Consider the following 72,089-nt stretch of genomic DNA (forward strand, 5'->3'; position numbering starts at 1 on the left):
AAACTGTTTGAGGGCTAAGGTCCAAGGAAACAGGAGATCCAGAAACAGATATAGAAGTGTAAATGACTTAAATTTATCTCCATGTGCTGATGAATCCCAAATTTAGTTCCCCTGACTTAAATTTACCTATGATTTTGTAATCAATATATATGTAAACCATGTATAAAACTGTTTATCTGATATCTTCACTTGAATACTTCACAAACACCTCAAATTAGACATGACCAAGATGGAACTTATGCTTTATTTTCTCCTCTGAGTTAATTCTTCTAGTGTTCTCTAACACATATATATTCAATTGGTTAAACAAACCAGAAATTAGACATATTTACATACTTTCCTTGTTCTCATCTCTTGCCTACAAACCTCTTGAATTCTTTAATTCCTATCTCCATTTCTACCACCTAAGTCATAATTTTTTGTCACCTGATCTATGACAATAAGCTATTGTCTTCTTCACAAAACAGCTATTGTAAACTTTTAAAAGTGTGTTACTGTGAAAACTTTTCAATGGCTCCCCATTGTGTTTAGAAGAAAGGCGGAAGTCTTTAACCAAGGTTAGAATGGTCTGACCCGTACTTCCCTTACCATAAAACTTTCTACCAAGCTTTTACCTGCTGATATCTAGCCACATTGTTTTTTTTTTTTTTTTTCCTCAGTTTTTCTCAGGTACTTTACTTTATTCTTCATTTTGTAATATATCAAGACCTTTGTAGACCAGTCTCTAAACTTGGCAATTTCTTATTCTTATCTTGGTCTGATTAATTTATCTACATTCTTACAATATCAACTTCCTCAGTGAAGCCAGTCTTCTCTCTAGACTAAGCTAGATTCTTCTATTTTATGCTGAATTATCCTGTATTTCACCTTTGCAGTACTTATCAGATTTGTAACTCAATGATTATGTAAATATTTGTTTTATATTTGGCTTTTCTAATTGAAAACCATATGAAGGCAGAAATTGTGTGTGTTTGCTCTGTCCAGTTCATCATTTGTATTGCCTTCTACAGTTTTTGACTCATACTAGGTACTCAATGAATTGTGAATGTGAAGCATGGCTAAAAGGCCAAGATCAAAGGCAATGTCACTTGTGAGTTGAGAATAAATCTGGAATGTTGGAATCCCACACAATTGCTGAGACTACTATTTATGGGTGTTTGGGCTTATTTTGATGAGCTGAATGGGATATGATTTATGGTTGAGATGTAGTGGCTTAAGAACTCCAAATAGATGAGAGTCCTCTCTAAAACAACATAACATATATAAAGACCAAAGTTCTTTCTCGCACCTTTCACATTGACTTTCCACTTCAATATTTTTCACAAATGTAATCATTGTGCTTCTATTCATACCTGACAAGTCCCTCTTCACTAGTTTTTTCTTCCTTTGCTCTCTTTGTCACAATAGACAAAATAAATACTTTCTTTACATACAACTTTTAAAGTTTGCTTTTCTTTTTTAAATTTAATTAATTTATTTTAATAGGATAATTATTTTACAATATTTTGTTGGTTTCTGCCATACATCAGCATAAATCATCCATAGGCATACATATGTTTCCTACCTCCCACCTCCCACCCCATCCCACTCATATAGGTTGTCAGAGAGCATTGGATTTGAGTTGTGTGTCATGCAGCAAATTCCCACTAACTACCTGTTTTACATATGATAACATGTATGTTTCAATGCTACCCTCTCAATTCGTCCCACCTTCTCTTTCCCCCACTGTTTCCACAAGTCTGTTCTTTATGTCTGCATCTCCTTTCCTTCTCTACAAGTAGGCTCATCAGCATCATCTTTCTAAATTCCACATATATGTCTTAATATGTGATATTTGTTTTTCTCTTTCTGATTTACTTCACTCTGTATAATAGGCTCTAGGTTCACCCACCTCATTAGCACTGCTTTAAATACAATCTTTTTTTTATAACTGAGCAATATTCCTTTGTATATATGTACCACAACTTCTTTAAACACTCATCTTCCAATGGACATCTTGGTGCTTTCATGTCCTAGCTATTATAAATAGAGCTACGATGAACATTAAGGTACATGTGTCTTTTCAATTATGGTTTCCTCAGTGGCTGTATCAACTTGCAGTCCCACTGATAATGCAAGAAGTTTCCTTTTTATCCAGCATTATTGTTTGTAGATTTTTTTTGATGACAGTCATTCTGATTGGTTTGAGGTTATACCTCACGGACTACAGTCCATAGAGTCGCAAGACTTGGACATAGTCTTACATTTAGATCTTTAACCCATTTTGAGATTATTTTTGTGAATTGTGTTAGTGAAGTTGCTCAGCCATGTGTGACTCCTTGTGATCCCATGGACTGTAGCCTACAAGGCTCCTTCATCCATGAAATTTTCCAGGCAAGCGTATTGGAGTGAGTTGCCATTTCCTTCTCTGGGGAATCTTCCTGATCCGGGGAGAGAACCCAGGTCTCCCACATTGCAGGCAGATGTTTTACCCTCTGCACTACCAGTGAAGCCTAAAGAAAGGGAAGTCGCTCAGCCATGTCCAGCTGTTTGTAACCCTATGGACTGTAGCCTACCAAGCTCCTCCATCCATGGAATTTTCCAGGTAAGAATACTGGTGTGGTTTGCTATTTCATTCTGCAGGGGGTCTTCCTGATCCAGGGATCAATCCCAGGTCTCCTGCACTGCAGGCAGACTGTTTACCATCTGAGCCACAAGAGAAGTCCCTGAATGGTGTTAGGAGGTATTATAATTTCTTTCTTTTACATGTAGCTGACTAGTTTTTCCAGCACCAGTTATTAAAGAGACTATCTTTTCTCCATTGTATATTCTTGCCTACTTTGTAAAAGATAAGATGCCCAAAGGTGTCTGGGTTTATATCTGGACTTTCTATCTTGTTCTGTTGCTCTTTATTTCTGCTTTTGTTCCTGTACCATACTGTCCTGATGATTGTAGCTTTGTAGTATAGTCTGAAGTCAGGCAACTTGATTCCTCCAGCTCCATTCTTCTTTCTCAAAATTCCCTTGGCTATTTGGGATTTTTCACATTTCCATACAAATTGTGAAAGTATTTGTTCTAGTTTTGTGAAAAATATCATTGGTAGTTTGATAGAGATTGCATTGAATTTACAGATTGTTTTTGGTGGTAGAGTAATTTTCAAAATGTCCATTCTTTCAGTCCATGAACATGGTATATCTCTCCATCTGTTTGCATTGTCTTTGATTTCTTTCATCAGTGTTTTATAGTTTTCTGCATACAGGTCTTCTGTTTCTTTATGTAGATTTACTCCTAGGCATTTTATTATTTTTGTTGTAGTGATGAATGGGGCTGTTTCCTTAATTTCATTTTAAGGTTTTTCATTGCCCAGTTCAGTTCAGTTGCTCAGTCGTGCCCGACTCTTTGCGACTCCATGAATCTCAGCACGCCAGGCCTCCGTGTCTATCACCAACTTCCAGAGTTTACTCAAACTCATGTCCATCGAGTCAGTGATGCCATCCAGCCATCTCATCCTCTGTCGGCCCCTTCTCCTCCTGCCCTCAATCTCTCCCAGCATCAGGGTCTTTTCCAATGAGTCAACTCTTCATATGAGTTAGCCAAAGAATTGGAGTTTCAGCTTCAGGATCAGTCCTTCCAATGAACACCAAAGAAGATCTCCTTTAGAATGGACTGGTTGGATCTCCTTGCAGTCCAAGGGACTCTCAAGAGACTTCTCCAACACCACAGTTCAAAAGCAGCAATTCTTTGGTGCTCAACTTTCTTCACAGTGCAACTCTCACATTCATACATGACCAAGAAAAAACCATAACCTTGACAAGATGGACTTTGTTGGCAAAGTAATGTCTCTGCTTGTTAATATGCTATCTAAGTTAGTCATAATTTTCCTTCCACGGGGTAAGCATCTTTTAATTTCATGGCTGCAATCACCATCTGCAGTGATTTTGGAGCCCAGAAAAATTAATTCAGCCACTGTTTCCACTGTTTCCCCATCTATTTGCCATGAAGTGGTGGGACCAGATACCATGATCTCAGTTTTCTGATTGTTGAGCTTTAAGCCAACTTTTTCACTCTCCTCTTTCACTTTCATCAAGAGGCTCTGTAGTTCTTCATTTTCATCCATAAGGGTGGTGTCATCTGCATATCTGAGATTATTGAGATTTCTTCCTGCAATCTTGATTCCAGCTTGTGCTTCTTCCAGCCCAGCATTTCTCAGGATGTACTCTGCATATAAGTTAAATAAACAGGGTGACAATATATAGCCTTGACATACTCCTTTTCCTATTTGGAACCAGTCTGTTTTTCCAAGTCCTGTTCTAACTGTTGCTTCCTGATCTGCCTACAGGTTTCTCAAGAGGCAGGTCAGGTGGTCTGGTATGCCCATCACTTTCAGAATTTTCCACATTTTATTGTGATCCACAAAGTCTAGGGCTTTGGCATAGTCAATAAAGAACATGACTACTGGAAAAACCATAGCTTTGAATATACGGACCTTTGGCGGCAAAGTGTCTTTGCTTTTTAATATGCTGTCTAAGTTTTTCATAGCTTTTTTTCAATGGAGCATGTGTCTTTTAATTTCATGGTTGTAGTCACTATCTGTAGTGATTTTTGGCCCAAGAAAATAAGTTCTTTTATTTATTATTATTGCAATAAATATTTATTATTTATAAATTCATTTATTATTATTTCCATGTATTCCAAAGTAAACTCTTTCCATTGCTTCCCTGTCTATTTACTATGAAGTGATGGGACCAGATGCCATGATCTTCGTTTTTGAATGTTGCATTTTAAGGCCTGTTTTTCACTCTACCCTTTCATCTTCATCAAGAGGCTCTTTAGTTGCTCTTTGCTTTGTGCCATAAGGGTGTTGTCATCTGCATAGCTGAGATTATTGATATTTCTCCCAGTAATCTTGATTCCAGCTTGTGCATCATCCAGTCAAGCATTTTGCCTGATGTACCCTGCGTATAAGTTAAATAAGCAGGGAGGCAGTATAAGGCCTTGATGTACTCTTTTCCCTATTTGGACCCAGTTTGTTGTTTCATATCTGGTTCTAATTATTGCTTCTTTACCTGCATACAGATTTCTCAAGAGGCGGGTAAAAGTGAAAGTCGCTCAGTCGTGTCTGACTCTTTATGATGCCATGGACCATACAGTCCATGGAATTCTCCAGGCCATAATACTGGAGTGGGTAGCTTTTCCATTCTCCAGGGGATCTTCCCAACTCAGGGATCAAACACAGGTCTCCCACATTGTGGGCGCTTTCTTTACCAGCTGAGCCAGAAGGGAAGCCTGGAGGCTGGTAAAGTGGTCTGATATTCCCATCACTTGAAGAGTTTTCCAGTTTGTTGTGATCTACACAATCAAAGGTTTTAGCATAGTCAATGAAATAGAGTGATATGAATCAGTTATACATATACATATATCCACTATTTTTTAGATACAGTTTCAATTTTTTTTCCCATTTAAGTTATTGCAAAGTATTGAACAGAGAACCCTGTGCTACAAATTATATCCTTGTTGTTTGTATATTTAAAGTATAGTAGTTGTACATGTCAATCCCAACCTCCCCATCTATGCCTCCCCTGAGCCTTTCCCCCCAGTAACCTTAAGTTGTTCTCTAGGTCTATAAATTGCTTTCTGTTTTGTAAGTTAGTTTAGTTTTTTTTTTTTTAAACATTTTTAATGTTTCTACATATAAGTACTATTGTATGGGATTTGTCTTTCTCTGTCTGACTTACTTCACTTAGTATAATAATTTCTTTAGTATGATAGCAAGGTCTATTCTTGTTGCTGCAGGTGGTGTTATTTCATTCCTTTTAATTGCTGAGTAATATCCCATAGTACATATATACATCTGTACATATATACATATATACATATATACATACACCACATTTTGTTTTTCCATTAATCTGTTGGTGGATATTAAGGTTGCTTCCATGTATTGGCTATTGTAAACATACCTGCAATGAACATTGGGATGCTTGTAACCTTTCAAACCATGTTTATCTTTGGATATACTCCCAGGAGTTGGATTGTGGGATCATATGTTATCTTTATTTTAGTTTCTTAAGAAAATTCCGTACTGTTTTCTGTAGTATTTATACTGATTTAAAATTCCACCAACATTGTAGGAGGATTCCCTCTTCTCCACATCCTCTCCACCATTGATTACGTGTAGACTTTTTTTTTTAATGTAAATTATATACTTTATTTATTTATTTATTTTTCATTTATCTTTATTAGTTGGATGCTAATTGCTTTACAATATTGTAGTGGTTTTTGTTATACATTGACATGAATCAGCCTTGGATTTACATGTATTCCCCATCCCGATACCCCTTCCCACCTCCCTCTCCACCTGATTCCTCTGGGTCTTCCCAGTGCACCAGGCACAAGCACTACTTGTAGACTTTTTGATGCTGACTATTTCTGATTGGTGTTAGGTGCTATCTGATTGAAGATTTTATTTGCATTTATCTAACAATTAGTGATTTTTGAGCACTTTCTCATGTGACCCCAGACTATCTCTGTGTCTTCTTTGGAGAAATATATTTTGATATTCTGCCCATGATTTGTTTTCATATTGAGTTTTATGAGATATTTGTGTATTTTGGATATTAATTCCTTGTGAGTCTCATTGTTAGCAAATATTTTCCCCCAATATGTGGGTTGTCTTTGTGTTTTGATTATGGTCTCTTTTGCTGGGCAAACACTTTTATGCTTACATAGGTCCTATTTATTTTTTAATTAATTTTTTAACTCAAAATTTTAAAAAATTTGATTTATTTTAAATAACTGGAGCATAATTATTTGACACTATTATGGTTGTTTTTGCCATACATCAACATGAATTTTATTTCCATTACCCTAGGAAGTGGATCCAAAAATATATTCTCATGATTTATGTCAAAGAGTGTTGTGCCTATATCTTCCTTTAAGAGTTTTAAAGTACACAGTCTTAAATTTAGATCTTATTCATTTTGACTTTATTTTTCTGTATGGTGTTAAATGGTTTTCTAATTTCATTTTTTAACATATGTTAATAGTTGTCCAGTTTTCCCAGCATCATTTACTGAAGACACAGTCTTTCCTCCATTGTATGATCTTACTTCCTTTGTCATAAATTAATTTACCATAAAAGTGTGAGTTACTTCTGTGGTCTCAATTCCATTCCATTGATATAATTTCCTACCTCTGTGTCAGTACCATATTGTTTTACTGGCTGTAGCTTTGTAATATAGTCTGAAATTCAGGAAACAGTGTCCTCTATCTCCATTTTTCTTTCTCAAGGTTGCTCTGCATATTAGGGGTTTCTTGTATCTCCATACAAATTTTAAGATTCTTTGTTATACTTCTGTGAAAAACTGTCATTGATAATTTGATAGAAATTTAATAGAATCTGTAGTTTTCTTTCAGCATTATAGTCATTTTGACAATGTTGATTCTTCCAATCGAAGAACATAGTATATCTTTCCATCTGTTTGTCTCATTTTTTATTTCATTCATCAATGTCTTACTATTTTCTGAGTATGGGAGTTTTGGCTCCTTAGGTAGGTTTATTCCCAAGTATTTTATTCTTTTCAATGCAATGGTAAATAAGATCACTTTATACTTACTCTTTATGCTCTTTCATTGCTAATGTATAGAAACACAATATGTTTGCACCCCTCTGACTATCTCATTGTGACTTCTTTGTCTTTGAATGTGGAATATCTGATTTTTTTGGTGGGTTCCAGCATCCTACTGTCAATGGTTGTCCAATAGCTAGTTGTAATTTCGGTGCTCTTGTAATAAGAGTGAGTGAAGTTGTTCAGTTGTGTCCGACTCTTTGTGACCCCATGGTCTGTAGCCTACCAGGCTTCTCCATCCACGGGATTTTCCAGGCAAGAGTGCTGGAGTGGATTGCCATTTCCTTCTGCAGGGGATTTTCCCAACCGAGGGATCAAACCCGGGTCTCCTGAATTGTAGGCAAATGCTTTACCATCTGAGTCACCAGGGAAGTTCTTGTAAGAGGAGAAGAGCACATATCTTCCTACTCCACCAGCTTGAAATCCCATACCTTCAGACCCATAGTTTGCATGACAATAGTATCAAGGAAGTTCTCCCACTTTTGTGAAGGTTCTGAGCCTCTTGTCAGGCTTCCTGGCCTGGGGGTTCAGCAAATGGACTTGGAATTTTCAGGGAATCCTACATTGAAGACGATTTGGATTTTTATTACAGAAACTCCATATGACTGGGAGAAGTAGAGACTCTACTCTTGGAGGGCACAAGCAAAATCTGCCACACACCAAGACCCAGGGGGAAGGAGCTGTGACCCCACAGGAGACTGAAGCACACTTACCTGCTAGTATTAGAGGATCTCCTGTGGAGATGTGAATTGGCAGTGTCTCACTGTGGGAACAGAGACACTGGCAGCAAAAATCCTGGAAGGGGCCCCTTGGTGTAAGAGCTCTCGGAGGTCGCCATTAACCTTACCATAAAGCCCATAGACTCCAGGGCTGGGGTGCCTCAGGTCAGACAATTAACAAGGAGGGAGAACAACCCCACCCATCAGTGGATAACTGTATTAAAGTTTCACTGAGCATGGCCTTGATCATCAGGAAGCCAATACAAGCCTCTCAGCCTCACCCACTACAGGGAAGACAGGGATGCATGAAGAATCACAGTCCTGCATGGCTTGAGCCAAAACCACATCACAGAAAGTTAACCAGGATGAAAAATAAGAGGGTTTTGTCCTAGACGAAGGGATAAAAAACCTCAGAAAAGCAACCAATGTAGTGAAGATAGGCAACTTTTCCGGAAAAAAAAAAAAAATTCAGAATAATGATAGTGAAGATGATCCAGGATCTTGGAAAATAATGGAGACAAATATTTAGAAGATGCAGGAAATGACTACCAAAACCATAGAAGAACTAAAGAACAAACAGAGATAATACATTAAGTTCAGTTCAATCACTCAGTCATATCTGACTGTTTGTGACCCCATGGAATGAAGAACACCAGGCTTCCCTGTCCATCACCAACTCCCGGAGCTTGCTAAAACTCATGTCTATTGAGTCAGTGATGCCATCCAGCCATCTCATCCTCAGTCATTCCCTTCTCCACTTGCATTCAATCTTTCCCAGCATCAGGATCTTTTCCAATGAGTCAGTTCTTCACATCAGGTGGCCAAAGTATTGGAACTACAGTTTCAGCATCAGCCCTTCCAATGAATGTTCAGGACTGATTTACTTTAGGCTTGATCTCCATGTAGTCCAAGGGACTCTCAAGAGTCTTCACCATCACCACAGTTCAAAAGCATCAGTTCTTTGGCTCTCAGCCTTCATTATGGTTCAACTCTGACATCCATACACGACTGCTGGGGAAAAAAAAAGCTTTGACTAGATGGGCTTTTGTTGGTAAAGTAATATATCTGCTTTTTAATATGCTGCCTAGATTGATCATAGCTTTCATTCCAAGGAGCAAGTGTCTTTTAATTTCATGACTGCAGTCACCATCTGCAGTGATTTTGGAGCCCAAGAAAATAAAGTCTGTCACTGTTTCTAATGCTTCCCCATCTATTTGCATGAAGTGATGGGACCAAATGCCATGATCTTAGCTTTTTGAATGTTGAGTCTTAGGCCAGCTTTTTCACTCTCCATTTTCACTTTCAACAAGAGGTTCTTCAGCTCTTCTTCACTTTCTCTATAAGGATGCTGTCATCTACATATGAGGTTATTGATGTTTCTCCTGGCACTCTTGATTCCAGATTGTTCTTCATCCAGCCTGGCATTCCACTTGATGTACTCTGCATATATGTTAAATAAACAGGGTAACAATATACAGCCTTGACGTACTCCTTTCCCAACTTGGAACCATTCCATTCTTCCATGTCCAATTCTAGCTGTTGTTTCTTGGCCTGCATACAGATTTCTCAGGAGACAGGTAAGGTGATCTGGTATTCCCATCTCTTTAATAATTTCCCACAGTTTGTTATATTCACACAGTTAAAGGCTTTGGTGTAGTTAAGGAGAAGTAGATGTTTTTCTGTAACTCTCTTTTTGTATGATCCAACGAATGTTTGAAATTTGATCTCTGGTTCCTCTGCCTTTTCTAAATCCAGCTTGAACACCTGGAAGTTCTCAGTTCACATACTATTGAAGCCTAGCTTGAGGATTTTTGAGCAATACTTTACTACTGTGTGTGATGAGCACAACTGAGTGGCAGTTTGAACATTCTTTGGCATTGTCTTTCTTTTGAATTGGAATGAAAACTGACCTTTTCCAGTCATGTAACCACCGCTGAGTTTTACAACTTTACTGATATATTGAGTGTAGCACTTTAATAGCATCATCTTTTAAGACTTGTAATAACTTAGCTGGAATTCCTTCACCTTCATTAGCTTTGTTTGCAGTAATTTTCCCTAAGGGCCACGACTACAGAGTTCACAAAGTCTGGCTCTGGGTGAGAGATCACACCCTCATGATTATCTTGGTCATTGAAATCTTTTTTGTACAGTTCTTCTGTGTGTTCTTGCCACCTCTTCTTAATATCTTCTGCTTCCGTTAGGTCCATACCATTTCTATCCTTTATTATGGCCATCGTTGCATGGAATTTTCCCTTGTCATCTCTCATTTTCTTGAAGAAATCTGGAGAAAGGCTTTCTTATCTTTCCTTGCTATTCTTTGGATCAGTACATTCAGATGGGTTTATCTTTCAGTTTATCCTTTGCCTTTTGCTTCTCTTCTTTTCTCAGCTATTTGTAAGGCCTTCTCATGCAACCATTTTGCCTGTTTGCATTTCTTTTTCTTGGGATGGTCTTCATCATTGTCTTCTGTACAATGTCATGAACCTCTGTCCATCAGTCTTCAGGCACTCTATCAGATGTAATCCCTTGAATTTTTTGTCACTTCCACTGTTTAATCATAAGGGATTTGATTTAGGTCTTACCTGAATGGTCTAGAGATTTTCCCTACTTTCTTCAATTTAAGTCTGAATTTGGCAGGAAGGAGTTCAGGATCTGAACCACAGTCAACTCCTGTTCTTGCTTTTTTTCTGACTGTGTAGAGCTCCTCCATCTTTGGCTGCAAAGAATATAATCAATCTGACTTTGGTATTGACCATCTGGTAATGTCCATGTGTAGCGTCTTCTCATTTTGTTGGAAGAGAGTGTTTGCTATGACCAGTATATTCTCTTGGAAAAACTGTTAAATTTGTTCTGCTTCATTTTATACTCCAAGGCCAAACTTGCCTGTTAATCCAGGTATCTCCTGGCTTCTTACTTTTGCATTCCAGTCTCCTATGATAAAAAGGACATCTTTTTTGGGTGTTAGTTCTAGAAGGTCTTGTAGGTCTTCATAACCATTCAACTCCAGATTCTCTTAGTGGTTGGGGCATAGACTTGAATTACTGTGATATTTAATGTTTTGCCTTGGAAATGAACAGAGATCATTCTGTCCTTTTTGAAATTGCTCCTAATTACTGCATTTCAGACCCTTTGTTGACTATAAGGGCTTATCCATTTCTTCTGAGGGATTATTGTCATCAGTAGTAGATATAATGCTCTCCTGAGTTAAACTCAGCCATTCCAGTCTATTGTAGTTCTCCAATTCCGAAAATGTCAATGTTCACTCTTGCCATCTCCTGTTTGACTACTTTCAATTTACCTTGATTTATAGACCTACCATTACAGCTTCCTAGGCAATATTGTTCTTTACAGCATCACACTTTACTTCCATCATCAGTCACATCCACAACGGGATGTTGCTTTTGCTTTGTCTCCAACTCTTCATTCTTTCTGGAGTTATTTCTCCACTGTTCTCCAGTAGCATAATGTGCACCTACTGACCTGGGGAGTATGACGACCAGTGTCATGTATTTTTGTCTTTTCTTACTGTTTATGGGGTTCTCAAGGCAAGAATACTGAAGTGGTTTTCCATTCCCTTCTCCAGGCGACAGTGCTTTGCTATAACCTTCCTCCATGACCCATCTGTCTTGAGTGGCCCTACAAGGAATGGCTCATAGTTTCATTGATTTAGACAAGGCTGTGGTCCATATGATCAGTTTGGTTAGTTTTCTATGATTGTGATTTTCATTCTGTCTTCCCTCTGATGAATAAAGATAAGAGGCTTATGGAAGCTTCCTGATGAGAGACTGATTGTGGGGGAAACTGGGTCTTGTTCTGATGGGCAAGACCATGCTCAGTAAATCTTTAATCCAATTTTCTGTTGATGGGTGGGGCTGTATTCCCTCCCTATTGTTTTGCCTGAGGCCAAACTGTCTACACTTGTCTCCACTGGTGACTCCTGGATACTCACAGGCAAGCCTGACTCTGTCTCTTGTGGGGACACTGCTCCTTTCTCCTGGGTCCTGGTGCACACAAGGCTTTCTTTCTGCTCTTCAAGAGGCTGTTTCCCCAGTTCTGTGAAAGTCCTATAATCAAACTCCCTGATCTCCAAAGTCAATTTCCCTGGGAGCTCTCACTCTCTTTGCTAGATCCCCAGGTTGCAAATCTGTTGTGAGTTCTAGAAATTTTGTAACTATGCGAGAATGTTTTTGGTATAATTTTTCTGCAGCTTGCGGGTTGTCTGCTCAATGGCTCTATGGTGGGGGCTAATGGTGACCTCCTCCAGGGTTTATGCCACCTGCTGCGTGACTTAGATCTGCTGCAGCCAGAGTCTCTGTCCCTGTGACATGCCACTGCTGACCCTTGCCTCCACAGGAGATGCTCAAAAGCAAGTTTAACTCAATTGCTGTGGGACGTCTCCGTCCTGGTGCACACAAGGTTTTGTCTGAGCCCTCCAAGCATCTCTGGCCATTATGGGGTTTGACTCTAAATGTGATTTAACCCTCCTACTATCTTATTTGGTCTTCTCCTTTGCACTTGGATGTGGGGTATATTTTTTTGGTCGATCCGACATTCTCCTGTCAGTGGTTGCTCAGCAGCGAGTTGCAATTTTGGAGGTTTTCCAGGAGAATATGAGCACGTGTCCTTCTACTCTGCCTTCTTGTTTACTTTACAAAATAATACACTAGAAGGAATAAGTAGTGTAGAGTAACTGATGCAAGAGAATGGATAAGTGACATGGAAGACAGAATGGTGGAAATCATTGCTATAAAACAATATAGAAAAAATGTAAAAATAATGAAGACATCCTAATAGTAGTAGTAGTCTAGTTGCTAAGTCATGTCCAACTTTGTGACCCCATGGACTGTAGCCTGCTGGGCTCCTCTGTCTATGGGATAAACAGAATGCAGAAAAAAATGTAAAAAAAAAAATAATGAAGACAGCCTAAGAGACTCAAGACATTAATTGCACAAGCATTTGCAACAGAAGGAGAAGAGAGTAAGAAATACCTGAGAAAACATTTGAAGAAATAATAGCCATTCTTCCCTAACATGGGAAAGGAAATAGTCAAACAAGTTTAGGAATTGGAGAGTCCCAAGCAGGATAAAGATAAGACATCGAGACACATATTAATCAAAATGATGAAAATTAAAGACAAAGATAAAATATTAAAAGCAACAAGAAAAATATGACAAATAACATACTAGGAAATTCCCATAAAGCTATCAGCTGATTTCTCAACAGAAGCTCTAAATCTAGGACAGAATAGCACGATATATAGTGATGAAAAGGAAGAACATACAACCAAGAATATTCTACACAGGAAGACTCTTCTCATTCAGGTTTGAAGGAGAAATCAAAAGATTTATACACAAACAAAAGTTAAGGAATTCAGCACCACCAACCCAGCTTTACAACAAATGCTCTAGGAACTTCTCTAGGCAGGAAATACAAGAGAAGGAAAAGGTCTACAAAAAATAAACCACAAACAATTAATAAATTGTTGATAGAGTCATACATAATTACCTTAGATGTAAATGAATTCAATGCACAAATCAAAAGACACAGACTTGCTGGGCAGATGTAAAACATGTGCATTTAGGCACTTCCACTTACTGCATGACCCTAGGTAACCCTCTAGTTAACCCCAAATTGTATGTAATTACTTTATATTATTAGGTTAGTCCTGTTTCCACTATGGCTTGCAATTGTAATTATCTTTCATTTTTTGTCTTGCTATTGTTTGTAAAAACTGCTAAACATCTTTTTATATTGTGATTCTGTAACTCTTATTTGCTTAATATCTTTTTTTATTTATCATGACTGATCAAGAGAAAATAATAGAATTATCACTAAATCTGCCATTTAATAGAAAAACCCATAATCACTTTGTAAAATCTAGATGCGTATCAGAATTATCTTGAAACTTTTTGCTAAATACAAATGCACAGATATTGCTTTTTTTCTCCAAAGCTCCAGATATGTTTCTAATGAGCAACCATGTTTAAAAGCAACTTGTCTATATGAAAATCTTTTACTTTTATCTAGTCTGTTTCACTTTTTCTATTTCATATTCAGTGATCACATTTCATTAGTTTATGTTTTCTAATTTTCCTTGTCTTTTTAATGTTGTCCTTTCTCAATCCTTTATGAAGCATTGTAGAAAAGCTTTAGTATATATATATATATATATATATATATATATATATATGTATAGATAATGTGTGTATATTATATATATATATATTAGAAAACAAGAATTTTTGCTAGATGAAAAAATTATGATATTTCAATTCTACTTGTTTGCCTTGGGATGAATAGAATGCTAGATTTCTAATTTATATTCACTAAAAATTTTGATATACTTTCATATATTTTCACATCTAGTATTATAGCTAAAACTCTTGAAATATATTACCTTAGTGTTTAAAAAAATTGAAAAATACTTGAAACTTTTAATTTAATTCTGAAAATATAAAGAAATACTGTGTAGTAAAACAACAGGAAATTAACAAGTGATGTAGTATTAATGAAGTACAGATTTTGTTCATTTTTTACAAAATTTTATTTTAGTGTCCATTATTTGTTTTCATACCCTATTCAAGACTCCACATTGCATTTAATTGCATTAAACAGCTTCAGTTGCATTGACAAATTCCTGAAAATTCTCATTTTATTTTATTCTATTTCAAATATATTCAGTTTTCCTTGCTATGGCTTTTTTGATACACCCATCATTTAAAAGTGGACATTTAATTTCCAAAATCATCTGATTTTGCTTATAGTATATTTCATACTAATTTCTCACTGTGATGCTAGTTTCTCATTTAAATATTTTCTTCTCTCTAATCACCCTCTGTTTTTTTCAGTCTAAATTTATGAGGCTTTTGATGGCTAAGTCGAAGATCTCTCTTGGTAAATGTCACATTGCACTTGAAAATATGTAGGTTATTTGCAAATATTTTTTAATATTGATTTCTAACATAATATCACAGTTATAAGAAAATAGACTCTGTATAATTTCAATACCTTCAGACCTTTCCCATTCATATCTTTTTTTGTGTGCCTAGTTAGAAGCGTTCTTGTAGCATTATTTGCAAAGCTAGTCTGGTGGTGCTGAATTCTCTTAGCTTTTGCTTCTCTGTACAGTTTTTGATTTCTCCATCAAATCCGAGTGAGATCCTTGATAGGTAGAGTACTCTTGTTCGTAAGTTCTTCCCTTTCATCACTTTAAATATATCAAGTCATTCCCTTCTGGTCTGCAAGATACCTGCCTGGAAATCAGCTGATAACCTTGTGGACATTTTCTTGTATGCTATTTGTTGCTTTTCCTTTGTTGTTTTTAATGTTTTTCTTCTTCTTTAATTTTTATTAATTTGATTAACGTATATCTTGGCATGTTTGTTTGTGTGTGTGTGTGTTCATCTTTCTGGAACTTGAGGGACTATTTCCTTCCCAATGTCAGGGAAGTTTTCCACTATAATCTCTTCAAATAATTTCACAAGTCCCTTTTTTCCCCTTCTTTTTCTGGGACTCTTATAACTCAACTGTTTTTGTGTTTAATGTTGTCCATAGATCTCTGCGACTGTCTTAATTTCTTTTCATTCTTTTCTGTTTTTTCTGTTCCTTTTCAAGATTTTCATCATTCCATTTTCCTGGTGACTTATCCATTCTTCTGCCTTGGTTGTTCCGCTATTGGGTTCTTCTAGTGAATTTTTCATTTCAGTTATTTTCTTCATATATGTTTGTTTTTAATTCTTCTAAGGTTTTGTTAAACTTTTCATGTATTTTCTCGACCTGTGCCTTTGTTCTTTTCTGAGATCTTGGGCCATCTTTACTCTCGTTATTTTGAATTATTTTTCAATTAGGTTTCCTATCTCTACTTCACTTAGCTGTTCTTCTGGCTTTTCATCTTTCCCTTCATCTGGGACATATTCCTCTGTCATCTCATTTTTTTCTAGCTTTCTGTGATTATTTCTTTTTGTGTCTGTGTTCTGTCCCCTGATAAAAGAGGCTGTCTAACAGATTTGTTCAGACTTACTGGTGGTGGGGACTGGTTTATGTCTCTCTGTTGCACAGGGCTGTGTCAGTGGGTATGTTTTCAGGCAGCTATGTGATCAGAAAAACTATAAGCAGCATATCTGATGATGGTTATGGCTGACTTCCTTCTCTGTTGTTTATTTTGCATGTGGTGTCCCATCACTGGAGCTAATAAGCTGTTGGTAGGGCTAGGTCTCAGTGAGAAAATATTGGCCTCCTGGAGGGTTCATGCCAGTGAGTATTCATCAGAACTCTCATTACCAGTATTCTTGATCCCAAAGTGAGACAAAGCTCCCCCCTTGATTCCAGCAGAATATCCTCCATTACTAGCAGGTTGGTCTGCCCCAGTTTCTTACATGGTCACTGCTTTTTCCCCTTGTCCTTGTGTGCACAAGACCCTGTGCATACCTTTCAAGAATGGCTTTTCTGTTTCCCTCAGTCTTGTGGAATTTCTGTGATCAAACCCTGCTGGTCTTCAAAGTCAGATTCTTTGATGTCTCCTCTTCCTATTGCCAGATGCCCAGGCTGGGAAGACTGACGTGGGGCTCAGAACTTTCACTCTTTTAGGAGAACTTCTAAGGTATAATTATTTTCTTATTTGGGATCAACTATCTGGAGAGCATGGGATTTGATTTTAGCACGGTTGTGCCACAGAGTGCCAAAGAATTGATGCTTTCAAATGATGTTTCAATTGATGTTGTGCTGGAGGAAACTTTTGAGGGTCGCTTGGAAAGCAGAGAAGACAAATCAGTCAATCATGAAGGATATCAACTTTGAATACTCTTTGAAAAGACTGATGCTAAAGTTAAAGCTCCAATACTTTGGCCACCTGATGTGAACAGCTGACTCATTGGAAAATAACCCGATGCTGGAAAATATTGAAGGCAAAAGAAGATGGTGACAGAGGATGAGATGGTTGGATGGCATCACCAACTCAATGGACATGAGTTTGAGTAAACTCCAGGAGTTGGTGATGGGCATGGAAGCCTGGTGTGCTGCAGTCTATGGGGTTGCAAAGAGTCAGACATGATTGATTCACTGAACTGAGCTGATTAATTAGTCATCACTATGACAGCAATTTTGGAAAACTCAGCAGTGGCCACAGGACTGGAAAAGGTCAGTTTTCATTCCAGTTCCTAAGAAAGGCAATCCCAAAGAATGCTCAAACTACCACACAATTGTACTCATCTCACACGATAGTAAAGTAGTGCTCAGAATTCTCCAAGACAGGCTTCAGCAATATGTGAACCGTGAACTTCCAGATGTTCAAGCTGGTTTTAGAAAAGGCAGAGGAACCAGAGATCAAAGTGCCAACATCCACTGGATCATCGAAAAAGCAATAGAGTTCCAGAAAAAATATCTATTTCTGCTTTATTGACTATGCCAAAGCCTTCAACTGTGTGGATCACAATAAACTGTGGAAAATTCTGAAAGAGATGGGAATATCAGATCACCTGACCTGCCTCTTGAGAAACCTGTATGCAGGTCAGGAAGCAACAGTTAGAACTGGACATGGAACAACAGACTGGTTCCAAATAGGAAAAGGAGTACGTCAAGGCTGTATATTGTCACCCTGCTTATTTAACTTGTATGTAGAGTACATCATGAGGAACGCTGGGCTGGAAGAAGCACAAACTGGAATCAAGATTGCTGGGAGAAATATCAATAACCTCAGATAAGCAGATGACACCACCCTTATGGCAGAAAGTGAAGAGGAACTAAAAAACCTCTTGATGAAAGTGAAAGAAGAGAGTGAAAAAGTTGGTTTAAAGCTTAACATTCAGAAAACTGAGATCATGGTATCTGGTCCCATCACTTCATGGGAAATAGGTGGGGAGACAGTGGAAACAGTGTCAGCCTTTAATTTTTTGGGCCCCCAAATTACTGCAGATGGTGATTGTAGCCATGGAATAAAAGACGCTTACTCCTTGGAAGGAAAGTTATGACCAACCTAGATAGAATATTAAAAAGCAGAGACATTACTTTGTCAACAAAGATCTGTCTGATCAAGGCTATCATTTTTCCAGTGGCCATGTATGGATGTGAGAGTTGGATTGTGAAGAAAGATGAGCACTGAAAAATTGATGCTTTTGAACTATGGTATTGGAGAAGACTCTTGAGAGTCCCTTGGACTGCAAGGAGATCCAATCAGTCCATCCTAAAGGAAATCAGTCCTGGGTATTCATTGGAAGGACTGATGCTGAAACTCCAGTACTTTGGCCACCTTATGTGAAGAGTTGACTCTTTAGAAAAGACACTGATGCTGGGAAGGATTGAGGGCAGGAGGAGAAGGGGACGACAGAGGATGAGATAGCTGGATGGCATAACTGACTCGATGGACATGGGTTTGAGGAAACTCCGAGAGTAGGTGATGGACAGGGAGGCCTGGTGTGCTGTGATTCACGGGCTCGCAAAGAGTTGGACATGACTGAGCGACTGAACTGAACTGAACTGAATGATACACATATGTGTTAATGCATGAAATGTTTATTTCTGGCATAGTGATAGAATTTGGGCTCTCTTTAATATGTTAGGTTCCTATTTTTCTGGGAACAATTTCTGAGTCAACATTTCATTTGGTCAGAAATTACTCCTGAACTATTGTTTGTGGCTTGCCTTTCTGAAACTGCTGGAGAGAAGCCAGCACCAGCTGTATGTGGAAGAAGAAAAAAGAAGAAACTGTGTAGCTTTTTGAACTAATGATCAGAATTGGGGAACAGGTCTACCTACTTTTTTTTTTTTTTTTTTTTTTTTAGATCTACCTACTTTGACTAGTAAGCAGAATAAATTAATTCTTTTACAATTATCGTTCTTTCTCCTGGTTACTTGAAAAAGTAGTTTAAAGATATTGATATTTTGTATTCAAATATTTTCTTTTACCACCTAAATCTAATTAACACATTTATATTTATTAATTTTTATTAAATTAGTTTCATTTTATTATTTGACATCTCTCTGGGTGTAGTATGATTTTAGATCCCTACATTTCTCATTATCTTAAGCTAATTCTTTATTTTAAAGTTGAACCAGCACTATGTTTCACCCCTTATATTCTTGGGAATCACACTCTTGAAAGTCTTATGAAATGAAATGAAAGTGCATTGTTGTTACACTTATCTACTTCTTTGCTCTATCATATCAACTGTGTTCTATAATTTACTACTTTAATTTTCTCACCCAGTTATTGTAATGAAACATACTAAAGTTTCTATCATTCCATTTGTATTACCTCCATTCTTTTCCCCCCTCCCTGTACCCTTTATATCTATATCTCTACTTGTCTTACTCAGTTTTAATATAGACCATTTTTGATAGGAAAAAAAATGTCATATTGATGGTGCAGCATATGTAGTAAGCTCTGCTTTCGACCTCTGTCAAGTTTTAAAGTTGCAACAATAATTTAACTGTCTTAATCTAACGACTAGCTTCAGTATCCATGCCTAGTTTTATAGGTTACAGAGAGAAGAACTAATAGAAATGATTTGCCATGAAGGTCTTTTAGTAATGAAAAAGGGAATATTAATTATTTCATGCTTTGAAGTTCTAAATTATTGCCTTTTTCAAGTAAATAGTCAAGGTAAGCATAAGGCATGCACACTTGCTCTTGGTAGATCATATACCATTATTTCAAAAATGTTTGCAAAAAACCAGAACTATCTATTGCTGTTTTATATTATCTACTGTGAAAAGTGCTTCATGTGGTTTGGCCTCTCTCTCTTTCTTATATTATCTCTCCTTTTCCTTTTATTTATACTTTCTTCCCTCCCTCCTTTTCTTATTTTGTCTCCCACCCTCCCTTTCTTCATTTTTTGCTTCTTTCTTTTGAAATTAAAAAAAATCTGTTAGGAAAATTTTAGTTTATTTTTCTGCATTTAATTGTGGTGCAATTTATTCCTTACCACCATATTTAAGTTCTTCTACAGCATTTCATAAATTCCTGTTTACATGTGTCATACTTATGTTTACATTAACCTGTAATATAAAGAAGAGATTAATGGTTTCTGAATAACAACTGAAAGTTAAGGAGACTCTCAAATGCAATCACTTGTCCAAGATTATTGGTTTTATGGAGTAGCTTTTGAGTAATAATTCAAGCTTAAACAGTCAAACAATAAATACATGTTGAATCACTACCATGTGACTAGAAGGCAATATAGTAGTGAGAACACAAAACTATAAAAGGAAATTATAGGTTTAGTCTTACTTTGATTACTACATGATCTTAGGTAAGTAAATTTAGTGGCTTGATATCTACTCTATGAATCTGTGAATTAATATAAAACTGTGCACATGTTGGACTTATATGAAAAAAGTAGTAAAATGTGATGTGAATGTGCCTTCTGAATTATAATATATGAGAAATAATTTCTATGATGTATTCAAATTTTAAGAGAAACATTAGAATTAAAGGATAGTCACAATACAATTTAGAATAATTTCAAAGTGTCAGGTGACCTGTCCACAAGTTGTCTTACTCAGTTTGTGCTGATATAACAGAATACCATAGACTGGATGGCTTAAATGACAAAAATGTACTTATCACAGTTCTGGAGGCTGAAAATCCAAGATCAGAGTGTCAGCATAGTCAAGTTCTTGGTGAAAGCTCTTTTCCTGGTTACATACAGCCATCTTATTGCCATATTCTCACATGTTAGAAAGCAGAGAGGAAGCTATCACATGTTTTGTTTTATAAAAGCATTAATCCTTTTATGAAGGCTCCACACTTATGTCTTAATTATCTCTAAAAGTCCCCATCTCCGAATACTATCCCATTAGGGATTAGAGTTTCAGCATATGGATTTTTGGGGGAGCACATACATTCAATCTGTAGCAGAACTGATACATTTTGGGTTAAGCATGTGGGAAGACAAATGTGGAGAATGTTGTTTATTAGCTAGAAAACTCTGTTGTCATAAGAAAAGTAATTATGAATATAATGAAGAGCCTAGAAATAAACTTTTATACGTATCAACAATTTTTGATGAGGATACTAAGATCATTCAATGGACAAAGGACAGTCTCTTCAACAAATGGTGATATAAAAACTGTATATACAGAGGCAAAAGAATGAAGTTGGGTCTTACCTTATAACATATACAAAAATTATGTCAAAACAAATTAAAGACCTAAATTTAATTGTTAAAACTGTAAAACTCTTAGGAAAAATGTAGGGGAAAATCTTCATGACATTGGATTTGGCAATGCTTTCTTTGACATGACTCCAAAGCAAAGGCAGAGAAATAAAAGCAGATAAATTGAATTGAATAAAAAAAATTGCATCAAAGTAAACAATAAACAGTGAAAAGTCAACCTATGAAGTGGGAGAAAATATTTGCAAATTATATATGTGGTAGGGGGATATTATCCAGAATAAACATAGAACTCTTATTTCTTTATAGAATATATGTATATTTCAAATGGCTAGCAATCATATAAAAAGAAGTTCAATACTACTAATCATGAAGGAAATGCAAATCAAATGCACATGATACCCTTCACATTCATTAGGATGGTTGCTATTTAAAAAGAAATACATAGAATATAACAAGCGTTGGCAAGGATGTGGATAAATTCGAATCCTTGTGCCTTGTTGGTGGGAATGTAAAATGATGCATCCATTATGGAAAACAATATGATGGTTCCTCAAAAAATTAAAGCAGGGAATTAATATGTGACCCAGCAATTCCAAATCTGAGTGTATATAAAAAGAATTGAAAGTGAGGTCTTGAAGAAATGTTTGCATACTCATGTTCATGGCAGCCTTATTCACAATTCAAAAGATGGAAGCAACACAGTATCCATTGTTCATCATCCACTGATGAGCAAAACATAGCATATTCATACAACAGAATACCATTTAGGTTTAAAAATAAAGGAAGCTAGCGCACATGTTGCAATATGAATGAAACTTGAAGATATCATGCTAAATGAAAAAAGTCAGTCACAAAAGATAAACAATGCTTGACTCTACTTTTAGGAGATATCTAGAGTAGTCAAATTCATAGAAACAGAAAATATAATTGTGGTTGTTAGGGTCTGGGAAGAGTGAGAAATTGGGGGTTTTATGTTGTATGTACTATGTATGTATTTCTATATTTAAGGTAGCTTATATAATGCAATAATTTAATGATCTGTATATCTGGCCTTTTAGAACTATAGATGAGGCCAACCACCACTTTGTTCCTAAGAACAAATCTGTGTTAAGAAAATGATTCTGAAGGGTGAAATTGAACAAACTCTCTCAGCAAAAGTTGTCAGGTGTGCATTGCTAGCTATCTCTTGTTTTACTTGGCATTAAGAAGACGATTAATTTTATTCCACTTCAACTATTTAATTGTTAGTTTGATTTTCATTCCAGATTCTGAGCTTGTCACAGATCATACTTATTAATTCACTTCCATGTAATTCAGGGATGCTTTTAAGGAATCAGAAATATGTTTTGGCAAATTTATTCTTGAATATCTTTGTAACATTAATATATTTATTTTGATAAATAATGTTATTGTTTTACATTTTCTTATCAATTCATAAATAAGGGATGAAAAATAACAGTGAATAATATAGTTTTAATAAATACAAACTGCATTAATAATTGTGCAAGCAGTTTTTATGAGTATAACAATTCATTTAATCTTTTAATTTTAGAGAGATACCTATTCTTCATCACATGATGGTTCTGAAAGAATGGATAAACGATGCCAGTCATTCACTAGTAAGTTTGCAATAATATAACTATAGATGTTGTCCCTCCTAATGTTTTCATTGTGGTGATATTTGACGTATTTTCCATCACATACAATGTGATGAGTGTTCAGGTGCATGTTTCCAGTTTCCAGTAGTTACAATAATTGATCATTTTGTTAACAATGTAGCACTCAGAAATACTCTATCAAATTAACTGATGAAAGTCTCACTTGTCTAGTTTTTCCTCATAATTTAAGGTTTCAAAGTATTTAATATAAAAATTAGAAGTCAATTTTCAATGTTGCCTCTGGCCACTTGTGTGAATTTATATATGCACATATCAATATTCTAAGTCAGTAGGAAATAGTAGGTTTGCTTGTTTTTAGAAATTCTAAAAATACTTGACAGAACTTAATAATGTCTGTATAATGAAACCATTAACCACACTATACTTCCCCTAAAATAATTTGACTAAAATAAATTCTCTAACCTCCTATAGCCTTAGTTGATAAACCAACAGTGATCCTGCCATTAATGCTTTTTATTTGGGGTTCTTTTGTGGGTTTGACCTTTGGGTCAGGAAGATCCCCTGGAGAGGGGAACGGCTACCCACTCCACGATTCTTGCCTGGAGAATCTCATAACTATCGAGGCTCATCATTTGAACTTTTATGCTAAATTTATTCTATTTATTTTCCTATTCATGTCAACCCATTCTAATCTGATTGACAACCATGCACATGTTCAACTAATTTAAGTTCATTTATTGAGTAAGCTCAAATAGTTAATTTAATTGAGTGCAGGATCATAGCCTTTGTCACATGTGGACCTGTTAGTTCCACTCTCATTCCCTGTTGAAAACTACATCCTAAACCATGGTCAGTTGCCCTACCTTTCAGTGACTCCAGAATAAATGATAACATGTGCTTGCATTTAGTTGGTAAGTTTTCAATCTTATAAAAATAAATATTGTTGTAAGTCATTGGTTACAAAAGGAATTGGATAAGAATTGTGAATAAATAAGTGTAAAACCAATGTTTTTGAGCATGCCTCATTATGATGCTTTTGTGTAAAGGGGCAGATGACACTTAAATGTTTTATGAACATGGAAATTCTTTTCCTATAATATTTGGATCCTAACAGCAAATGTGCTGACAAGAAACATTATTTTACATAATTTAAAAGTTATATTTGTAGTCAATAGTCTTCTTTGAATGTGTTTACTGTTCAAAGACTATACAGTTAATAAAGTTGTTTTTTTTTTTTTATCTGAAATAGTGAACCTAGCATTATTATGCAGGATTTGGGAAAGTATTTGAACTTCTTTTCTCTCCCTTGTGACATTAGTCAGTTATTCAAAAGTTCAGAGAGGGTGGCATTTCTTTTCTTTGATAGAAGTCTGACACAAAATGCATTTGTGTTTGCTGAAATGTTGATGGTTTGTGTACCATTCTAGAAGCCTTTTTTTTCTGCCCCCCTCCTTGATCCCTTGATTGTATTTATACCTAGATTTTTTTTCCCCAAATTGGGAAAATATGACAAAACACATAAGTCAATGGATACTTTTGTTCAATCAGTCAGATGGTTGTTTTGGCCTTTTTGGTTGCTTCTACTTTAAAAGATATTTCTTGCCATCTGGCCAATTAAACAGCTGTTACCTTCATATTAGAAATCTCAGACACATAGATGAATTTGAAAATAAATTGTTCACTATTATTTTTCTCTTCAACCAATAAATTAAATAATAGAGAGCAAAAGTCAATTGGTTAACCATAACCTTGTTCTTCTCATCTGCTATATGAGAAGAAACAGAACGCTTCACTTTGGTTTTTTTTTTTTTTTTTTTTTTCATTTCTTCCTCTTGCTTTTTTATTTAAAGTGAATTCTTTCCTGATGATTACGTTAAAATTGGAAAGGGCCTCCATTAGTCCTAAAATATGGAGCAAAATGCTCTAATGCTTTTCAGGAGTTATTTCTTTCATCAACATTTGAAAGACAACTTTTGAAATTTTATGTACAGAATGACAAGATTTCCACTTGAAATTCTGGGTTGTAAGTAATTTATAGTCACTGGAGAAATAAATGGGGATGTAATGGGTGGCAGATGAAAGGAGTAGCCTTCATTTCTTTTATATCCTTTAAAAAGGGAAGGTTTATAATTTCCTTCAGGCAACTAGGATCTCCTCTCAAAATAGCTTATTATCTACATCACATTATGTTGTCAAAGAAAGAATCAGTGAGTGTCCATAGTATGGTGGATGAAGGTTTTCTAATATGCAGTCTTCATTGCCAGAATTTCCAGGAATAGCAGCAATTAGCAATTCCTAAAGAAGAATGTATTTCAGGTTTTACAAATAGCACTGACATTAAAAATCCTGGATAACTTTTTTTTTTTTTTTGCCCCTGGATTGCTATTGACTGGCTATTTATATAGCTTCTTTGAAAATTTATTTGAAATTTCATGTATGTTAAATGCGACCATGATTTTAAAATTCAAACTTCATTCTAAGCATATCCTCATTATCTCTATTAGTATCTTTCTAGAGGAGGGGACGGAGAAGGCAATGGCACCCCACTCCAGTACTCTTGCCTGGAAAATCCCATGGATGGAGGAGCCTGGTAGGCTGCAGTCCATGGGGTCGCGAAGAGTCAGACATGACTGAGCGACTTCACTTTCACTTTTCACTTTTATGCGTTGGAGAAGGAAATGGCAACCCACTCCAGTGTTCTTGCCTGGAGAATCCCAGGGATGGGGTCGCACAGAGTCGGACACAACTGAGGTGACTTGGCAGCAGAGGAGGCGAATAGGAGTAGGCACAGGTTTTATAGGTGCACCTCTGAATGGCAGTGCTATTCTTTTATTGATATACAAGAATGATATGGGCTTTTCATTGAATTCAGAATTAAAATATTTTCCTAAGCTTATTCCCTATTCTTTATCTCCCTGACCCAATTTATGAATACATGGGGTAAACGAGAGGACACTAGATTTTTGTATAACTAAATGTAACTCAACAGTGTAACTAAATGTAACTCAAAGTTTTTCCTCTTTTATTTTCCTTTAGTTACAGTCTTAGTGTAAGTAATTCTGATAAACTTTGTTACTCTTCATTTTTCTCCACTTTTCAGCAGGTGATTATACAGTGCCTTCTGGTGTGAAATACAGTCGTTCTAAGTCAGAAGGTTATATAACTTCCTGGAAAGCTAGCAGTGTGGAGTGGGTAAATGAAGATGAACCAGACCACGATGAAAGATTCTGAAGCTGGTGACTTGTTGATTTCTCATGGAACTCCTAATTACTGGCTTGACAAATTATTAATTCAATAAGTATTTACCCAGTCTAGCATATATGAGTAATTTGCTATGCATTGAATGGATCATGGTAATAAAGTTATAATAATCTATAAGACTGACTTGTAAATGAGCTAAATATAATAATCAGTAAGTTTCATTTTGCATATGTCATTTATTATTTTAAAATTAAATTCTGAATATGATTTTTACACAAAATAGATATCAAAAATAGGGACATCTTGACTAATAGCCAACATAAGCATTTTACTGTACTCATCATTCACTGAGACACTTTTGGACTTGTAAATTCACTTTTTAATCTTCACAATTGAAACATTTAAGATCAAATAGTGGTAGCTCAGAAAAGATAATCAAAATAACAAAAGTGTATAAAATAAAGTCCAAGAGAAAATACTGAAAGACTTTAGCACACTCTGAAAGAAAGATCATTACATTTGTGAGAAGAATATTACAGCAAGATATTATTTTCATTAATTCATGACAGCTTCTCTGGTGGCTCAGATGGCAAAGAGTCTGCCTGCATTGCAAGAGACCAAGGCTTGATCCCTGGGTCAGAGAAATCCTCTGGAGAAGGAAATGGCAAGCTATTCCAGTGTTCTTGTCTGGAAAATCCCATGGACAGAGGAGCCAGGTGGGAGCCTCTTTGGGATTGCAGAGTCGGACAAGACTTAGCAACTAAAGCACCATATTACATTTTAAACATACTGCATTTATGCCACTAAATATGATGGGAATGATTACTTTTAATGGATTATGTCTTAGTAATTTAAATAGATTTCACTTATTTAAGTGTAATGCTTCATTGTGTTCAATGGAAAAGAGGTCATGTATTAACTCATTGCTCTAACAAAATGCTCTATGAGTTGTTTTTACTTGAATAAACCTAAATCCTACAGTGATATTTATTAAAGTCAATTTCTGTGTAGGTATCACATCGTGCATGTTTATGTGAACACTTTGAAATGTAGAGTATGCATTAGTGTTTCTTGTGTGCTTAGTCTCTCAGTCATGTCTGACTCTTTGTAACCCCATGGACTGCAGCCCAACAGGCTCCACTGTTCATGGGATTCTCCAGGCAAGAATACTGGAGTGGATTGCCGTTCTCTTCTCCAGGGGAGCTTCCCGACCCAGGGATCAAACCTGGGTCTCCTGCATTGCAGGTGGATTGTTTACCATCTGAGCTACCAAGGAAGCCCATATATTAGTGCTAGTTGATTCTCTGTCATGCCATTGTAATTCTTGAACGTAAATACTTTTACTGATACTTAACACTGTGTGATTCTTTTCATTTCTTCTTTAGTTGATATCTGAACCTCTTGTTTAGAGGAGAAAATTACCTTTATTTTGACAAAACTTGAATGGCATGATCAAGATAAAGTTTTATCAAATTCTCACAGAAGTAATTATTTCTCACAGATATAATTCAAAAGTAAAGATGCTGTGTAAAGCTTGAGAGTTTGGATAAAATGGGCAGGATTAACTTTATGTCAAATATTCTTGGTTATAGAATACTGATCACTGAGAAACTCTTATGTATCTATAGAATATTTCTATCTAGGTACTTACTCTATCTTTTAGAATGTAAGACATCCATTTTTTCATTGAGATGAATTTTTTTTTTCATCTCATATGCTAATAGTTACACTTTCAAATGTTCTTATTTCTTAGAGGATGTGTTGAAGAAAATATCTGACTGATTGAATAGAAAGAGATTGATAACAGCCAAGTGAAAATATCACCCACTATCATGAAAGTTTACATACCATTTACAAGGCAATCACAGAAAGTAATTACAAAATCAAAAACTTGCCCTTATCTTGGAGTGCATCTTGTCTCACACTCTAGCTGTCAAGAGTGTTTTCTGAGTTCCCATGTATGGCTTCTGTATGATACGGGGACATATAGAAAATGTTAATGTCTCCAGTCCTCAAAAGACTTCTAAGGCCAAGAAGAAAAATATTCATTTGATGGTAAAATACTTTAAAGTTACATTTTTAGGTGATCTGAATAGACAGACTAAGTCTGAGATTTAAAAAAAAAAAAAAAAAAAAAAAAACTTATGGAACATATAACACACACATGCACATATATATGTGTGTGTGTATACATACACACAGCACTAACTGCTTAGGCTTTTCTGAATGATTAATAAACTGTTCTGTAGGGTGATGTCTATTAGGAGAAATGGATATATGCAAATAATTCCAATCTGGTGTGAAATATAAATGATATAAAAGTGATATGGGCAAAGCTCCAAGAATCTGAGAAATTACTGATGTATATTTGGAAGAAAAATTGTGTCAGGAATAATGACTTACTGTAATGAAAAGGATATAATGTGGCAGATAGTAGGTCATTTGATATTTTTTATATCAGCTGCCAACTCAAATCATTTTTGTGGTATTTAGCATATATAGTTTCCACATGAGTGGGTAATATTGACTTAAATAAAAATTATTGCATAATAAATGTTCTTTGTGGAAATCATCAGTGTTTTATTTCCTCATATTCTATTAGAGAGGCAGACAAACAATACAAATAACAATGAACTAGAAGTCAAGAGAAATATATCATAGTTAAAGCCTTATTTCATTTTTTTTATCCCAGGAGTGATAGTGCACTTTATTAACAAAATAGTACTACATAGGCAAAATCATACTTCAGTATCAACACATACACATGTGTGCTCCCACGTGTAGCACTAGGGCATATTTCAGACAAAACAGTAGGCACCAAGTTCACAAACTAGACACTAGACATAGTTGACAATCCTTTGATATTTTTTTCTTCAGGTTAGTGTAAGCCCTTATTTAACAGTTGTAACAAGAGCCTTGCTATCTGACATTGGCTAAATCACATTTGCTTATTGAGCCATAATTTCTGCCTCTTTATCTTCCAAGAATTTGAAGAAAACATCAGATAATAAATAAAAATACATTGCAAAGTCTAAAACAAAGTACACATTTTTATCTAATATAAAATTTATGTTATACTTTAGAATTTATAAGAAACTTTGCAGTGTTTAAAATGAGTTAAATCTCAGTAAAATGAACTCTAAGGAACTGCTTAAATTATTTCATTTTTTTAATCAAAATTTTATTGAATATGAGTTACCATGAGGTAGGAGAAGGGAATGGTAACCCATTCCAGTATTCTTGCCAGGAGAATTCCATGGACAGAGAAGAGCCTTGTGGGCTGCAGCGCATGGGACCGAAAAGAGTCAGCTGCTACTGAGCAACTTTCACTCACTCACTCACTACCATGAAGTGAAAGTCACTCAGTCATGTCCGACTCTTTGGGACCTCACGGACTATGAGTGAGTGAGTGAGTGAAGTTGCTCAGTCATGTCCGACTCTTTGCGACCCCATGGACTGTAGCCTACCAGGCTCTTCCCTCCATGGGATTCTCCAGACAACAATACTGAAGTGGGTTGCTATTTCCTTCTCCAGGGGATCTTCCTGACTCAGGGACTGAAGCCAGGTCTCCTGCATTGCAGGGAGATGATTTAACCTCTGAGCCACCAGAGAAACAGAGTCCATGAAATTCTCCAGGCCAGAATACTGGAGTGGGTAGACTTACCCTGCTACAAGGGATCTTCCCAACCCAGGGATCTAACCCAGGTCTTCTGAAGTGCAGGTGGATTCTTTACCAACTGAGCCACAAGGGAAGCCCAAGAATACTAGAGTGGATAACCTATCTCTTCTCTAGTGGATCTTCCTGATCTAGGAATCAAACCAAGGTCTCCTGAAATGCAGGTGAATTCTTTACCATCTGAGTTAACTGGGTCATTAATCAAGGCTTTATAATTTTTCCTTGGTATTATTTTGCCAAAATTTCAGGTTCTGAATATATTATTGTATCAATCAAATTTCTCTACTGATTTTTATTTCAAAATATATCATGGTATATCATAAAACTGCTAGCTGTAAGGAGAGACAAGATGGTGGAGGAGTAGGTGGATGTGGAGCACATCTCCCTCCATGAGTGCATCAGAAACACACCTTCAGATGCATAAGATCTCACAGAACACCAGCTGAGAGTGGGCAAGAGTCCTTGACCATTGGAAGGGAATATAGAGACTAACACAAAACTTGGTAAGAAGATGCAAGGAAGGGAAAAAGAGGAGAGTGAGCAGGACTGGAACAGTACCTGAGGAGTGGGGAAACTGAAGCAGGTGTCAGATCCCCATACTGAGGCAACTGCTTGGACAGAGGGGAAGCATTTGAGTCTGTAGGAGTGTGCAACAGCTGATCTGTGACAGTCTGAATAGAATGAGAACTACACAGACAATACTTGTCACAGCCCTACATACCCCGAACTGGGACATACATCCCATGGAATGTGCTGAGGCTGGGAGCTGACACATAGGAAATGGGGAGCAACCCCAAGATGAGGTATGCTGTTGACTGCAGGGAGACTGGCCGATGGGATGTGAGCGAGAAGATCACAGTGGGGAAGGCCTTTGAGGAAAACCAGGCAGTCATAGAGTCAAGGCAGTACGGCTGAGTCATGTGCAGGGGATGGAACCATCACTGTAGCCTCTCTCTCCCCCCAACTGCCAGTGCAGGAAACTGATCAATAAAGACCCCAGAGAGGGTGGCCCTTTAAACAATAGAGAAGGACCCCAGCCACAGGGAGATCTTAGAAGGCCTGCTGCGCCAAGCAACAGAGAAGGGCTAGCAAGGGAGGCCCTTTGAATGCCAGCTGCCAGAGGCTAGAAAAAGACTCTAATAGTAGCAAAATTCCTGTGCCTGAGGCTGCTGTCATCCCTGCACACTTGGTAATGTCAGGGTCCTCACAATCCAAGCAGCTACACTACCTGCATGTTTGATCCTCACTGGGGCTGAGAGTCAGAAGCTGCGAAAAACACTAATAGCACCTTATTTCCTTCTCCAAGACCCCTGTGATCCAAGTAGTTGCATCACCACCCCATATGGCCCTCATGGGGACAGACTCAAGTCCTCCAGGGCCAGCCTCAGGAGCAAACTCCTATAGATGACTCACATGCAGTGGTGATGATAAAACCACAATTGAACTGTATGGGCAGTGTGGCCAAAAAAGATGATCAAAAAGCTTCCCACTAGCTGTACAAGTTGCAGATTAAATCCACATGATCAACTAGGTGGACCCTGTGTCTAAGAAACATATAGAAGGACAATGAGAGCTCCCACAAAAGAAAACACACTAGCTCTGGTAGCTGTGAACATTGGAGGTAAGAACACCTAGGAGTAGGGCCAGATTAGACCCTGAGCTGTCCCCACAGCAAGTCCAGAGAACAGCTTAGTAGTGGAAGGCATTCTAGGAAGGCAGAGGTGGACTGTGACTCACAGGGAGGGAAACGATGCTGATAGCTGAGATCCCAGAAAGACATTTATTATTCTTATATTTTGATTTCTTCGGTAGTTGACTCTGAGTTTAATTTCATTTTTTTTCTTTTGCTGTGGTTGTTGATTTTATTTTTACTATTAACTCTATTTAAACTTTTGAAAACTTCTTTTTTAAATTACACTTTTTATTTCCTTTATATACTTCTAACTCTACATTGGATTTTGCACTCTTGTAGGATTTGTTTAATTTTTTGGCTTTTTTGTTTGTTTTTCTCATTGTTCTTTTATTGCTGTAGTTTTATATATATATATATATATATATATATATACAAATAAATCATTTTTTTTTACACTTTTAGTTAACTTTGCTTATCGACCTCTTATTTCCTTCCATTTCTTTCTTTATTTCACTGTTTGTTAGTTTGGTTTTCTTTGCTTTATTCACCAAATGGCACTCTGCTTCAGTTTTGTTTTCCAGTTTGAGCTTTATTTTATTTTTTTTAAATTATTTATTTTAATTGGAGGCTAATTACTTTAAAATATTGTGGTGTTGTTGCCGTACATTGACACTAATCACAGTTGTACATGTTTTGCACATCTCAAAACCCCTCCCTCTTCCCTATCCATCCCATCCCTCTGGGTTGTCCCAGTGCACCAGCTTTGAGTGCCCTGTTTCATACATTAAACTTGGACTGATCATCTATTTCACATATGGTAATATACCTGTTTCAACGCTATTCTCTCACATCATCCCACCCTCACCTTCACCCACAGAGTCCAAAAGTCTGTTCTCTATATTTGTGTCTCTTTTACTGACTTGCATATAGGGTCGTCCTTACCATTTTTCTAAATTCCATATATATGCACTAACATACTGTATTGATGTTTCTCTTTCCGACTTACTTCACTCTGTAAAATAGGCTCCAGTTTCATCCACCTCATTAAAACTGATTCAAATGCATTCTTTCTAGTAGTTGAGTAATATTCCATTGTGTATGTGTACCACAGCTTTCTTATCCATTCCTCTGCTGATGGACATCTAGATTGCTTCCATGTCCTGGCTATTATAAACAGTGCTGTGATGAACATTAGGGTACACTTGTCTCTTTCAATTCTGGTTTCCTCAGTGTGTAAGCCCAGCAGTGGGATTGCTGGGTTGTATGGCAGTTCTATTTTGTTTTTTAAGGAATCACCACAGTCTTCTCTATAGTGGTTGCACTAGTTTGCATGCCCACAAATAGTGTAAGACGGTTCCCTTTTCTCCACACTCTCTCCAGCATTTATTGTTTGTAAACGTTTTGATAGCAGCCATTCTGACCAGGGTGAGATGGTACCACATTATGGTTTTGATTTGCATTTCTCTGAAAATGAGTGGTATTGAGCATTTTTTCATGTGTTTGTTACGCATCTGTTTGTCTTTTTTGAGAAATGTCGGTTTAGCTCTTTGGTCCAATTTTTTTTTTTTTTAGTTGGGTTGCTAATTTTTCTGGAAATGAGTTGCATGAGCTGCTTGTATATTTTTGAGATTAATTCTTTGTCATTTGCTTCATTTGCTATTATTTTCTCCAATTCTGAAGGCTGTCTTTTCACCTTGCCTGTAGTTTCCTTCATTGTGCTAAAGTATTTAAGTTTAATTAGTTCCTACTTGTCCTTTTCATAAAAACAGACTATAATACAAAAGTAGGAAGTCAAGAAACACCTGGAGTAGCAGGCAAATTTGGCCATGGAGTATAGAATGAAGCAGGACAGAGGCTAACAGAGTTCTGACAAGAGAACACACTGGTCATAGCAAACACCCTCTTCCAACTACACAAGACAAGACTCTACACATGAACATCACCAGATGATCAATACCAAGATCAGATTGATTATATTCTTTGCAGCCAAAGGAGAAGAAGCTCTATACAGTCAGAAAATACAAGACTGGGACCTGCCTGTGGCTCAGATAATGAACTCCTTATTGCCAAATTCAGACTTAAATTGAAGAAAGTAGGGAGAACCACTAGACCATTAGGGTATGACCTAAATCAAATCCCTAATGATTGTACATTGGAAGTGAGAAATAGATTTAAGGGACTAGATCTGATAGACAGAGTGCCTGATGAACTATGGACAGAGGTTTATAACCTTGTACAGGAAACAGGAATCAAAATCATCCCCAATAAAAAGAAATGCAAAAAAGCAAAATGGCTGTGTAAGGAAGTCTTACAAATAGCTGTGAAAAGAAGAGAGGCCAAAAGCAAAGGAGAAAATGAAAGATATACCCATTTGAATGCAGAGTTCCAAAGAATAGCAAGGAGAGATAAGAAAGCCTTCCTCAGTAATCAGTGCAAAGCATTAGAGGAAAACAATAGAATGGGAAAGATGAGAGATTTCTTCAAGAAAATTAGAGATACCAAGGGAACATTTCAGGCAAAGATGGGCTCAATAAAGGACAGAAATGGTACAGACGTAACAGAAGCAGAAGATATTAAGAAGAAGTGGCAAGAATACACAGAAGAACTGTACAAAAAAGATCTTCACGACCCAGATAATCATGATGATGTGATCACTTACCTAGAGTCAGACATCCTGGAATGTGAAGTCAAGTGGGCCGTAGGAAGCATCACTGCGAACAAAGCTAGTGGAGGTGATGGAATTCCAGTTGAGCTATTTCAAATTCTAAAAGATGATGCTTTTCACCTTACTTATAGTTTCCTTTGTTGTGCAAAAGCTTTTAATTTTCATTAGGTCCCATTTGTTTATTTTTGCTTTTATTTCCAATATTCTGGGAGGTGGGTCATAGAAGATCTTGCTGTGATTTATGTCGGAGAGTGTTTTGCCTATGTTCTCCTCTAGGAGTTTTATAGTTTCTGGTCTTACATTTAGATCTTTAATCCATTTTGAGTTTATTTTTGTGTATGGTGTTAGGAAGTGTTCTAGTTTCATTCTTTTACAAGTGGTTGACCAGTTTTCCCAGCACCACTTGTTAAAGAGATTGTCTTTTTTCCATTGTATATCCTTGCCTCCTTTGTCAAAGATAAGCTGTCCATAGGTTCGTGGATTTATCTCTGGGCTTTCTATTTTGTTCCATTGATCTATATTTCTGTCTTTGTGCCAGTACCATACTGTCTTGATGACTGTGGCTTTGTAGTAGAGTCTGAAGTCAGGCAGGTTGATTCCTCCAGTTCCATTCTTCTTTCTCAAGATTACTTTGGCTATTCGAGGTTTTTTGTATTTCCATACAAATTGTGAAATTATTTGTTCTAGTTCTGTGAAAAATACCGTTGGTAGCTTGATAGGGATTGCATTGAATCTATAGATTGCTTTGGGTAGAATAGCCATTTTGACAATATTGATTCTTCCAATCCATGAACACGGTATGTTTCTCCAACTGTTTGTGTCCTCTTTGATTTCTTTCATCAGTGTTTTATAGTTTTCTATGTATAGGTCTTTTGTTTCTTTAGGTAGATATATTCCTAAGTATTTTATTCTTTTTGTTGCAATGGTGAATGGTATTGTTTCCTTAATTTCTCTTTCTGTTTTTTCATTGTTAGTGTATAGGAATGCAAGGGATTTCTGTGTGTTAATTTTATATCCTGCAACTTTACTATATTCATTAATTAGCTCTAGTAATTTTCTGGTAGAGTCTTTAGGGTTTTCTATGTAGAGGATCATGTCATCTGCAAACAGCGAGAGTTTCACTTCTTCTTTTCCTATCTGGATTCTTTTTATGTCTTTTTCTGCTCTGATTGCTGTGGCCAAAACTTCCAACACTATGTTGAACATGAAAAGATGCTCAACATCACTCATCATCAGAGAAATGCAAATCAAAACCACAATGAGGTACCATTACACGCCAGTCAGGATGGCTGCTATACAAAAGTCTACAAGCAATAAATGCTGGAGAGGGTGTGGAGAAAAGGGAACCCTCTTACACTGTTGGTGGGAATGCAAACTAGTACAGCCACTATGGAAAACAGTGTGGAGATTTCTTAAAAAACTGGAAATAGAACTGCCATATGACCCAGCAATACCACTTCTGGGCATACACACTGAGGAATCCAGATCTGAAAGAGACACGTGCACCCCAATGTTCATCGCAGCACTGTTTATAATAGCCAGGACATGGAAGCAACCTAGATGCCCATCAGCAGATGAATGGATAAGGAAGCTGTGGTACATATACACCATGGAATATTACTCAGCCGTTAAAAAGAATTCATTTGAATCAGTTCTAATGAGATGGATGAAACTGGAGCCCATTATACAGAGTGAAGTAAGTCAGAAAGATAAAGAACATTACAGTATACTAACACATATATATGGAATTTAGATAGATGGTGGCGATAACCCTATATGCAAAACAGAAAAAGAGACACAGAAATACAGAACAGACTTTTGAACTCTGGGGGAGAACGTGAGGGTGGGATGTTTTGAAAGAACAGCATGTATATTATCTATGGTGAAACGGACCACCAGCCCAGGTGGGATACATGAGTCAGGTGCTCGGGCCTGGTGCACTGGGAGGACCCTGAGGAGTCGGGTGGGGAGGGAGGTGGGAGGGGGGATCGGGATGGGGAATACATGTAACTATATGGCTGATTCATGTCAATGTATGACAAAACCCACTGAAATGTTGTAAAGTGATTGGCCTCCAACTAATAAAATAATATTAAAAAAAAATAAAATAAAAGATGATGCTGTGAAAGTGCTACACTCAGTATAAGAGCAGATATGGAAAACTCAGCAGTGGCCACAGGACTGGAAAAGCTCAGTTTTCATTCCAATCCCAAAGAAAGAATGCTCAAACTACCACACAGTTGCACTCATCTCACACGCTAGTAAAGTAACACTCAAATTCCCCAAGCCAGACTTCAGCAATACGTTAACTGTGAGCTTCCAGATATTCAAGCTGGTTTTAGAAAAGGAAGAGGAGCCAGAGATCAAATCGACAACATCCACTAGATCATCGAAAAAGCAAGAGAGATCCAGAAAACCATCTATTTCTGCTTTATTGACTATACCAAAGCCTTTGACTGTGTGGATAACAATAAACTGCGGAAAATTCTGAAACAGATGGGAATACCAAACCACCTGACCTGCCTCTTGAGAAACCTGTATGCAGGTTAGGAAGCAACAGTTAGAACTGGACATGGAACAACACACTGGTTCCAAATAGGAAAAGGAGTACGTCAAGGCTGTATATTGTCACCCTGCTTATTTAACTTATATGCGGTGTACACCATGAGAAACGCTGAGCTGGAGGAAGTACAAGCTGGAATCAAGATTGCTGGGAGAAATATCAATAACCTCAGATATGCAGATGACACCACCCTTATGGATGAAAGTGAAGAAGAACTAAAGAGCCTCTTGATGAAAGTGAAAGAAGAGAGTGAAAAAGTTGGCTTAAAGCTCAACATTCAGAGAACTAAGATCATGGCATCTGGTCCCATCACCTCGTGGGAAATAGATGGGGAAACAGTGGAAACAATGACTGACTTTATTTTTCTGGGCTCCAAAATCACTGCAGATGGTGACTGTAGTCGTGAAATTGAAAGACACTTACTCCTTGGAAGGACAGTTATGACCAACCTCCACAGCTTATTAAAAAGCAGAAACATTATTTTGTCAACAAAGGGCTGAATAGTCAAGGCTATGGTTTTTCCAGTGGTCATGTATGGATGTGAGAGTTGGACTATAAAGAAAGCTGAGCACTGAAGAATTGATGCTTTTGAACTGTGGTGTTGGAGAACACTCTTGAGAGTCCCTTGGACTGCAAAGTGATCCAACCAGTCCATCCTAAAGGAAATCAGTCCTGGGTGTTCATTGGAAGGACTGATGCTGAAGCTGAAACACCAATATTTTGGCCACCTGATGCAAAGAGCTGACTCACTGAAAAATACTCTTATGTTGGGAAAGTTTGAGGGCAGCAGAAGGGGACGACAGAGGATGAGATAGTTGGATGGCATCACTGACTCAATGGACATGGGTTTGGGTGGACTCTGGGAGTTGGTGATGTACAGGGAGGCCTGGTGTACTGTAGTTCATGGGGTCGCAAAGAGTCAGACACGGTTGAGCGACTGAAATGAAATGAACTGTTTTTTATTTATGTCTTTATTTCCAATAGTCTGGGAGGAGGTTCTTGGAGGATCTTGCTGTGATTTATGTCAGAGAGTGTTTCGCCTAAGTTTTCCTACGAGAGTTTTGTAGTTTATGGATTTGCATTTAGATCTTTAATCCATATTGAGATTTTTTTGTGTATGATGGTAGAAAGTGTTCTAGTTTCATTCTTCTACAAGTGGGTGACCAGTTTTCCCAGCACCACTTGTTAAAGTGATTGTCTTTTCTCCATTGCATATTCTTGCCTCCTTTGTCAAAAATAAGGTGCCCATAGGTGCGTGGATTTATCTCTGGGTTTTTTTATTTTGTTTCATTGATCTATATTTCTGTCTTTGTTCCAGTACTATACTGTCTTGATGACTAGCTTTGTAATATGGTCTGAAGTCAGGTAGGTTGGTTGCTCCAGTTCTATTCTTCTTTCTCAAGATTTTTTTTTAGCTATTTGAGGGTTTTTTTTTTTTTTTTTTGTATTTCCAACCAAACTGTGAAATTATTTGTTCTAGTTCTGTTAAAAATACCATTGGTAGCTTGGTAGGAATTGCATTGAATCTATAGATTGCTTTGGGTAGTATATTCATTTTCACTATATTGATTCTTCTGATCCACGAACATGATCTATTTCTCCATTTATTTATGTCATCTTTGATTTCTTTCATCAGTGTTTTATAGTTTTCTGTATATAGATCTTGTGTGTCTTTAGGTAGATTTATTCCTAAGTAATTTATTCTTTTTCTCAGTGGTGAATGGAATTTTTTCCTTACTTTCTCTTTCTGTTTTCTCATTGTTAGTGTATAGGAACACAAGGTATTTCTGTGTGTTAATTGCATATCCTGTAACTGTTATTATATTCATTGATTAGCTGTAGTAATTTTCTCGTGGTGTCTTTTCTATGCATAGGATTCTTTCATCTGTAAATAGTGAGAGTTATACTTCTTTTCTGACCTGTATTTCTTTTCTTTCTTTTTCTTCTCTGATCACTCTGCCTAAAACTTCTGTTGAATAGGAGTGGTGAGAGTAGGCACACTTTTCTTCTTCCTGACCTTAGGGGAAATGTTTTCATTTTGTTTTGTTATTGAGGATAATATTTGCTGTCGGTTTATAATATATGGCTTTTATTATGTTGAGGTATTTTCCTTCTATGCCTACTTTCCTGAGGGTTTTGGTCATAATTGGGTGGTGAATTTTGTCAAAGGCTTTCTCTGAATCTATTGAGATAATCATACGGGTTCTATCTTTCAGTTTTTTAATGTGGTGTATCACATTGACTGATTTGTGAATATTGAATTATCCTTGCACCCCAGGGATAAAGCCCATTTGGCCACGGTGTGTGATATTTTTAATATGTCATCAGTTTCTATTTGCTAGAATTTTGGTGAGGATTTTTGCATCTATGTTCATTAATGATATGGGAGTGTGCTTTTCTTTTTTTTGTGGCATCTTTGTCTGGATTTGGTATTAGGGTGATGGTGGCCTCATATAATGAGTTTAGGAGTTTACCTTCCTCTGCAATATTCTGGAAGAGTTTGAGTAGTGTAGGTGTTAGCTCTTCCCTAAATTTTTGGTAGAATTCAGCTGTGAAGCCATCTGGTCCTGGGCTTTTGTTTGCTGGAAGATTTTTGATTACAGTTTCTATTTCCATGCTTGTGATGGGTCTGTTATGATTTTCTGTTTCTTCATGGCTCAATTTTGGAAGGTTATACTTTTCTAAGAATTCATCCATTTCTTCAAAGTTGTCCATTTTATTGTCATATAGTTGTTGATAGTAGTCTTTTATGGTCCTTTATATTTCTGTGTTATCTGTTGTGATTTTTCCATTTTCATTTCTAATTTTGTTGATTTGATTCTTCTCCCTTTTTTCTGGGAGATGATTTGTCTATTTTATTTATCTTCTCAGAGAACCAGATTTTAATATTATTGATTTTTGCTATAGTCTCTTGTGTTTCTTTTTCATTTATTTCTGCCCTAACTTTTATGATTTCTTTCCTTTTACTAATCCTGTGGTTCTTCCTTTCTTCTTTCTCTCGTTGCTTTAGGTGTGCTGCTGCTACTGCTGCTAAGTCACTTCAGTTGTGTCCAATTCTGTGTGACCCCATGAACAGCAGCCCACCAGGCTCCTCCATCCTTGGGGCTCTCCGGGAAAGAATACTGGAGTGGGTTGGCTTTACGTGTAAAGTTAGGTTATTTATTTGATTTTCCTCTTGTTTCTTGAGGTGAACTTGTATTGCTATGAACCTTTCCCTTAGCACTGCTTTTAGTGAATCCCATAGGTTTTGGGTTGTTGTGTTTTCATTTTCATTCGTTTCTATGCATACTTTGATTTCCTTTTTGATTTCTTCTTTGTTATGTTGGTTATTCAGAAGTGTGTTGTTTAGCCTCCATGTGTTTGTATTTTTAATATATTGTTTCCTGTAGTTGATATGTAATCTTACTTGATTGTGGTCAGAAAAGATGCTTGAAATAATTTCTTATTTTTTTTTTCTTTTTGAATTTTCCAAGGCTAGATTTATGACCTAGGATGTGATCTATCCTGGAGTATGTTATGTGTGCATAGGAGAAAAAGGTGAAATTCATTGCTTTGGGGTGAAATGTCCTATAGATACAACTAGGTCTAACTGGTCCATAGGATCATTTAAAGATTGTGCTTCCTTGTTAATTTTGTTTGGTTGATCTATCCGTAGGTGTGAGTGGGGTATTAAAGTCTCCCACTATTATTGTGTTACTGTTAATTTCCCCTTTCATACTTGTTAGCATTTGCCTTACATATTGAGGTGCTCCTTTGTTGGGTGCATATACATTTATAATTGCTATATCTTCTTCTTCGATTGATCCTTTGATCATTATGTAACGTACTTCTTAGTCTCTTTTCACAGTCTTTATTTCAAAATTTCTTTATTTTTTCTCTGATGTGAGTATTGCTATTCTTGCTTTCTTTTGGTCTCCATCTGCATGAAATATCTTTTTCCAGCCTTTCACTTTAAGTCTGTATGTGTCCCTTGGTTTGAGATGGGTCTCTTGTAGACAGCATATACAGGGGTCTTCTTTCAACAATGCCTCCTAGTTTTCAGGGTGTAAATGTTTCACATTTTTGGTTAAATTTCTGTGTGCACACACATTCGTTAAGTCATGTATAACTCTTTGCAACCCCATGGACTGTAATCCCCAAGACTCCACTATCTATGGCATTTTACAGACAACAGTACTGAAGTGGATTGCCAATGCCACCACCAGGGGATCATCCTGACCCAGGGGTAGAACTCATCTCTCCTGTTAGCATCTTCTGCAGTGGCAAAAGCATTCTTTACCATTTGAGCCACCTGAGAAGTCCTTTATTTTAAATGTATAAATTTATTTATTGTAAATAATCTATTTATAAAATTAATTTTTATATATTTATTCCTAGGTATTTTATTATTTTTGTTGTTTTATTATTTTTGCTTTAAATGTAAATGGAATTGTTTTCTTACGTTTTCACTCTATTAGATTTTTGGTAATGTTTATACATGTGAGAAGCTTCTAGATTTTGTGCCATATGATCTTACTGTATTATTTATTTTTCTAATAGTTTTTTGGTGGAGTCATCAGGATATTCTCTATAAAATTATGTCATATGCAAATAGTGACTGCTTTATTTCTTCCTTTGCAATTTGAATAATTTTTATGTTATTTTCTTGCCTAATTACTCTGAAAAATATTTCTAGTACTATGTTGAATGAAAATGATGAAAGTGAGCATTCTTTTCATGTTCCAGATTTCAGAGGTATAACACAGATTTTCACTGTTGAGTATGTTAGCTGTGGGTTTGTCATATATGTGATTTACTACTTTGCTTTACTACTTTCTTTTACATCCATTTCACTGAGAAGTTTTTATCAGAAATGTGCATTGAATCTTGCAAGATATTTTTTGCATCTTTTGAGCTGATCAGATGGTTTTACCTTTCATTTCTTAATGTGGATAGCATATTTATCAATTTGCAAATGTCAGATCATATTTGCGCCCCTGCAACAAGTCCCACTTGATCATGGTATATGATCTTTTAATGCATCATTTAATTCAGTTAGCTAATTTTTGTTGAGGATTTTTACTTTTATGTTTACCAAGGATACTGATCTGTAATTTTCTTTTTTTTGTACAGTTCTTGCCTGATTTTGGTGTCAGGGTACTATTGGCTTCATAAAATATTTTATGAAAATTTTCCTTCTCTTCATCTTTTAGATGAGCATGAGAAGGATAGATATTAAATCTTCTTTGAATGTTTTGCCGAATTTATAAGTAAAGCTGTTTGCTCTTGGACTTCCGTTTGCTGGAAGATTTCTGATTAATGGTTTAATCTCCTGACTAGTAATCAGTCTGTTCAGATATTTATTTCTTCATGGTTCAGTCTTGGGAAAAAATGTATTTTTCTAGTAATTTATCAATTTCTTCTCAGTTATGTTATTTGTTGGTGTAATATTCTTCATATCTTTATGTTTCTTATCTTTTATATTTCTGTGGTATCAAATATAATATATCTTCTTTCATTTTTATTATATTTATTTGCATCCTCTCTCTCTCTCTGGTAAGTCTAGTCAAATATTTGTTTATTTTATCTTTATAAAGAATCAGACCTTAGGCTTTGTTGATCTTTTTAATTGTTTTTAGTGTATTTATTTATGATGTAAACTTTATTATCTCCTTTCTTCTACTAATTTTGGCCTTTGTTTTTGTTTTTCTAGTTCCTTTAGGTGTAACTTTGAAAAGTTTATTTGGATTTTTTTGTTTGTTTAGTGAGGTAGGCCCATATTGTTATTAACATCCTCTTAGAACCACTTTTATTTCATCTCATAGATTTTGATATGTCTTATTCCTATCTTCATTTTTATCGAGGCATTTTAAAAACTTCTCCTTTGAATTTCTTGATCATTCATTGGTTGTTCAGTAACGTGTTTAATTTCCATATTTTTGAGTCTTTTCTTTTTTTTTTTTTTTTTAGTGTGTGATTGATTTCTAGGTTCGTAGCATTGTGGTCAGAAGATGCTTGATTTAATTTCACTCTTCTTGAATTCGTTGATACTTGTTTTGAGTCTTAACTTATAATCTATCCTGGAGAATGCTCCATGTGCTTTTGAGAATGGTGTGTATTCTGATGCTTTTGAATAGCATATTCTGTAAATATCTTTCAAGTTCCTCCAGTCTAATACATCATATAAGGCCAATATATCCATTTTGATTTTCTGTCTCGATGATCTATCCATTGATATAAGTGGGGTGATAATGTCTGCTACTGCATTGTATTGTTTTCAGTTTCTCCCTTTAAATCCATTCATATTTGCCTTAGATATTTTGTTGCTCCTTTATTGAGTGTATATACACTTATAAACTTTATGTCTTGCTACATTGACCTTTTTATCACTATATTATACTCTTGATTGTCTTTTATTAAAGTTTTTGTTTCAAAGTCTATTTTGCTTCATATGGTACAGATATTCTAACTTTCTTTTCATTTTTATTTGCATAAAGTATCTTTTCAATTCTTCACTTTCAGTCTGTGCATCGTTTCCTCTGATGTATATGTCTTGTATGGGACATATAAATGTGTCCAACCTTTATTTTTAATCCATTAAGCCATTCCATGTCTTTTGGATTAGTGAATTTAATGTATTTACATTTTACCATTTTAATTATAATGTAGTCCCAACAGTCCCTTAAAGTATCTTCACTTTTTATTTCTGTTTTAAATATTTTGCTGCTCTGTCTGGGTGAGTACTATTTTTTCTATTTTATTTTTACTAAGTCTTCCAGCTTAATTATTTGTTTTTATACTTCAACCAGTTTTCTGTTGAACCCTTCTAGAGTGTTTTATAGCACAGTTATAACTTCTGTGTGATACTTTCTCATATTTTATACCCTTATGTTGAAGTTCTCACTGTGTTAATTCTTTCTTCTCCCAAGATCAGTAAGGATTTTATGACCATTATATAAAATTTCTTATCAAATAGGTTCCTTATCTCAATTTTTTTAGTTTTTTTTCAGCAATTTTGTCTTGTTCTTGGAACATGTTCCTCTGTCTCCTCATTTTACTTAATTCGTTGGGCTTGTTTGCATGTATTAGATATATCAACTATCTCTTCCAGTCTTGAAGATGTAGTCTTACTTAGCAAATATTTTGTAGGGATCCAAAGCAAAATTTCTTGTTACCATCAGGGTCAGTCACTCAAGGGTTTTCCACTTTGTGGGCTGTCTGCACTCTCCTTTTATACTGGGGCCATGGCTGCTGCAGGGCACTGGTCTGATGCTGCCTCTGGGACCACCTTCAAGGCCTGGCCACAGTTCCTGCTGGGTGTTAGTGGGAAGGTCTGGTCCCCAGACCAGCTGTGAGGCTTTCACAGGGAATTGGTGGGTGAGGCTGGCTATTAATCATTCTTTATTTTATTTATTAATTTTATTGAAATATATTTGCTTTACAATGTTCTGTTAGTTTCTGCTGTACAGCAATGTGAATTAGTTGTATGTATGTATATACATATGCACACATATATACATAAATATATGCACATATACATATGTATATACATGTATATGAATATATATATACATATACATACATATACATATATTTATATATCCCCTCTTTTTTAATTTAATTATTTTCAAAATTGTTTTATGTTGCTTTCTGCCTCTCTTCTCTTTCTAGGAATCCAGGAATGTATAGAGGATTTTTTAAATGGTATCTCATATTTCATTTCAGCTTTTTGTACTCATTTCTTTTTCTCCCCTTTGTTCTTCTGATTGGATTTTTTCAAAGGTTTTGTCTTCTGCATCCTTTTTTCTTCTGCTTTATTTATTTATTTTATTCTATTGCATTTTTCATTTCATTCATTGTATTCTTCAACACTAGGACTTCTATTTGGCATTTTAATAATTTCTGTCTCTCTGTTAAACTTCTCACTTTGTTTATGCAGTATTTTCCTGAGTACATTGAATTGCATTTCTATTTGTTTTGTTGTTGTGGTGGTGGTGGTTCGTTCATGTGTTTGTTTTTAAATCTCTCTGAACTTCCCTACAACAACTATTTTTAATTATTTATCAGATAAATCACAGATCTTCATGTCTTTGAGACTGGTTATTGGAAAATAATGTGATCCTTCGGCAGTGCCATGTTCCTTAAGTTTTTAATGTTCCTTGAACTGTTATTTTGCTGTTTGCATATTTGAAGAAGCTGTCACCTCCTCAGGTCTTTATTGATTTACTTTAGGAGTGAAATACCTTCCATCAATCATGCTATGGATCTTGTGAGGTTTTCTGTTCTTTTATGGGCTTCCCAGGTGGTGCGAAGTGGTAAAGAGCCTGCCTACAAGTGCAGGAGATCCAGGTTCAATCCCTGGGTCGGGTAGATCCCCTGGAGAAGAGTTTGGCAACGCACTCCAGTATTCTTGCCTAGAGAATCTCCATGGAGAGAGGAGCATGATGGGCTATCGTCAATGGGGTCACAAAGAGTCAGACATGACTGAAGTGACTTAGCATGCATGCACAGTTCTTTTTTATGTATACACCTGCTTCACTGTTACTGCTGTCTTTTGTGGTAAAATTCTTTATTCTTAATACTGTATGCCTTATTTTGATCTTTCTAATCTGGGATGAATGGTTACATTTTCCTTTTTTACTTTCCTTAGGAAAGTGCTGGATGTTCACTTTTTTGTTTGTTTCTCCTATGCCATCATATTTGGGTCAGCTTTTTGTGCATGCTCACAAGCCATCTGCAAAAGCACATACAAAGTATGCCCAAGATGCTGGCCATGGACTGAGGGTGTTTGTAGGGAAAACAGCTTCAGTGCTGAGAGTATACTTGGACAAACTGGGGGATCTTGTAGTTGAAAAGGCCCCAGTGGTCCATGGGTGGGGTTCTTGATGGTGTTCATGATGTGGTTAGTAGAATATGCATCTTTTTGATACATTCTAAGAACCCTATCCTCCACTCTTACAGCCCCTTCTCACCTTTCAGTTGTGCAGCACACTTGAGTATTCTGGACATGACTAGAAGAAGTGGGCCTCTTTGCCAAGATCCTGTATACCTGGAGATAAAAATGTTAACTTACATGCTTTCACTTTCCTCTACAGGTAAAATTATGGGTTGAAAACAATCTCTCTTGGCTTTGGGGTATAAGTTGAACTCTTCCTCTTATCCTATTCAATTGCTTCAGTTGAGATGTTTTTCCTCTGAAGATGTTCTGAAACTTTTCTACTGGACTCCTGGATATCCACAAAATTTCCTTGGTCCATTGGTGACTGTCCAAGTTAGTGTTTCCAAGAGGTCCTGGTATGTGCCTGAGAGGACTTAGAGCTGGTTCATGAGTCGTTTCAGGATCCACAGCCAAGACTGAGGTCTATTTACCTGACACATGGGTGTGTGTGCCTTTTCAGGGGTTTCTTGGCATATGGGCTGGTTATAGAATGAAAATCAAATTGGACTGTAGTCAAGTCCTCAGGGATAGGAAGCTCTTTCTGGGATTTTTCTTGGCACCAAAGTTGTTGATTCAGTCACATGTATAGCTCTGCTTTCTGAAAATGACTCTCTTTTTAAAAATTTGTTAATTTTTCATTGAGGGATAATTGTTTTCCAATATTGTGTTGGTTTCTGCCATATATCAACATGAAATACCCATAGGTATGCATATGTTTCTTACTTCTTGAACCTCCCTCTCACTTCCCATCACATCCAACACTTTCTAGGTTGTCACAGAGCACTGGAATTGAGCTAACTGCATCATACAGTAAATTTCCAATAGCTATTTAATTTTACATATTGTAATGTAAATGTTTCATTGCTATTCTTTCAATTCTACCCATCACAGAGTCTCTTTCCCCAACTATGTTCACAGGTCTGTTCTATAAGCTTGTGTTTCTTTTGCTGCTCTGTAGATAAGTTCATCAACACCATTTTTCTAGATTCTATATATTAGCATTAACATGCAATATTTGTCTTTCTCTTTCTGATTTCTTTACTCTGTATAATAGGATCTAGTTTCATCCACCTCATTATAAATAAGTCAAATGTGTTCCTTTTCATGGCTGAATAATATTACCTTGTGTATATGTACCACAGTTTGTTCATTCATCTGTTGATGTACATCTAAGTTGCTTCCATGTCCTAGCTATTATAAATAGTGATGAAATGAACATTGAGATCCATATGTTTTTTCCAATTATGATTTCCTCAGGGCACATGCCCACTAGTGGGATTGCTGGATCATACGGTAGTTTTATTTCTAGTTTATTAAAGAATCTCCATGCTGTCTTCCATAGCGGCTGTATCAGTTTATATTCCCACAAACAGTGCAAGAGGGTTCCATTTTGTCTACACCCTTTCCAGCATTTAGTGTTTGTAGATTTTTTGATGATAGACCTGGTGATTGGTGTGAGGTGATACCTGATGGTAATTTTGATATGCTTTCCTTAATAATGAGTGACGTTGAGCATCTTTTGATGTGTTTTTTATTCATCTGTATATCTTCTTGGAGAAATATCTGTTTAGGTCTTCTACTCACTTTTTGACTGGGTTGTTTGTTTTTCTGGCATTGAGATGCATGAGCTGCTTGTATATTTTGGAGATTAACCGTTTGTCAGTTGTTTCATTTGCTATTATTTCCACCCATTCTGAGGGCTGATTTTTCACTTTGTTTATAATTTCTTTCAGTGTGCAAAAGCTTTTAAGTTTAATTAGATCCTATTTGCCTATTTTTGTTTTTATTTCTATTAATCTAGGAGATCGGCCATAGAGGATCTTGCTGTGATTTATGTCAAAGTGTATTTTGCTTATGTTTTCCTCTAAGAGTTTCATAGTTTCTGGTCTTACATTCAAGTCTTTAATCCATTTTTATTTCATCATTGAGTATTGTGTTAAGAGGTGTTCTAATTTCATTCTTTTACACATAACTGTCCAGTTTTCCCAGAACCATTTATTGAAGAGACTATCTTTTCTTCATTGTATATTATTACCTCCTTTGTCAAAAATAAGTTACCCGTAGGTGAACGAGTTTATCTCTGGACTTTCTATGTTGTTCCATTGATCTACATTTGTTTTTGTGCAAGTACCATACTGTATAGATGACTGTAGCTTTGTAGTATAGTCTGAAGTTAGGCAGGTTGACTATTCCAGCTCCATTATTCTTTCCCAAGATTGCCTTGGCTACTCAGGGTCTTTTGTGTTTCCATACAAATTGTGATTTTTTTTGGTTGTTGTTCTAGTTCTGTAAAAAATACCATGGAAATAGAAGATCACTTTTCCTGTCTCCTGAGAAAGCTGTATGCAGGTAAAGAAGCAAGTTAGAAATGAGCATGGAACAACTGACTAGATTAACATTGCGAAAGGAGTATGACAAGGCTGCATATTGTCACCCTGATTATTTAACTTCTATGCAGAGTGTTTGCATGCTCAGTCACTTCAGTGATGTCTGGCTGTTTGTGACCTCAAAGACTGTAGTGTGCAAGACTCCTGTGTCCATGGGATTCTCTAGGCAAGAATACTGGAGTGGGTTGCCATTCCCCTCTCCAGGGGATCTTCCTGACCCATGGATTGAAACTGGGTCTCTTACTTCTCCTGCCTTACCAGGTGGGTTCCTTACCACTGAGCCACCAGGGAAGCCACCTCTATGTAGAGTACATCATGCAAAGTGCTGGGTTGTATGAATCACAGGCTGGAATCAAGATTTCTGGGAGAAATAATAACAACCTCAGATATGCAGATGATACCTTTCTAATGACAGGAAGCAAAGAGGAACTAAAAAGCCTCTTGATGAGGGTGAAGGAGGAGAATAAAAAAGCTGGCTTAAAACTTACCATTCAAAAAACTTAAGTCATGGAATTCTGTCCCATCACTTCATGGAAAATACAAGGGGAAAAAATGGAAACTGACAGATTTTATTTTCTTGGGCTCCAAAATCTCTGTGAATGGTGACTGCAGCCATAAAATCAAAGGGCACTTGTTCCTTAGAAAGAAGCCTATAACAAACCTGTATAATGTATTAAGGAGCAAGGACATCAGTTTGCTAACAAAATTCCATACAGTCAAAGCTTTGATTTTTCCAGCAGTTGTGTCTCAATGTAAGAGTTGAACCATAAAGAAGGCTGATGGCTGAAGAAATGATGCTTTCAAACTGTGGTGCTGGAGAAAACTCCTGAGAGTCGCTTGGACAGCAAGGAGATAAAACCAGTCAATCCTAAAGGAAATCAACCCTGAATATTCACTGGAAGGATTGATGCTGAAGCTGAAGCTCCAATACTTTGGCCACCTGATGCAAAGAGCCAACTCATTGGAAAAGGCCCTGATGCTGGGAAAGACTGAAAGCAGGAGGAGAAAGGGATGACAGAATGAGATGTTTGAATGGCATCACCTATTCAATGGACATGAGTTTGAGCAAACTCCAGGATATTGTGAAGGACAGGGAAGTCTTGTGTTCTGCAGTCCATGGGGTCAGAAAGAGTCAGACACAACAGAGTAACTGAACAATAACAACAAATAATTTCATTAGATGTACCAGCTTCTTCTTTGGGATATTGACTACCAAACAGTAGTTCTGGAGCCAAGAGTTTAGAATCCCCAGTCTCAGTATCTCGCTTGTTATAAAGCAAGATGTAAGCTTGAGCCATGCATACTTCATCCTTAATATACATATTTAGCTTGGAATCATTGTAGTGTATCCAGTATCCTCCTTCAGAATTATAACAGTATGTGGTGTAATGTTCTGAGCCAAATTCTTTTCCATGGTTTATTAAGCCATAGATAAAGCATTCTAGTCTGAGGGATTTCAAATATTCCCTGCAAAACTAGGGTCCCAGGTTTCAGATTTCTTCAAAACCAATATAAATACTAATCTTCTGTCAATGTTTATGTCCTGACCACCTGAATCATTTGAGATGTATTCTGAGAACCTGAGGTAAGTTGCAAATCATAAAGTGTTTGGCAGATTCTATGAGCATAACTGGTTTTGAGGGAAAATTTCTACACTTCGAATTACCTTGGTTATATGAAGGTTTTTCCTTTGAATCTTCAGTTTCTGTGAACTTGTCCAACATTTCAGTGACAAGACATGGCTGGGAAGTATTATCTTTTCCACTGCATTGGTATCTTTCTTGAAATTCCAGTAACAAGTTCCAGAAAGGCTCTATTATTCAACTTGTTGTCACATGCAAGACATTTAACCTGACTAAGAAGCTGTACATATATATATATATATAAAGGTGCTACAACATTCAGAAACTGTTTAATAAGTTTACTTTGAGAAGTTGAAATAAATGGTGGTAACCTGCTAACAATTATCTCTAGTTCATGTTGTATTTTATTCAAAGGCTCACAAAGAAATTCTTGAGCATCTTGTTGGGCATAACCATGAAAATCAGGAAATAATCTCCATACTGAGCATTGTATAGCAAAATGATATGACCAAGGTCCAGTTTCCAGACCACATGACTTGGAACAAAGCATGCAATTCGTGATATAGAGAAAGGTATTATCAACTTGACTGTCTTGGTTGAATAAGTCCCATCTTTCTATTCTTTGATGCTCTACTATGGAGTCCTGATGATAAAGTTGGATATCTGGACTGAATAGAGCCTTTTCTTTTTTCTCGATATTCATTCATTTGATATACTGTGTATGTGATTGGAAGATGCTTATAAGATGATTTTGTTTCATCACTAGATGTCATAGCCAGCCATTGGTTCAGATCAAGTTTTGAAAATATTGGAACAAATAAGTAAATGACTCAACACTTGAACAGTATTCATATAGCCAAGTATTTCTAAAATTCCTCAATCTGGTTACACTAAGAATTACTATTGGCCTTCAAAGTGACAAAGGAGTCACTGACTTTTTAAATCTTACGTCTTCAGAGGTAGATATTGCTTTATCATTTACTGATGCTGCTGAGGTTTATAGTGATACTTAAACAGGAACTATTTCTATTATGGTGGACCAAGATAGACCTTGCAAATGTAAATTCTTTCTTGGAGTTAACTTTTCTAATTCTGGTTTAAATTAATACTCGAATTCTTGCCATATTTTCTTCACTTCTCTGTTTGTTATTATTTTTTTCTGAAATTGTTCTTTTTTTCATCCAATGGCTAACTGTTCAAAACAAGTTTGAAAGATTTTATCCATTTGTATCCTTCTCTTGCCATGTACCACTTGACCACATCCAATCCACCTTGATTTATTGCTCTAATATTCCAGATTTTTATGCAATACAAAGGAATCAGTGAAGTAAAATGGGTGGGAATGCTGAATTTAATTCAGATGACCATTATATCTACCACTGTGGGCAAGAATCCCTTAGAAGAAATGGAATCGCTCTCATAGTCAAAAAACAAATTTGTTTGTTAGCCATCTGTATGTATTCTTTGGAGAAATGTCTTTTCAGTTCTTTGGCCCATTTTTTGATTGGGTCATTTATTTTTCTGGAATTGAGCTGCAGGAGTCGCTTGTATATTTTTGAGATTAATCCTTTGTCTGTTGCTTCATTTGCTATTATTTTCTCTATAGTGAAACAGATCACCAGCCCAGGTTGGATGCATGAGACAAGTGCTCGGGCCTGGCGCACTGGGAAGACCCAAAGGAATCGGGTGGAGAGGGAGGTGGGAGGGGGATTGGGATGGGGAATACATGTAACTCCATGGCTGATTCATGTCAGTGTATGACAAAACCCAAAAAAATAAAAAATTTAAAAAAAATAAAAAATAAAGTTCACTTTAAATTAAAAAAAAAAAAAAAAACAAATCTGAAATGCAAAACTTGGGTGCAATACAAAACAAAACAAAACAAAAAACCACAGTTTACTTCCAAAGCAAACCATTCAATGTCACACTAATCCATGTCTATGCCCAATCCACTGTTAATGAAGAAGCTGAAGTTGACTGGTTCTATGAAGGCCTATAAGATTTTATAGGGAGTGCTAAGTTGCTCCAGTCGTGTCTGACTCTAGGTAACTCTATAGACTGTAGCCTGTCAGACTGCTCTGTCCAGGGAATTCCTCAGGCAAGAATACTGGAGTGGGCTGCCATTCCATTCTCCAGGGAATCTTCCCAACCTAGAGATCAAACCCAAGTCTCTTGCATTACAAGCAGGTTTTTTTTGGTGTGTGTGTTTGTTTGTGTTAACCATCTGAGCCACCTGGGAAGCCCAAGAATACTGGAGTGGGTAGCCTATCTCTTCTCCAGGGGATCTTTCTGACCCAGAATTGAACAGGGTTCTCCCGCATTTCAGGCAGATTCTTTATTAGCTGAACTGCCATGGAAGCCCTTCTTTTCATCACAGACGATTGGAATGCAAAAGCAAAATGTCAAGAGATGCCTGGAGTAACAGGCAAGTTTGGCTTTGGGGTATAATATGAAGCAGGGCAAAGGGTAATAGAGTTTTGTCAAGACAACATGCTAGTCATAGCAAACACCATTCTCCAATAACAGAAGATATGACTCTACACATGGACATCACTTGATACCAAAATAAGATTGATTTCATTTTTGTAGCCAAAGAAGGAGAAACTCTATACAGTCAGCAGAAAGAATGAAGATAAGACCTGGAGCTGACTGTTACTCAGATCATGAGCTCCCTATTGCAAAACACAGGCTTAAATTGAAGTCGGGAAAGCTACTAGGCCATTCAGGTATGACCTAAATCAAATCCCTTATGATTATATAGTGGAGATGAATTGATACAAGGGATTAGATCTGGTAGACAGAATGCCTGAAGAACTGTGGACAGAGATTCATAACATTGTATAGGAGGCAGTGACCAAAATCATACCAAAGTAAGAGAAAAGCAAGAAGTCACACTAGTTGTTGAGCTATTTACAAATAGCTGAGTAAAAAAAAAAAGAGAAGTGAAAGGCAAGGGAGAAAAGGAAAGATATACCCAACTGAATGCAGAGTTCCAGAGAGGCAGGGGAGATTAAAAAAAAAAAAAAGTTCTTCTTAACTGAACAATGCAAAGAAATTGAGGAAAGCAACAGAAAGGGAAATACTAGAGATTTCTTCAAGAAAATTGGAGATAACAAGGGAATATTTCATGCAAGGATGATAAAAGACAGAAATGGTAAGGATCAGATTAAGAAGAGATGGCAAGAATATACAGAACTATAAAAAATTCTAAATGATGCAGATAACCATGATAGCTTTGTCACTCACCCATAACAAGACAGCCTGGAGTGTGAAGTCCAGTGGTCCTTAGGAAGCATTACAATGAACAAAGCTAATGGATATGATGGAATTCCAACTGAGCTATTTCAAGTCCTAAAGGATGATGCTGATAAAGTGCTGCTCTCAATATGTCAGCAAATTTGGAAAACTTGGCAGTGGTCACAGGACTGGGAAAGGTCAGTATTCATTCCAGTCCCAAAGAAGGGCAAATGATTTTCAAACTACATAACAACTGTAGACATTTAGCATGCTAGTAAGATTTTTATCAAATTCTTCAAGCTAGGTTTCAGCAATATGTGTGTGACTTGAGAATTCCCAGATGTACAAATTGGATTTCAAAGAAGCAGAAGAATCAGAGATCAAAGTGCTAATATTCCTTGGATCATGGCAAAGGCAAAGGAATTCTAGAAAAAACACCTACTTCTGATTCATTGACTATGCTAAAGATTTTGACTGTGTGGATCGAAACACTTGTTGAAAATTCTTGAAGATTATTGAATACTAGACAACTTTACTTGTCTCCTAAGGAACATGTATGTGGGTCAAGAAGGACACAATTATAACTGGACATGGAACAACTGAATTGTTCAAAATTGGGAAAGGGAGTAGGACAGGACTGTATATTGCCACCCTGCTTATTTAGCTTATATGCAGAGTACATCATGTGAAATGCCAGGCTGGATGAACCACAAGCTGGAATCAAGACTGCCAGAAGAAATATCAACAACCTCAGATATGCAGATGATGCTACTCTAATGGCAGAAAGTGAAAAGGAAATGAAGAGTCTCTTGATGAGGATGAAAGAAGAGAATGAAAAAGTTGGCTTAAAACTAAACACTCAAAATACTAAGATCATGGCATCCAGCCCCATCACTTCATGGCAAATAGAAGGGATAAAAGTGGAAGCAATGATATGTTTCCTTGGGCTCCAAAATCACAGATGGTGACTGTAGCCATGGAATTAAAGCATTCTTGCTCCTTGGAAGAAAATCTATGACAATCCAAGACAACATATTAAAAAGGATCATCATCATTTTGCTGACAAAAGTCCACAGAGTTAAAGCTATGGATTTTCCAGTAGTTATATACGGATGTGAGAGCTGAACCATAAAGAAGGCTGAGTGCCAAAGAATTGATGCTTTCAGGTTGTGGTGCTGGAGAAAAGTCTTGAGAGTCCCGTGAACTGCAAGGAGATCAAACGACTCAGTCTTAAAGGAAATCAAGCCTGAGTATTCATTGGAAGGACTGATGCTGAAACTCCAATATTTTGTCCACCTTATTTGAAGAGCCAACTCATTGAAAAAGACCCTAAAGCTTGGAAAGATTGAAGGTCAAAGGGGAAGAGGGTGATAAAAGATGAGATGGTTAGATATGATGAATGACTCAATGGACATAAATCTGAGCAAACTCTTAGAGATAGTGAAGGACAGGGCAGTCTGGCATCCTGCAGTCTATAGGGTCACAAAGAATCAGACATAACTTATTGACTGAACAACAACACAGAAGTTAATTGTTAAGAATTTGACTTTAAAAGCAAACATAGTCTTTGATTTCTAAAACTGGAGAGAAGTCAGTTCAGTTCAGTTCAGTTGCTCAGTCGTGTCCGACTCTTTGCCACCCCATGAATCACAGCACGCCAGGTCTCCCTGTCCATCACCAACTCCCAGAGTTTACTCAAACTCATGCCCATCGAGTCGGTTATGCCATCCAGCCATCTCATCCTCGGTTTTTCCCCTTCTCCTCCTGCCCTCAATCCCTCCCAGCATCAGGGTCTTTTCCAATGAGTCAACTCTTTGCATGAGGTGGCCAAAGTACTGGAGTTTCAGCTTCAGCATCAGTCCTTCCAATGAACACTCAGGACTTATCTCTTTTAGGATGGACTGGTTGGATCTCCTTGCAGTCCAAGGGACTATCAAGAGTCTTCTCCAACACCATAGTTCAAAAACATCAATTTTTCGGTGCTCAGCTTTCTTCACAGTCCAAATATCACATCCATACATGACCACTGGAAAAACCATAGCCTTGACCAGACAGACCGAGAGAAGTCAGATCTATATAATTCTTCATATACTGCCTGTATACACTCCTCATTTCCTTATTTTTGCTATCAAGTATTTGCCAACAATATAATTTATTTTTGTAAAAGCTAATGGGCATTCCTGCCAACAGTGTAAGAAGGTGCCCTTTTCTCCACACCCTATCCAGCGTTTATTGTTTGTAGAGTTTTTGATGATGGACATTCTGGCCAGTGTGAGATGATACCTCATTGTAGTTTTGATGTGCGTTTCTCTAATAATGAATGATGTTGAGCATTTTTTCATGTGTTTATTAACCATCTGTATGTCTTTTTTGAAAAAAAAAAAAAAAAAGGCTGTTTAGGTATTTTGCCGCCTTTTTGATTGGGTTGTTCTTTTTTCTAGTCTTGAGGTGCAAGGGCTGCTTGTATATTTTGGACAATAATAATTCTTTGTCAGTTGTTTCACTGCTATTTTTTTCTCCCATTCTGATGGTTGACTTTTCATCTTTCTTATAATTTTCTTCATTGTCCAAAAGCTTTTAAGTTTAATTAGGTCCCATTTGTTCATTTTTGTTTTTATTTCCATTACCCTTGGAGGTGGGTCATAGAGGATCTTGCTGTGATTTATGTTATAGAGTGTTCTGCCTATATTTTCCTCTAAGAGTTGTATGGCTTCAGGTCTGAAGTTTAGGTCTTTAACCCATTTTGAGTTTATTTTTGTGTATGATGTTCAGAAGTATTCTAACTTTATTATTTTGCACATAGTTGTAGTTCAGTTGCTCAATCATGTCTCACTCTTTGTGACTCCATAGACTGCAGTACCCCAGACTTCTCTGTCCTTCGCCATTACCCCAAGCTTGGTCAAACTCATGTCCATTGAGTCAGTGATGCCATCCAACCATTTCTTTGAGACTGGAATGAAAGTTGACCTATTCCAATCCTGTGGCCACTGCTGAGATTTCCAAATTTGTTGACATAAGAGTGCAGCACTTTACCAGCATCATATTTTGGGATTTGAAATAGCTCAGCTGGAATTCCATCACCTCCTCTAGCTTTGTTCATCGTGAGGCATCCTAAGGTCCACTTTACTTCATACTCCAAGATGTCTGGCTCTAGGTGAGTGATCACACCATCATGGTTATCCAGGACATTAAGGCCTTTTTTGTATAGTTTTCTGTATATTCTTATCACTCCTTCTTAATCTCTTCTGCTCCTTTCAGGTCCATTCTGCTTCTGTCCTTTATTGTGCCCATCTTTGCATGAATTTTTTCCTTGGTATCTCTAATTTTCTTGAAGATATCTCTAGTCTTTCCCATTATATTGCTTTCCTCTATTTCTTTGCATTGTTCACTTACCTCTCCTTGCTGTTCTTTGGAACTCTGCATTCAGATGGGTATATCTTCCCTTTTCTCCATTGTCTTTTGCTTCTCTTCTTTTCTCAATTATTTGAAAGGCCTCCTCAGACAAACATTTTACCTTTTGCATTTCTTTTTCTTGTCCATAGTTTTGACCACTGCCTCCTGCACAATGTTACAAGTCTCCATCCATAGTTCTTCAGACACTCTATCAGATCTAATCCCTTGAAGTTTTTTTGTCACTTCCACTGTATAATTGTTAGGAATTTCTTTTAGGTCATACCTGAATGGCCTATTGATTTTCCCTGCTTTCTTCAATTTAAGTCTGAATTTTGCAATAAGTAGTTATTGATCTCTCTGGAGAAGGAAATGGCAAGCCACTCCAGTATTTTTGCCTGGAGAATCCCATGGAGAGAGGATCCTGGTAGGCTACAGTCCACGGGGTCTCAAAAAGTCAGACACTACTGCATGAAACAACAGTCAATCGGCCATCTTGTTTTTGCTTATTGTATAGGGCTTTTCCATATTTGACTGCAAAGGATATAATCAGCCTGATTTCCATATTGACTTTACACACATTTGACCAGTTTTCCTAGTAGTACTTGTTGAAGAGGTTCTTTTCACCATTGAATATTTTTTGTCTCCTTTTTGAAAGATAAGTTGTTCATGGGTACATGGATTTATCTCCAGGCTTTCTATCTTGTTCTATTGATCTATATTTCTGATTTTGTGTCTGTTTTATAGTGTCTGGTTGACTGTAGGTTTGTAGTATAGTCTGATCTCAGGAAGGTTGATACAATCACTATGAAGAACAGTATGGAGATTCCTTAAAAACCTAGGAATAAGTCTACCCAATGACCCAGCAATCCCACTACTGGGCATATACCCTGAGGAATTCAGAATTGAAAATCACACATGTACCCCAATGTTCACTGCAGCACTAGTTACAACAACTAGAACATGAAAGCAATCTAGATGTCCATCGGGAGATGAATGGATAAGGAAGTTGTTGTACATATACACAGTGGAATATTACTCACCTACAAAAAGGAACACATGAGTCACTTCTAATGAGATGGATGATCCTAGAGCCTATTACACAGAATGAGGTATGTCAGAAAGAGAAGACAAATATCATATATTAGTGCATAGATATAGAATCTAGAAAGATAGTGCTCACTATTCTTTATAAAGGGCAACAAAGCAGGTGCAGACATAAAAACAGATTTTTAGACACAAGGGAGAAAAAGAGGGTGGGATAATTTGAGAGAAGAGCATTGAAACATATACATTACCATATGTAAAATAGATAGCCAGTGGGAGTCTGATCTATGATGCAGAAAACCCAAAGTCAGTGTTCTGCAACAACCTAGAGAGATGGCTCAGGGAAGGAGGTGGGAGGGGTTTCATGAGGGAGAGGTCACATGTGTGCTGATGGCCAATTCACACTGATGTGTGACAGAGGACATCACAAAACTGTAAGCTAATCATCCTTCAATTAAAATAAATACATTTTAAAAAGCTAATAGGCAACTTTTATGGGACAGAACATGTTCACCTACACAAGATTCTAGTTCACAGTTGATTTATGAATCTCTCTGCTGCTAAGCAAATTAGCTTTACATAAGGTTACTTAAATATTTAAGACACTCTTGAGACTGAAGATGGTTAGTTTTCATTCAAAGGAAGTGTTCATAGAAATCTTTTCCTTTTAGTGCTGATAGTGATTATTGTCTCAAAACCTGTGAAGGCTCATCCCAATTTGCTTTCTTGTTAACCTGAAACTATTACAGCATTGCTAATTGGCTATAACACAATACAAAACATTTCTGGTCTTAAAATATATATAAAAATTCTTTTTAAATACTTGGATTTTCTTTTCTTTGTGTGACTTTCCCAGCTACCTTCACTCAGTTAAAGAATAATGCTTTCAGCCACCCAGTCTGAAGAATTTGAACATGGGTTGCATTTTTTTTTTTTTACAAGATATGTGGGATCAGGCTGAATAGAAAGCCATACAGAGCTCTTAAGAGTCTGTCTTCTTGAGACAGCCTCTCCAGGTCCCTTCTCCTGCCATTTCTATCCTTGCAACTTGTTCATATTCCTCACGTTTCTTGGTTCTCTGAGCTCTTATAACATTCTTAGAACCTTATATTCACATTTTGCTTGTGTGTTAGAGAAATAATCCTAGCTGAGATTCATTTCCTTAATATTAAGAACGACTAGATCTTAATGTAAGATTCTATTCTCCATAAAATATCACAGAGGACTTAGCAAATAGTATATTCAAAGATCTATATTTATAAGACTTTTAGGAGATAACATAAGCAGTACACTCTGATATAAATCACAGAAGGATACTCTTTGGCCCATTTCCTAGAGTAATAAAAATAAAAAAAAAATAAACAAATGGGACCTAATGAATCTTAAAAGCTTTGCATAGCAAAATACAATCATGTTCTTGCAATGTTATTTTTTAATATATTTTTTCTTTTTACCATGTTGTGCAGCATGTGGAATCTTAGCTCCCTGACCAGGGATTGAACCTGCACCCCCTCTGTTGGAAGTATAGAGTATTAACCACTGGACTTGCAGGGAAGTTCTTGCAATGTCTTTTTCTGAATATATCTATATCTATATATCTATATTTGGCATCTGAAGTGACTCTCCAGTAAAGAAGAAAAATTATTGCTCCTCTTAAAGATGCAGTATCACATAAATAGCTTAAAGTCCAAACCAAATATCACTGGATTGTTCTATGTAAAAATTATTGAAATGCTAAAGTCTTGGTTTTCAGGAAACTTGGAGATGGCTGAAATCTTCTCTCATAACATCATTTGTTTTCTATTTAATTTTTCTTTTCAGAGAGCCTTCCATTTTTGCAGTTCCTGACTATTCAATGTTATCCATGCAACATTAGTGAAAACCTGCTGCTTGCTAAATCTCTGATATACTTATCCACCCATGGATTATGGGTGAATGTTGAAACACTACCACTTCCATGAGTATTTGTACTATAAAGAGACCAAATGAATACATTTCTATTGTAGATTCAGGCTATATTAGTTTTTGGCTGTAAGGATATTTTCTAAGGGGTTGCCTTCTTTGAATCTGTGGTATTATACTGCTCAGGCTGCTACAAACTCCATTTACACATATGGCCAGTTAGAAATCTTAGGAACTGTTACTCCACACCGGGAAATAGTAGTAAATGTATATGAACTTTTCAGAAATTTCATACTACAAACTAGACTGTTAAAACTGGAAGTGATCTTAGAAACTATCTAGTATAAGTTGCAATAAGGACCAACACCTCATTCCCAAACCAGTGCTCTTTTTATTACACTAATTTAATAGCAAAGTTTCCCTCCCCTCCCACCCCTCTGGGTCTTCCCAGTGCAGAAGCAAATACCACTACAATATTGTAAAGCAATTAGCCTCCAACTAATAAAAATAAATGAAAAAAAAATAGCAAAGCTGGGTAAAGGCTAACAGCTTTGCCAAGAGAACACACTGGTCATAGCAAACACCTTTCAACAACACAAATGACCCTTCACATGGACATTACCAAATGATCAATGTCAAAATCAGATTGATTATATTCTTTCCAGCTGAAGATGGAGAAGCTCTATACAATCAGAAAAAACAAGACCAGGAGCTGAGTGTGGCTCAGATCGTGAACTCCTTATTCCAAAATCAGACTTAAGTTGAAGTAGGGGAAACTGCTAGGCCATTCAAGTATGACCTAAATCAAATCCCTTATGATTACACAGTGGAAGTGACAAATAGATAAAAGGGATTAGATCTGATAGACAAAGTGCCTGAAGAACTATGGACAGAGGTTCATAAAATTGTATAGGATGAAGTGGTCAGAACGATCCTGAAGCAAAAGAAATGCAAAAAGGCAAAATGGCTGTCTGAAGAAGCCTTACAGATACCTGAGAAAAGTCAAAGGCAAAGGAGAAAAGATAAGATATTCCCAATTGAATGCAGAGTTCCAAATCAAAGCAATGTGAGATAAGAAAATCTTCTTAAGTGAAAAATGGAAAGAAATAGAAGAAAACAATAGAATGGGAAAGCCTTGAGATCTCTTAAGGACAGTTAGAGATACCAAGGGAACAATTCATGTAAAGATGGGCACAGTAAAGGACAGAAATTGTATGGACTTAAGAGGAGCAGAAGAGATTCAGAAGAGGTGGCAAGAATACACAGAAGAGCTGTACAAAAAGAGTTTTAATGACCTGGACAGTCACAAATGTTTGGTCAAACAGAGTCAGACACTATGGAATGTGAAGTCAAGTGGGCCTTAGGAAACATCACTAAGAAGAAAGCTAGTGGAGGTGATGGAATTCCAGTTGAGCTATTTCAAATCCTAAAGGATGATGTTGCTAAAGTGCTGCACTCAATATGCCAACAAACCTGGAAAACTGAACAGTGGCAAAAGGACTAGAAAATGTCAACTTTCTTTCCAATTACAAGGAAAGGCATCACCAAATATTGATCAAACTACCACATAATTGCACTCATTTCTCTTGCTAGCAAGGTAATGCTCAAATTCCTTCAAGTTAGCCTTTGACAGTACATGAACTGAGAACTTTGTTTGAACAAGCTGGATTTAGAAAAGACAGAAGGTCCAGAGATCAAAATACCAACTTCTGTTGCATTATAGAATAAAAACAAGCGAATTCCAGAAAAAATGTCTATTTCTGCTTCATTGGCTATGCTAAAACCTTTGATTGTGTGGATCATAAAAAAACTGGGGAAAATTCTTAAAGAGATTGAAATACCAGACCACCTTACCTGCCTCTTGAGAAACCTTTATGCAGGTCAAGAAGCAACTGTTAGAACCAGACATGGAAAAATGGACTGGTTCAAAATCGGGAAAGGAGTACATCAAGGTTGCATATTGTTACCCTACTTACTTAACTCATATGCAGAGTACATCATGTGAAATGCCAAGCTGGGTGAAGCACAAGCTGGAATCAAGATTTCTGGGAGAAATATTAATAGCCTCAGATATGCAGATGACACCACCCTTATGGCAGAAAGCAAAGAGGAACTAAAGAATCTTTCAATGAAGGTGAAAGAGGAGACTGAAAAAGTTGTGTTACATCTCAACATTCAGAAAAAGATCATGGCATCCAGTCCCATTACTTCATGGCAGTATATGGGGAAACAATAGAAACAGTGACAGACTTTATTTTATTGGGCTCTAACATCACTGCAGATGGTGGTGACTGCAGCCATGAAATTAAAAGACACTTGCTCTTTGGAAGAAAAGCTATTTTGCATATAGGGTTATCGTTACCATCTTTCTAAATTCCATACATATATATGTGTTAGTATGCTGTAATGTTCTTTATCTTTCTGGCTTACTTCACTCTGTATAATGGGGAATATGTGTAACTCTATTGCTGATTCATGTCAATGTATGACAAAACCCACTGAAATGTTGTGAAGTAATTAGCCTCCAACTAATAAAAAATAAATAAATTTTAAAAAAAGAAAAAAAAAGAAAAAAATAAAGCTGTAACAAATCTTGACAATGTATTAAAAAGCAGAGACATCAGTTTGCCAAGAAAGGTCTGTATAGTCAAAGCTATAATTTTTCCAGTTGTCTTATATGGATGTGACAGTTGGACCATAAAGATGTCTGAGCACTGAATAATTGATGCTTTTGAACTGTGGTGTTGAAGAAAACTCTTTAGAGTCCCTTGGACAGCAAGGAGACCAAACCAAACCTAAATGAAATAAACATTGAATATTCATTGGAAGGGCTGGTAATGAAGCTGAAGCTCCAATACTTTGGCCACCTGATAGATGAAGAACCATCTCATTGAAAAGACCCTAATGCTTTGAAAAATTGAGGGCAAGAGAAGAAGGGAGTGACAGAGGATGAGATGGTTGGATGGCATCATCAGTTCAATGGATATGAGTTTGAACAACTCTTGGATTAGTGAAGGATAGGGAAGCCTTGCATGCTTCAGTCCATGGGATTGCAACGAATCAGACACACTGAGTGACTGAACAATAATGACAAACTTGATGGTATTTCTTATAAAATTTATTTTTGTAGCTAAAGCAATGTGTATTGACTAACAGATATTTGGCTCTTAGTAAGCATTTACTGAATGAATTATCCAGATGAAGAAGTTGTTGTTAGAAAAAGGACTACTTAAGCCCAAAAACAATGTTGTTGTTTTTAGTTAGTAAGGTGTGTCTGACTCTTTGTGATCCCGTAGACTGTCAGGCTTGTCAGGCTTCTTCTGTCCATGAAATTTCCAAGGTAAATATACTGGAATGTGTTGTCATTTCCTTCTCAAGGGCATCTTCTTGACCCAGAGATCACATCTGTGTCTCTTGCATTGGCAAACAGATTCTTTACTACTGAGCCACCAGGACAGCCAAAGAACTAGTGACTGAGCAGCAACTAAAATCTAAGTTTTCTTGTCTCTCAGTCCATTGGTTCTTTCCAATGTCTTCTGATAATTTTATTACTTCAGGATATATTTTGTATTTTCTTCATGTGTGCAAGAAACAAAGATCAGGTCTGGATTTAATGTCTCATAAATAGGAAATGATAATTAGCAAGTCAATTACTGAACACTTCTGTTATTCCAATAATAATTTGTTGAAGTTATCTCCAGTTCTTCAAAAGTATAAGTGCTTATGAGTTAGAAGGAAAATGAGTTTGTATATGCAGATTTCATAGATTAGAATTTCATACAAATCACATATTTATGAATACATTTTCCAAAATCACAGTTGCCAGCAAGCTAGAGAAATATTATTTAAGATATTTTAAATGTTTTAATTATGAAAGCATAAAAGGAAACCTTATTGTTGATGGCATTAATTATTATTTTGTACTATCTACTATTCCCACATTAAGAATACTGTTAATAATGTACTAACTGGAAATAGTAAATTAATAAAAATAATCAATCAGAAGATTTGAAATACTTAGTGTTTATTTAATGCATTTATTTCTGCTTCCTAGTCAGGAATTACATCAAATGAGAAAATATTATGACATATATAATATTTATAATGGAGAAAGCAGAGAAAAATATGAGGACAATATGTTGAATATATGCTTGCTTTTTATCAATATAGTATTGTTGAGCAGTAATAATGGAAGCACAGAGAGAGAAAAGAAAAATGTTCATCCATAGTGAATCTCTTTTCTTAGGTTGGTTTGCAACTCCCACTCATGTTCTTCTCTCATAATACACAGCTAATCATAGCTCTTAGCAAACTAAAAAGTATCATCAGTAGATTCTTTCTTGGTTAGTCAGTATTGAACCAAAGGTTTATCAGACCATCATGTGCTATAAAATTACCAGGGGAGATTTAAAAAAAAAAAAAATTGCTCCCTTGCTTTTGCTGCTCAGAAAATAGTTTGGGTATGAGTCAATATTAATTTGTATTTTTAACACTTGCATCTTAAACATGCTTCCCTCTACTATGGCAAGTATCTATATATGAAAACTGAAGTTTTGAGAAAATACCCAGTAACTAGTTTAGTGATTGGCAGAAGTATTGAAAGCTATATTTACATTGCCCAAATACATTAATCATATAGGATAGTCACTTTTTTGGTTTCCATTAATTCAGATTACCTGGAGCTGTACTTTAGTTTCCAGGTTTCATGATATTATTATGTATCTTAACTCATTGATTGTAACCATAGAAAAAAGCCATGCTATAATTGTTAAGCAAAAGTTACAGTGCAGTGGTATTTTACACTTTGTTATCTAGGGAGATAAATAAAATAAATAGATAACATCTAAGGGTAAAAAAAAATAATTTAAGCCATAATATTTATATTTTAGTGGGGCACTTGTTTGACTATCTTTTTCAGAACACTAATCACCAATCACAATGTATAAAATAGCACTCTCTCTAAGGTCCCTACGTTTCAGGAATACATAAAATCTATGCTCTCCATTTAAATTGCTATTGCTTAGGTGGTCAGTTAACTAAAGGTATGTATTGAGCCTATGCTAGGCCTAATATTGTGCATATATTTTTAAATCATAATTTAAATTTTTTATTAAAAATTTTTTATTATGAAAAATCTTCAATATACAAAACAATAGATGGAATAGTTTAATGATCATTTATTTACATACAATCAGGCATAAAAATATCAACACTTCCCCATTCTTTTGATTTCTTTAGCAATATAAATTCATCCTACACAAAGTAAAGTTTGCATGCCAGAAGCAGTATGAAAGTACAGAATTTTAGGCTCCATCTAGACATACTAAGTAAGAATATACATCATAAGAAGATCTGTAGTTAATTCGTGTGCACTTTAGAATTTGAGAGGCATTGATATAAGGCAAATGACAGACAGCATTTCCTATAATGCAGTTACTATACTGCAGATAAATAGCACTTGATATGGTATAGAGATCCATGTAAAATTAGATTTCATTTGCACAGCAGGAGTTTTAAAAGTTAAAATCTTCTTTTTTTTTCATAGTATGTTGAAGGTATGAGACCAGAATGAAATATCTGTTATAAACCATTGTGAAGACTTCCTCTGGAGGTGTTGCATTTCTGGATATGATACATAAACTTTAATTTGGAAATAATGAGTATGAGATATTATTATGTGATATTTCAAAGGTATGCCTTTATATAATACATCTAATTAACAAATCATAGAATAAAAGCAATATGATCATCTCAAAAGATGAAGAAAAAGCTTTTGACAAAACTCAACACCGATTTATGATTAAAAACTCTGCAGAAAGTGGGCATAGATGGAATCTACCTCAGCATAATAAAAAAACATATATGACAAACCTACAACTAATATACTCATTGAAAAGCTGAAAGTATGTCCTTTAATACCAGAAACAAGACAAGGATGTTCACTCTAGCCACTATTATTCAACATAGTTTTGGAAGTCCTAGCCATGGCAACCATAAAAGAAAAAGAAATAAAAGAAATTCAAATTGGAAAAACTAATAAAACTGTTGTTGTTTATAATGACATGTTAATGAGAGAGTTAATTCTTAGATAGGTTGATAGGGAGTACAGGACCCTCGAGGAGGAGGAAGGGACAAACTTTTTTTTTCTACATTCCTTCCCCTTAGTCATATAAGTCGTTTCTTCTTAAGCCCTGAGTTTCTATGACAACAATCTATTTTGCCTAAGACTAACTTTCTTTAAGCCCAGACCTAATGATTACAAAACAAAGCAATGCATGTTGCTCAAGGATATATTTTTCCTTAAGCTCTGTGCTAATGATTGTATAACAGCAATATATCTTGCTTGAGGGCATGTTTCTCCTTCTTAACAGGAACCTTATACTGAGGTTTTCTTAAGATGTATGTGTGCTAGTGAGTCTGTTAAGACCTTTACAACCTTGAGATATTATTTTGATCAATTATTAGTAACCAATTGAAAAAAGTATAACATGCCTTGCTAAAACTAGTGAGGGGGTACTGTCTCTGTCCCCTTCTGATGTCTATGTCAGAAGCTTTCTCTATCTCTTTTCACTTTAATAAAACTTTGGCTTCATGAAGTTGTGAGTGATTGAAACTTTCTTTGGTCCTGAAGCAGATTTTTCTCCTTTGGAGATCACAAATCTGACACCATTCACCATAAACTATTGATACTACACAGAGAACAACCTAAAGATGCTACCAGAAAACTATTAGAGCTCATCAATAAATTTGGTAAACTTACAGGATACAAAATTAATGTACAGAAATCTCTTTCATTCCTGTAAATTAAAAAATGAAAAATTAGAAAGAGAAATGAAAAAAACTTTTCAATTTACCATTGTATCTAAAAGAATAAGATACCTAGGAATAAAACTACCTCAGTAGGCAAAAGACCTGTACTCTGAAAACAATGAGACACTGATGAAAGAAATCAAAGATGACACAAACAGAAAGATACACCATACTCTTGGATTGGAATAATCAATGGTGTCAAAATGACTATACTACTCAAGGAAATCTACAGATTCAATCCAATCCCTATCAAAATATTGATTATATTTTTCACAAAACTAAAGCAAAAAAAATCTTAAAATTTATATGGAAACAGAAAAGACCACAAATGGCCAAAGCAATCCTGAGAGAGAAATGTGGTGCTGTAAAAATCAGGCTCCCTGACTTCAGACTACTACATAGTTACAGTAATCAAGAGTATAGTACTGGTACAAAAACAGAAACATAGACCAGCGGAACAAGATAAAAAGCCCAGAAATAAATGCATGTACCACCTGTAGGCAATTAGTCTAAAACAAAAGAGGAAAAATACACAGTAGATAAAAGAAAGTTTCTTCATAAATGATGCTGGGAAAACTGGACAGCTACAGGTAAAATAATGAAATGAGGACATTCTCTAGGATCATATAAAAAAATTCAAAATGAATTAAAGACCTAAATGTGGGGCCTCTTACTATAAAACTCAAAACCTACTTAGAACACTCATTGATATAAATTGCAACAATATCTTTTTTGATCCACCTCCTAGAATATTGAAAATAAAAACTAGAATAAAAAATAGGACCTGATTAAATTTACAGCCTTTTGCAAAGCAAAGGAAATGGCAAACAAAACAAAGGGACAACCTACACAATGAGAGAAAATATTTGCAAAAGATACAACTCACAAGGGATTAATCTCCAAATATACAAGCAGCTCATGCAGATTGATATTTAAAAAAAAAATACAAAACACACGACCCAATCAAAAATGGGCAGAAGATCTAAACAGGCATTGCTCCAATGAAGATGTACAGATGGTCAAAAACCACATGAAAAAATGCTCAACACTGCCAATTATTAGAGAAATGAAAATCAAAACTACAATGATGGTGCAACACTGTTTAAAATAACCAAGAAATGGAAGCAACCTAAATATCCATTGACAGATGAATGGATTATAAAAAGATGTGGTACAGATATACAATAGAATATTACTCAACCATTGCAAAGTAGCACAGGGAATTCTATTCAGTATTCTGTAATAACTTATATGGTCAAAGTATCTGAAAAAAAGAATGGATATATGTGTATGCATAACTGAATCAACTAGTTGTACACTAGAAGATAACACAATATAGTAAATCAACTATATGCAATATAAAATAAAACTTAAATTAACAAAGGTATGGCCTCAGCTTCAACAATAATATACAGCAATTGAAGGGTTTTATGGTAGGAATATATATTTAACATAAAAAGCCCAAGATTGCAAGACCTCATTTTCCCTTTTCACTTGTTTTGCTTAAGAGGCAGTTGTTTATTTTGAAACCATCTGAGTATGATCTTATTTGCCTTATAGTCAGAAACAAAACTATCCATGTTTTTTTCCAAGATTAGATAGTTACATTATTTGGCTATTTATGCCTTTCTATATCATTAAAAGTTGTTTGATAAGTTGCAATTACAGCAAAAATAAGATGACAACATAAAATTTATAAAGTTGGGGGATTCATTTAAAGTTTTTAAAACCACTTTGAATAGTAGTGATGTACAAAAAGTCCATATTTATTAAATGCATACAGTTTAATGAGCATGAAGGTAGGTACATACTCATGAAATCACCAGCACATTCTATACTGTAAACATTCCATTCTCTCCAAAAGTTTCTTCCTGTTCTTTTAATTTTTAAATTAAAAAAAATCACTGCAGTAATGGGTTTCCCAGAAAACCTGCCTGCCAATGCAGGAGACATAAGAGATGCAACCTAGGCCAGGAAAATCCCTTGAGGGAGGAAATGTCAACCCACTCCAATACTCTTGTCTAGAGAATCCGATGGATAGAGGACCCTGGCAGGCTACAGTCCGTAGGGTTGCACAATAGGGTTCACATGACTGAAGTGACTTAATATGCATGCACCCAGTAATATTGGTTTGAAACATTATATATTTCATATGTACATTATATTTTAATTTCTGTATACACTATAACATGCTACCAACAAAAGTTAAATTGCTACCCATTCTCTTTTCTTTATAAATGGGTTTGTTTTTGTTCAGTTAAGTTTTTTATTTGTTTGTTTTTGCTTAAAGAATCCACATGCAATTGAAATTATACAGAATTTGTCATTGTCTGACATATTTCACTTTAGCATAATACCTTCATGGTTTATCTGTATTGTTGCAAATGGCAAGATTCATCTATTTATGGGCTTCCCTGGTGGCTCAGTGGTAAAAAATTTGCATGCCAATGCAGGAGACTTGGGTTCGATCTCTGGGTCAGAAATATCCCCTGGAGAAGGAAATGGCAACCCACTCCAATATTCTTGCCTGGGAAATTCCATTGGCAGAGGCACCTGGTGGGCGATGGTCAATGGGGTTGCAAGAGTCAGACATGACTTACTGACGACACAACAACAAAGTATTTCATTGTATATACACCCCATATCTTCTTTATCCATTGATCTGTTGATGGACATTTAGGTTGTTTCCTTATCTTGACTGTTGAGTGCTGCAATGAACATAGAGGTGCATATATCTTTTTGAATTAATGTTTTTGTTTCTTCAGATAAGTACCCCAAAGTGGAAAAACTGACTCATACTATGGTCCTGCTCGTAATAGTTTGAGATTTCTTCATTTTGCTTTCTACAGTGACTACAATAATTTACATTCCCAGAAAGAGTGTATACTTCCCTTTCTCCACATCCTCACCAACTCATGTTATAGAAATAACAGCAAGTGCCTTTTTTTTTTTTATAACATCCATCAACATGAGGTATTATCTCATTGTGGTTGTGATCTACATTTCCTTGATGGTAAGTAATGTTGAGCACGTTTTTAGCGGTCTCTTGGCCATTTGCATGTTTTCTTGGTAAACATGCCCATTTTAAATCAGGTTGTTTCCTTTTTTGCTGTTAGGAAATTTTTTATATATTTTAGCTATTAGCGACTTAGTGGATATATTGCTTGCAAATATCTTCTCCCATTTGGTAAGCTGTCTTTTTTTGTTGTTGATGGTTTCCTTAACTGTGAAAAAGCTTTTTATCTTGACATTTTGACATTCATTGATTTTGCCTTGCCTACAGAAATATATCCAGAAAAATATTGCTAAGACCAATGTAAAACAGCATACAGCCTATATTTTATTCTAGGAGTTTAATGGTTTTATGTCTTGCATCCAAGTTATCAATCTATTTTGAGCTGTGTACAGTGTCAGATTGTGGTCTGGTGCCATTCTTTTGCTTGTGAATGCCCAGTTTTCTTGAAACTATTTATTGAAAAGGTTTTTTCCTACTTAAGCCTTGTTTTTTTCTTTTCCTTTTTTCTGTTTTTAAAATTAACTTTATTTGGCATATAGTTGCTTTACAATACTGTGTTAGTTTCTCCTGACAGTAAAGTGAATCAGATATACGTATACATAAATCTTCTCCTTTTTGGATTCCCTTCCTATTTAGGTTGCTACAGATCATCGAGTAGATTCCTGTATCATATAGCAGGTTCTCATTAGTTATTTTTATATATAGTAGGTTATATATGTAAATCCCTATCTCCCAATTCATACCACCCACTCTCCCCCTCCCTACCTGGTATTCATATATCCATTCTCTATGTCTGTGTTTCTATTTCTGCTTTGCAAATAAGTTTATCTGTATCACTTTTCTAAATTTCACATATAACTGATGTAATACAATATTTGTTTTTCTCTTTCTTACTTATTTTACTCTGTATAACAGTCTCTATGTCTATCCAGGTCTATGCAAAATACACAATTTCATTCCTTTTTATGGCTGAGTAATATTGCACTCTATATATGTACCAAATCTTCTTATTCATTCTTCTGTTGATGGGCATTTAGGTTGCTGCCATATTCTGTTTTTCTCCAAGTATATGCTCAAGAGTGAAATTACTGGGTCATAGGTAGTTTTAACTTTTTTTTTTTTTAAAGGAAACTGCATACTGTTCTCCATAATGGATATATAAATTTACATTAACACCAACAGTACGAGATGCTTCTCTTTTCTCAATACAATTTACATTACCACCAACAGTACGAGATGCTTCTCTTTTCTCAATACAATCTCTGTCATTTATTGTTTGTAGATTTTTGGATGATATCCATTCTGAACAATGTGAGATGATATCTTATTTTATTTTTGACTTGCATTTCTCTAATAGTTCATGATGCTGAACATCTTTTCATGTTTGTTGGCCACCTTTTTGTCATCTTTGGAGAAGTGTCTTTTTAGGTCTTCTGCCAGTTTTTAAATTGCAATGATTGTTTTTATATTGAACTACATGAATTGTTCATATATTTTGCAGATTAATCATTTGTTAGTTGTTTCTTTTGCAAATATTTTCTCCCATTCTATGGGTTGTATTTTTATCGTGTTTATGGTTTCCATTGCTGTGGAAAATGTTTAAGTTTAATTAAGTTCCACTTGTTTATATTTGTTTTTGTTTTCATCACTCTAGGAAGTGGGTTAAGAAAGATTTTTCTTCACTTTATGTCAGAATGATCTGCCTTTGTATTCTTCTAATAGTTTTATAGTGTGTGGCCTTACATTTAGGTTTTAAATCCATTTTGAATTTACTTTTGTGTATGGTGTTAGGAACTGTTCTTGTTTCATTCTTTCACATATAGCTGTCCAGGTATCCTAGCACCAATTATTGAAGAGACTGTTTTTCTCCACTGTATATTTTTGCATTATTTCTAGTAGTAGATTTGGTGCCCCATAGATGTGTGGGTTTATCTCTGGGCTTTCTATCCTTTTTTTTTTTTATAGTACCATACCATCTTGTTTACTGTAGGTTTGTAGTAGAGTCTGAAGTCAGGGACTCTGATTCCTCCACCTTCACTTTTTTATCTCAATATTGCATTGGTTATTCAATGTTTTTTTGTGTTTCCATACAAGCTGTAAAAAAATTTGTTTCAACTTGTGAAAAATACCATGGCAATTTGGTAAAGATTGCATTGAATCTGTAGATCACTTTGGGTAGTACAGCAATTTTCACATTATCAAGTTTTCCAATCCAAGAACATGTTATATCTCTCCATCTGCTTGTGTGTCATCTTTGATTGCTTTCATCAGTATCTTACAGTTTTCTGTGTACAACTTTTGCCTATATAAGTAGACTTATTCCCAGATATTTATTTCTGTTAGATGAGATGTTAAACAAGATTGTTTTCTCAATTACTCTTTCCAGTATTTTGTTGTTAGTGTATATGAATGAAAAAGATTCTTGTGTATTAATTTTGTATCCTACAACTTTACCAAATTAATCAATTAACTCTGGTAGTTTTCTGGTTGCATTTGTCAGATTTTCTATGTGTAGTATCATGTCATCCACAAACAATGACGGTTTTGCTTCTTGCTTCTTCTTTTCCAGTTTGAATTCCTTTTATTTATCTTTCTTCTCTGATCACCATGGCTAGAACTTCCAAAACAATGTTGAATAATAGTGGTGAAAAGGCACATCCTTGTTTTGTTCCAGATCTTAGATGAAGTTATTTCATATTTTCCCCATTGAGAGTAATGCTTGCTATTATTTTGTCACATATGACCTTTATTCTATTGAGGTAGGTTCCCTCTATGTCCACTTATTGGAGAGATTTTTTTAAAATCATAAATGGGTGCTGAATTTTGTCAAAAGTTTTCTCTGCGTCTATTGAAATGATCATACAGTTTTTATTCTTCAGTTTGTTAATATAGTGGTGTTTTGCTGAAAGTTTTAACTTTCATTTCATGTTCAAAGGATTTGTTAACAAAAGAAACCACTTGTTAAACACAAATAAACAACTGCAATATTTAATAATTATCTAACT

General features: G+C 36.0%; 1 pseudogene; it reads right to left on the reverse strand.

Annotated features, from left to right (window-relative positions):
• Positions 1–20,312: 20,312 nt before the first annotated feature.
• On the reverse strand, positions 20,313–55,804 carry LOC136154536 (ubiquitin carboxyl-terminal hydrolase 44-like; annotated as a pseudogene).
• Between the last annotated feature and the right edge of the window lie 16,285 nt (positions 55,805–72,089).

This window comes from Muntiacus reevesi, chromosome X (assembly GCF_963930625.1).
Source record: "Muntiacus reevesi chromosome X, mMunRee1.1, whole genome shotgun sequence".
Classification (NCBI taxonomy): domain Eukaryota; kingdom Metazoa; phylum Chordata; class Mammalia; order Artiodactyla; family Cervidae; genus Muntiacus; species Muntiacus reevesi.